Below are 72,089 nucleotides of genomic sequence, written 5' to 3'. Positions count from 1 at the left end.
CCATATGAATTATGATGAATCCTTCATGGATAAGGTTACGTTTGTTGGGCTTGTCTATAAAAAATGTGGATATTTGTTTCGTAGAGACATAGTTCTTGTTTAGTGAAAGCAATCATCAACACTCTTCCTTTATAGAGGAATGTTCTCCATGACATGTTCCTGCACAAGTGAACATGATCCCATTTATATTTCTTGTTTGTTCAAAATTGGTCAAAGATGATATATTTGATGTCATATGAAAAGATGCACCAGAGTTTAAAAGCCAAGAAAACATGCCGGGAGTTTTGGAGGTGGATGCAGTTGTTGCTAGTGCTCCGGAATTTGACTCATTGATCATGGGTGGAAGGGCCGTCATGATTTGATTCAACGTTGTGAAGATTGATGAAAGATCACATCTTTCATTTGCAACATTTGCAGCCTTTCATTGATCAAATTGTTTAGTATTGTATTATCCACCTTGAGGATATGAAATTCCCTAGTTGTGTTTCCCTCCTTGAGGATATAAAGCTCCTCTTTTGAGAAAATTTCCTCCATAGTTTTGTGATTGTCCTTTATTGTTGTTTAACTTTGGACAATTAGGTCTTATGTGACCCGGTTCACGACAAAAGTGGCAAACAACTTTATATTCTCCTCTATTTTGATGTTTAAAGTAAAGAGGTCTAATAGATTTGATGTTGTTTCCGAGTCTAGAGGCGGCTAAGACTTTTTTTTCTTTTTGTTTTGAAATAAGAACACTATCCTTATCCATTTCTTTGGATAATTTCATTCTAGTTTCTTCTCTACTTATTTGTTCAAATTCGAGTAAGGAGTTCATGGATGGGTGGAGGAGAGGCTAAGGAAAGAATGACTGACCTTATTTGTTCAAATTCAGGTCATAGATGTTGAAGAAATTGAAAAAGCTTAAATTCATCGACTTCATTTCTTCTAATTTCATGACACTTGCAATCCAACCCTAGTTTGGGATTAAGTTGATCCAACTCATTCCACACACTAGAGATTTCGTACCTCTTATGAAGCCCGATAAATATTTTTTTTTATATGCATTTGCAAGCATTTTACCCACAGCGTGTAATTGGTTCCATCAAACTTATACGGAGCATGATAACTTCCTCATTCGATTGAAACTTTGGAGTCCTCCATGAAAGCAATATTTTAAATAATAATAACAGCCTCTAATAACGCTTCAATAAGCAGCCCAACGGCTCTGATACCATGTAAAAGTTGACTATAACAGTTACAAAAGAAGCATATAGCAGTAAAATGCACTAAGGCAAAGTGGAGAAGAATAAATATTCAATTGAATACATGAAGGTTGTAAAAGACAGCTTACTATTGCAAGAGACTGTTACAAATATTTATACAAGAAAGAATAAGGAGGAAGGGGCTGAACTAGCCGTTGGGCTAGTTCCAACGGCTCTTAATAGAGCCATTGGAACTGCCAACGGCTAGCTCAGTTAAACAAATAAAAAAATAAGAAATACGAAATAAAAATAAAACAGAAAAATAAACTAAATCCTAACTAAGGTAATACCTATCTAAGAGGTAACAACTAACTTAGAAATCCTATTTCTTAACAAAAACACGTTGATAGGTCCAAAAGCAGTTAAAAATGCATCCATCTTTGGGTCTGCAGATGGGCTTGAATCAACCAAGCAGGACAACCAAACAGATGCTGTCATGAGACCAATGAAGTCTAATATACTCATGAAGGAAAATCATGTCACTCCAATGGAGTCAGAGCCAAACAGTGTTCGTGGAATGATTGAAACAGGGATTTATTCTAGAATGGAAGATCAGAATGGAACAACAGCTGGTTCATTACAGCAGAAAAGAGCTTTGACATGAGCAGGTGAGTTACGTACTACGTATATGCATATCGAGTCTTTTTTGCATCCTAAATTCTGTAAGTTGTTTGCTTGTGGTTCTCAATATGCACTATATCATTATTTATTTTGAGACACTTAACATGCATTTCATAGTTAGTCTCACTAGGATGTATAGCTGAATGCTTGTGTGTTAGTTTAAACTATTTAAGCTCCCTGACTTAACATACTTATTCATCTTTAATCAAAGTTGGTAAGTTCTATTATGAAACCTTTTAGGCCTTCTAAGAAATGTCATTTGATTTGATCCTGCCTCAGTCCCTTTGCTAGTCAAGCATGTTTAGCATGGGGTCTTGCTCCAAATGCTGATCCTTACTGTTGCTGAATTGCATATTCAGGTGTCTTCTGTGGATCCCGGTGAAAAGACTGCACCTCCCGGAACAAAAAGTATCCTCAGGCATGAGTTTCAGTACAAGAACAACTTGATGCCGCTTCTTCATCAGCTGTGCAGGTTCATGTTTCCAGAATGGATCTTGAAAGTCCTACATTTGCGGAAATGGAAGGATATACTGAATTGGGTTCACTTTCTCAGGATAGAGTTTCACCCCGTCACTGGATGCTTTCCCTTCATCAGCTAGGCAGGTTGGTCAGGCATGCTCTGCCAGTTCTGATGGAAGATCTACTTCTGTAGAGGTAGCGAGGGAATTTGATCATGGAATCACTGGATTGGAGCCTTTTCGAGAGGCTAGTGCTCCAGTACTGGAGCCACTTGATGCTTTGCCTTCATCGGTTGAGCAAGTTGTTGAGCCATCATCCTGTATGGATTCTAGTCGAGGACTCACATGTGCAGAAACAATGAGAGAACATGATCATGGTCTTGTTTTGGAGTCTTCTTCTCTTGCCAGGGGTCCAGTACAGCAACCACTTGGTACCTTTCATGTATCAGCTGAACAGGTTCAGGTTTCGTCTGCAAATCCTGATGAGAGGTCCTCATCTGCAGAATCAACAAGAGAAAGTGGGCATGCAGAAGCCATGTTGGATTCTCTTTCCTCATGTGGGAGTTTCTCTCCAGCAACCACATGATGTTGAGTGTGTTGTTCACTGCCGCTCTGTCTTTTTGCCTGCTACACCAATGCTGCCCCCTGTGGCTAGCCAATCAAATTGCTTCAGCAAATACAAGGGGGAGAACTATAGGTTCAGAGTCTGGTGAGCAAACCCTCCAGACTGCTACTCCAATTTTTCATGCCCCTGTCATGAATTATCTTGACCCGCTCTACCACGAGATAGTCAGAATGTACAATGAAGAGGACCAAACCAAGAAGTTCTATGAAGACGTGGTCTGTGACTTAAACCTAAGTTCTTCTGTTTCATTCTTTTGGTTTATCTTATGTCTTTAGTTTTTCTTTTAAATTAGAAAGTAAGTCTTGCTGCAGACGTGATAAAGAAATTGAGGAAGTAAAACAGAAGTGTGCGAAGCTGCTCCAAGATGCAGAGTCGAGATACTCACCGACTAAAAGGACACTGGAGGATAACATGATGAAGGTCATGCTTAACCTCTTTCTTGCAGTAGCTTTCAAGTTTCTTGATCCTAGAGCACAACAGTTGGTTGTGCAGCCAGGTAATTATGAAGGCCTAATGTTGCACATGCATCATTTTGTCGTTCACTTTTGCATTCTATAGTCTAATTGTTTCAGCCTTTTTTTTTGTGAAAAGCATGCATGAACTTGTATTCTATAATCATAGGCTTTTTATGTTCATTTTGCTTTTGTTTATCTTGGTTTGTTTGTGAACTTTCTCAAATGATCATACATTTGTTATATGAGCTGCATAAGTCATGCATCCTCTGTGCTTATGCAGTTCCAAGCAGTTGGTAACTTGGTTGTGACACTTCATGTTACCAACATAATCACCTTCGTTAGCAATTTACATGCTTTGTGGATTTTATTCTTAAAACTCTTAGCAGGTTTCTTTTGCTGTAGGAAATATTTCCACCCTGGCACCATTCCAGCAATCTGGAATCGGTTCATTTGGTAATGGTAGTGGACCTTCATTGTGTCCCCCCAAGTGTTGGAGACTTCCAGGTGCCATGCACAAGCCTGAATATGAGACCTGTAATGCCGGTGCCATTCCAGCCATCGGCTGCAAATCCTGCTACTCTTGTATACTTGTCTAACATTGATTAATTTTCCATTGACTAATTTCATGTCCAAATGAACGCTGACTGTTGGAGATACCTAGCGTTCCGGTCGTTGCATGATTGGTCTCGTGCCATTGAAGGATTAGTGGGCTCTGTTGGGTGGACAGGCTAAATACACTGAGAGGATGATGGCTATGTATATAGTGTACAATATTCAAATGTAATTTCTTAATGATATATAGTGCAATTTTGATCCCTGGAGTCGAGGTTGTTGCAGCCGTTGTAGGTTTGATCTGTAGAATTGCGGGAGTCAGCTAATAGGGGACTCGTTCTTTTTCTTACGTTGAGATTTTGCGGTTTTCGCATGGACACAGATACGAGCTTCTTCTTGTTCCTTTGTGTGCATATGTACCTGGGTGGTGGTTCTGTGAACCACATTGCGTGATAGCCAACCCAAGTACCAAACAACCATGTGACCAGTGAATAAAAATTTTGAAAATTTTTAACGGGGGTCAACCCTTATTTAATTCTAAACCAAAATTTTGAAAAAAATTTAATAGCTAAATTTTATATTTGGCCAACCCCCTCCCTTTGAGAAGGATCTCTGTTTTCATATATAATTCAATATCTGATCTAGGTTTAGAGTTGATTAGGGTTCGAGCTTCAGTATTTCATCTATTTGTCTAACTTGATACAATTAGATCCGGAAAGAACATTAGCATCCTATTAGTAATCAGGAGCGGGTGTTGTATGGAGCTTTTCTAACTGAATACGATACATATCAGACATTTGAGGAGATCCGAATGCAGAAATCTGAATTTGGTTTCTAATAACTTTTATATTAATTGTATACCAATCCATTTCCAAATCAACTTATGCAACATAAAAAAGACTGGATATGGTAATTGCTGTATCAGATTTGAATCCAATCCTTCGACATCCTCGTTCTTCTCTAAATCTTATGATTTATGCTAGTGTGATATTTTACAAAGTGTCCGTCTCCTGCTTTTGCATCCGGTATTGCTTCCCTATGTTATTTTCTTCACATCTAAAGGTAGCAGTATATGATTTATATATAAGACTGTCAACCACTCTTGTCGGAGTCGGTTTAAAGCCGTATCGGTGAGGCTCCCAATTCAGTTGAATCTGTTGGGAATCGGTAAAGAGAATCTAAAAATTAATCTCTCGTAAAAATAAAAAATATTAAAAATAAGAAATTTGTTAAAATATTTAAAAACAAGAAGTGAATGACAGGCTGATTCAGAATATTTAAATATTTAAAAAAGGCTGATTTTAATGACATTTTATTGTGAACCATTTTTGTCCATCTTTTGTTTTATTCTTTAAAAAAAATTGCAAGTTTAAAAGGTATCGTTTGTTCAAGGGGTCCGGTCTTTTGACCGTGAAAGAAGCAACTAATTTTAGAACTCCAGGGGTAATATTAAAATAGAAATATGAACATCATGTTTTACGAATATGGCTTAAAGATTGGGGTAGATCCGAAAACATTGCTTTCTAGTGTTTTAATAACTTATTCAAACCTTTAGAAGTACTGCCTTAAGAAACACTCTCTTAGATAGAATGGGGGAGAACATCTACTGTGATGGCAAAATTTGAAAAAAGAAATAAGAAAATCATCTAGTGAGTAGACATTTTTCTTATTACCTTGGTATGAAAGACATTTTGTGCACTTCCACAAAAATAATTTTCCTTCTTTAGCAATTTGAATTTGCAAATGGACAATAAACTTGTGGGTAGATATTTTTAACTTAATTGTGCTTTGCCAACACCTCAATTCTTACCCATCTTGATGCTGACATCAAGAAGAGGTGATATTCTAGAACATGTTTCCAATTTAGCGAAAGTTTTGGAATAATTGCTATTTTTCAAACCTCATCTCCATTTTTCTAACTTAAGTCTTTATTTGTTGACCAAATGAACATAAAGAAATGAAAATTCACCTCCCATGTCATGAACTTTACTTTCACCATCAAACACATTGGAAGTCAATTATATTCCATGAGAAGATGCCAGTTGTCAAGGAATATATGACAAGGAACGTGGTGAAATACTTTGTTAATAAATGATTTTCTGTGGAGAAGGCATCTGCAAGAGAATTTGACGTCGGAAGTAACATGTTACATTGCATTTTCCTTATGTACATGAAATTTCACTAAATAAAATCAAGTGTTAACAAGCATTAAAATAAGTCTCTTAAGATTCTTCATAGCTAGAAATTAGGATAATCATTATTTAAATAGCTGTCACATAAGTCTCTTAAGATTCTTCATAATCTTATATATGAGACTAAACTTTGAAGGTCGTACAATTTACCACCTTAAGGTAATTTAGTTCCAATAAAAAAAAAACTAGAAATTAAGATAATTATTTAAATAGCCGTCTCATAAGTCTCTTAAGATTGTTCATAATCTTACTATATGAGACTAATCTTTTAAGGTGGTACAATTTGACCTTAGGGTAAACACATATCCCTACATATAAGACCTCATATTCAAGTATTGAACAGATCTGGTCCACTTCCACACTAAGCTCGAGCCTCCAATTTGACCAATCTCAACCCAGTTTCTCGAGCACCTTAGGTTCCAATCCCCAAAAGATTGAGCACCTTAGGTTCCAATCCCCAAAAGAATAAGAACCATGACAGGCAATCACTTAAGTAAACCCCCTTTTAAATAACTCGTAATTCTTCACAATCATGCACATAAAACCAAACTTTCACAATGTTATAGTGCATTTGATTACCCCTCACTGATCTAAGATATCTGAGGTTTGAGGGCCATGGATTTAATCTCTAAAATATCCTCTGGTCAAGTACGGGCCAAATGGAATTACTAAAAAATCACATTCCTTTGTCATGTCATCTACTCGAGGACCCAAAGGGGAATTTTTTTTTTTAAGCTATACATTACTAAAAAATTATAACTAATAGCAACAGTAAAAAAAATATATAGCAAGAGTCCAAGAATTCAAAAAAAAAAAAAATTTCTTTTTCTTCTTCAAGTTCAAAAGTTCATTGTTGGAGGTCCCATTGATGCTATCTCCGGTGGTGAACCTGGACCTAGCTAAAGTTTAAGTTTCTCATATTCGATGTGGCCATCTATCAGTGGTCGTACCGCAAGATACTAAAAACATATATAACAAAGGTAAGGAAGGTGTGGAAAGTGAAGGGAACTACCAAATCTATCATGGGCGATAATATGCAAGCTTAGTTAAAGGTGACCATAGTGAAATATCTAGATCCACAATCAAAAGGAATACAATCAAAAGGAATATATGCTTTTTATTTATGACATGATTATCTACTTGGAATCCAAATTCCTTATAAGGTGGACCGTGTTACTGCTGAATGTGTTACACCTCCTCAAAGTTAGAATTTAAAAAAAAAATGTATTAATGAAATTTTATATATTTAGAATTTTTCTTTTTTGAAATGACTGCACTAGCTGTTGACAGTGCAAAACTAATGCGCCATCCTTTCCCACTAAGAAGGCCAAGTGTGATGGAACATTGTGAAGTGCTTTTCCATGCAAGGCTAGTATACGTTGATGGTGGACCCTCTGTAGGACACGTGCTGCTTCCAATCACGTAGAGCTGCACTGCACTTTACACATAAGTGGGTCTGTTGCCACGCACCAAGTTGTCGGCATCGGCACCCAAACCGTATCGCAACACGGTGAATCGGAGCTCTCACGAACCGGTTTTGCTTTTTATTATGTTATATAAAAGGCATAACTTAGCTTAACTTATTTGAGTCTATCTTTTCCTTTTTACATATGTCTCAGACATTTTTCACAAATTAACTGACTCCATAGATCAAATTCTATAAGATAATCATAATAAACATGTCACAAAATTGGCCGGCTTGGACTGCCGTATAGGTTAGCAAAACCGATACACATCGATACTAACGCTTATAGGACTGGTGACGTTTTGCAACTTCTATTGCTTACTCTCCTAGGAAAGGTAAGAAAAACATTACTCACCACCTGTTTCTCTATGATCTATAAATATAACCCCGTATGACATATCTTTCATCTCATTTCAGTGCTGATTTTGAGATTGGCAGCTTCAGCCTGTTTGCATCTTCTTTTCTATGCAATATCGTTGGTGAAAAGAAGGCAGAAGCAAAAGGACTAATTCACGGAGAGAGAGAGAGTTGTCAAATATATATTATGGAGGAGAAATACGCGAGTGATCAGCAGCATGAAGAGAGCAAATCAAATAATAATGAAAATTATTATAGTTGAGAAGGAGAAGGGTGGGATGGACGAAGGTGGTGCTGTGCATGGTGGTGGCGCAAGCGGCAGTACCAGGGATAACCATCCTCTACAAGAACTCCGCAGAACGAGGGATAAGCCTCCAAGTCCTCATCACCTACCGCTACATTTTCGGCGCCACCCTCCTCTGCCCTCTTGCCTTTTTATTGGAGAGGTATGCGTATGAATTAGCCCGATCACCATCTAAAACATATTACTTTAATGTAGTTTTTTTGACTAGCTTACAGATATGATCTAATTAACTCTTAAGAATATAGGCCGAATTAAAGTTTTAAAATTTTGGCAGCCGAAATATCATTTTTCAAAATTTTTATGTTGGACAAGTAAAGTTTTCTAAAATTTACATGTAAATTTAGATTTTTTTTTTTTAAGGTGGGGCTAGGGCCCATGCGGGCCCCCCTTAGCTCCACCCCTAGATCCACCTTTAGTTATAAATATTCATGTGGTGAATCTAAACTCTTTTTTTTTTAATGTTCACTTAGGAGAAACCATTTTTTTTCTTAAAAATTTCATGGCTAAACCTTCCTGCCTCCAAGGTTTTGGAGAGGTATGCTTGGTAAACAAGATGGACTTAGGCAAAGAAGATGCAAAAATCTTGGTAGATTTAGAGAGGGAGATCAGTAGTGACGGTGGTGGCCATTAATGGAGGTAAGTGGAAGGGATAGGAGGGAGTGCTGTGCATGGTGGTGGTGCATGTAATAGTTGCAGGAATGAACATCCTTTACAAGCTTTCCGTAGATGACAATTATTTTTCGTGTAAAAGAATCGGAGCCTATTTCTTGTTCTTTTTCAATTTGTTATTATGAATATGAGGACCGGAGAAAAGAGGAAGTCTATTATTAAATTCTCCAATGTCAATGTGAAGTTTCTCATTTACTTTTACCAAGAAAAGCAAGAATAGAACGTGAAAAACCAGGTGAAGGAATTGAATGTGAATGTAGAGAAGGTATTACTGTCCAATTAGAATTTCTGCTTAATGCGGAGAGTAAATTTATTCTTTAGATACCACATGTGCCTATACATATATATATATACATATATGTACACCTACCACATGTACTTGCCATTTGAGCCATTTTATCTTTTTGTATTTATTTAAATACAGATTAAATCCGACAAGAACGAATCAATTTGACCCAACTAAAAGCAAAACATATTCTTGACCATATTCACAATGTAACCGGGCAGACTTAGTCTAATTTGTGACCCAGATGTCTTCGTTAGGTTGTAGGGACACTTAAGAATAAAGTTTATATAAAAACAATACAGACAACACTGTGCCCTAAGAATGTAGTTCCCAAAGGTTCATTTGATCATATAATAACAAACATATTTAAGCGAGCTTAAATATTCGTGAGGTGAACCTAAACCTTTTTTTTTTTTTTTTGATGTTCACTTGGGAGAAACCACCTTTTTTTCTTAAAACCTTCCTGTCTACAAGCTTTCCGCAGATGACAATTTTCATTTGATCTAATTCAAGGGTCCAGGCGACAAGAAGATAGGTTTAAACATGTATCATATAAACAACCAAAACAAATGTAAATTTCAAATAGTTGAATTATGAACTTAACCACCCAAAAAACAAAACTTCAATCATCAAATAGAACAGCACAAACATAAGGGGTAATGCCGTTTGCCAAGACACCGAGCACAGCGATGGTGTTCTCTTAGAGGAAAAGATTGACATTTCGAACCATTTCAAGTCATAAGATCATCGTACACTTTTCCACCATAACGGGAAGGCGTTTCTCTGGCGTCGATGCTGCTAGGCAGAAGAGAGACACAGAGAGAGGGCCGTGCCTGTAGTACCCATTTTCAGACTCATAAATCACAATATTACAGTGTTTCATATGATACATGGAACAGTTTCTTACCATTCCAAACTTTGCACAAACGTGGACCATATGTTGGAATGAGGTGTTTATCTGACCTGGAACCGACCCTTTGCTTTTCACAACTGGAAAAAAAAAAGATTAGCTATGTGCATTAAATCACCAATAGTATATTTAAGCATGAAAACATGCGTTACCTGTTTTAAGTATCATTGAAGAAAATTTTATATACCACATGATGGGAGCAGCAAATCATATACAGGGATGCTAATATTTTTTTTTAATTTTTTATTCTTTAGATTATTGTGTTCATCTCACATTGCCTGTACCATTTTTAGCCTTCATCAAATTGTGGCTGCTAAACCCACAGTGCAGCATAGGTGGAGGTGAAAGAAAATATGCAAGATAGGAAATTTTAAAGTGGTTCAGATAAAAATCCTATGTCCACTATCTCTCACACCAGGAATTGGATGATGTGAGGTTCCCTTGATGATGATATTTATACACGATTTTGGGAGGGATTGTTGCAGAGTTGTTTGAATTTTAAACAATCTTTCCTTAAACTTTGCTTCTCTGTAACGATTGCTTTCATCTTTAATGAGAATGTGCTACCATTTTTGTTGCTTAAATTTCCTTCCCTCATATACTCTGTTTCTTTATTGTTAAGATCAAGATCATGATCTTCTCCAGCCACTGAGCAGCGGTTGGCAGCGGGTCTGGTTCCCTTTTTTTTGAGATTGCGCAGAATTAATTCAGCGTGATCTCCTTCATGATCTTCTCCAGCCGTTGAGCAGTTGTTAGCAGCAAGTATGATTTCCCTTTTATGAAGATTGTGCCGAATTAATTCAGCATGATCTTCTCCAGCCCTTCAATGTATGTAACTGCCTTAAGATAATATGTTAACACCCCCCATCAATCTCGAGCAAGGATCATGTTGAAGGCCGAGATTGTAACCCAATGATGTTAAGCAGGAATGGGGCAAAGGCTTTGTGAACAAATCTGCAAGCTGAAGAGTGGTCGATATGTATTGAGTGACTAAAGAGCCAAGAGTTACCTTTTCTCATACAAAATGAAAATCAAGCTCAATATGCTTCATTCGGGAGTGATTGGCTGTTTTGATGGTGGATTGTAGAGCAGAAAGATTTTCACATAACAGCAATGGAGGATAAGAAAGAAAAAGACCAAGTTCCCTAAGTATGAAAGTGATCCAAGTGATTTCTGTGGTGGCTACGGCAAGAGTACGGAATTCAGCTTCGCAAGCGATCTAGAAACACTATGTTGTTTCTTGGAAGCCTAAGATATGCAATTGGGTCCTAAAATCGTGCAATAGCCTGTTGTAGACCGACGAGTTGAGGGTCAACCTGCCCAATCAGCATCTGAATACGCACGAATAGACAATGTTTTTGGCTTAAAGAGTTGCATCCCAATAGATAGACTGCCCTGAATGTATCCAAGAATTCTTTTAAGCAACTGAAAGTGTCATATGAAGCAGACGTGCATAAACTGAGACACATCATTGAGAGCATAAGTGATATCAGGTCGCGTAAATGTAAGGTATTGCAAAGCACCAACAAGACTGCAATATAATGTAGGATTTGGATACGCTGCTTCAAGATCGGTGTTGGTAGAGGCATTAGCGAACATTGGTGTAGCAGTTGCCCTACAAGATTGCATTTGTGCTCGTGTGGTAACCTCCGCAGCATAGCGATGTTGGTTGAAAAATAGACCGGAGGCATTGTGTTGAACTTGAATGCCTAAAAAATAATGTAATTCTCCAAGATCGTTCATAGCAAAGGTATGCAATGCTCTTGAAAGGAGGCAAGAAAAAATGAACAGCTGCCAGTAAGAATAATATCATCCACATATATTAAAAGTATAGTTACTTTTGAATCTTGGAGGCGAACAAAAAGCGAGGGATCAGCGGAGCTAGCTTGAAAATTGTGAGAAAATAAAAACTAAGCAAAACGATCGTGCCAAGCTCTTGGGGCCTGTTTAAGGCCATATAGTGCCCAATTTAACTTGCAAACATGACGAGGAAAGTGTGTTTCTTTGAAACCAGGAGGCTGCTCAATAAAAATGGTTTCAGTCAAATAACCATTCAAGAATGCATTCTTGACATCCAGTTGTTTAAGAGGCCAGCTGTTCATGAGAGCAATGGAAAGGCTTATCTGAATAGTTGCTGGTTTGAGAACTGGAGAGAAAGTTTCAAGAAAATCCACGCCTTCAACTTGTGTATAGCCATGTGCGACCAACCATGCTTTAAGTCTATCAACCTGACTAGCACTGTTCAATTTTGTTTTGTAAATCTATCGGCAGCCAATAATGTGCATGGAGGGGTCTCTAGGAACCAAAGTCCATGTCTTATTAGCGATCAAAGCTGCCATTTCGTCTGTCATAGCTTTTCTCTAACCAGGGTACTTAAGAGCAATAGTATAATGTTTTGGTTTGGTGGGAACATAGGTAGTTAAGAGATATTTGGGATTGGGTTTAACAATACCATGTTGAGAACGTGTAGCCATAGGATGAGAACTTCTAGTAGAAGGATCAGGTAAAGGACGAGGTGGTATTGGAGAAGGCGAGCGAGGAAATGGTGAAGATGAGGGAGGAGATGGTGAGGTTGGAGTAGGCGGGTCAGATGGGAAGGGGGTTAAAGGCATGATGGTTAATGATTGGGGATAAGAATTGGTCGGATGTGGTTCAAGTACACTGTTACGAAGTCGAGCAAGATCATGAGGGTTCACAACAGAAGAAACAAATGTTTTAGTTTGAGTATCGATAGGAGAAAATGACACAAGATCATGAGCAAGGCAATAATCTAACACAACATGTCTTGAAATATAAACATGATTTGTCACGGGATAGAGGCAACAATATCCTTTGTGGTTGTCACTATATCCTCTAAAAACATATGTTAAGGATTTGGGTTCAAATTTGTGTTTGTTGTAACTCTTAATGTAGGAAAAACACCTATACCCGAATGTCCGTAGACATGAATAATCTGGTCATTTTAGAAATAGGCTTTCATATGGGCATTGCATTTGCAGCGTGGACATCGGTAGCCGATTTATGAGCCATACTGCCATTGAAAAAGTCTCTACCTAATAATTTGTGGGTAAGTTACTGTGAAAAAGGAGAGTTAATCCAAGTCAGTGACTGACCTTTGTTTCTGCTCCACCAATCCATTCTGTTTGAGTGTTTAGACAAGCCTTCACATGTTGATTCCATGTTCTCTTAAATAAGAGAAACACAACACTATTAAATTCTCCACCCTCATCACTTCAAAATTTTTTTTACAGATCTTCCAAATTGCATTGCCATGATTTTATGAAATTCCATAAACTTTGTATTAAAATCAGACTTTGTTTTTAATGGATAGATCCAGGAATATCTAGAATGTTGATCAACAAAAAGAGCATAATATCGAAATTTTTGACAAGAATCAAGAGGTGTTGGTCCCCAAAGATCACAATGTACTTTCTCAAAAGGTTCATAATATTCATCATCTAGGGGAAGAAATAGCTAATGCGTTGCCTTTTCCAATTGACAACTTTGGCAAATTGAAAAAGTACACGTTTTTGTCATTCTCTCTTGGGGGCACGTAGGCCATGTTCGTCTCAGCGATGGTGTTGTCTCTCATGTCATGGGCCGTAAAGAAAAGAGGGCCACTGTTCGTCTTTGTGTTCAGTCCTCTCTCACTTGTTATCACTGCCATCTTGGGATCCATATTTCTTGATGAGACTCTCACTTAGGAAGGTAAAAATTTGGAACCACTTCATTTTTCAGATCCTATTTATACAAAAATGGTTCTTTTCCTTATGAATAGTCTCTTTGTCGAGCGGTTCTGCAATTTTTTCTGTTTTTCGTATTGTTGTTTTAAGTTTTGGTCTCAAAGGATGGTTCTTAGTTCTCAAAGGATGCATGGTTCTCCAAACTGAGGATCTCAAATCAGATGCCAGACCTATGATCAACATGAAAATGCCTGATTTCTGACATTAAATCCATGGATCTCAAAGTCTTAAGATATTCATGTTGGCGCACTCCCTTGATTCACACTCAATCACCTCCCTTTTGGTAATGGCAAAATGAGGAAAGGTGACCGTAGGCTGCAACACACCAAGGAGACGGATGCAGAGTGCAACAGGGCAAAGAGTACATGGCAGGGGAGAGAGAGAGAGTAAGGAGACAGCAGGAGAGAGAGAGAGTGGAGAACGAGAGGGGACTTCACTAGTAGAGGGAAGAGGTTTAAGGAAAAAAAAATTCTTTCTTCTTTTGGGCGTACTTCCTTCAACTTTCTCTAACAACTATATATAGAAAAACAAAAACTTGACCATCACGCTAATAACCGTTGGTCATTCCATGATCTCCTCCATTTCAGCCCTCAACTTAGTAACCGGTGGTCACTCCCATGACCTCCTTCATTTTTGCCATCAAGTCTCGCACCATTTTCTCCATCACCCATTATCTTGGGAACCGCACACACATTCACAAGTTCTCCTCACGTCTTCACTTTTCATTCCCACCAATTTCTCCATTTCTTTAACTACCCATGATTTGGAACCGATGGAACTCACGTACCCACGAGCTCCTTCACGCACTCACACTTACAGACGTTTCCACAGGCTACAATCACCTCTTCTTCTCTTCCTCTAGTTGTTTGCATCTCAAAATTTTCATTGGTTTTGTAATGCTTCAAAAAAATGAGGTTTATTTTGAAATAGGAAAGAAAAGGGACTCACCCGTCGGTACGAGGATTGACCATTCTCGGCGCCTTTACCGGGGGCAATCAATCCAAGAGCTATGTTCATCATTGATGCATTTCATTTTTACTTAAACATCATTTTGATTCTATATGCGGTGTAGAAAATATTGAAAGTTTGATGTTTCAAACTTTTGAAAAGACTCTTGAAGAGTTGCTTGAAAATGTGAAATATTTTGAGGAAAAAGTGGAATTAATAAATATCATTTGAAAAGCTTGTGAAATTATTTTGAAATCGCTTTAGTGTTCTTTTAAGACTTTAAGTAGGTTTAAGATTTTGCTATAATTCGGTTACCACCTAGTTAGAGCTTCATCCCCTCTTGCTTAAGTTCTTTTGGAGATGTGCTTGTGATCATAAGTGAAATAAACTGGGTGAGAATGCATGGATGCATTTATCCTATATGAGTGGAAGAATGTAAAACATTCATACCACAACATTCATCTAATGTCATTCCTATCACAACATACATCTAAGATTTTTGTTTTTGTAAATATCATATATATGAAAGAAATGTTTTCAAATGGATTGGGATTGTAGACCTATCAAGCATGAATCCAATATTGGGTCATTACTTGGTTTGTGGTCTTGATGAAGTCAGCAAATGAAAAATTAAAATCTCAAATGGTAAGATATTGAAAGAACGGAAAATATGAAAGACTACATCTCAAGAGAGGTATAGAGAAAGAGATCTTGACAATCATAAAATCAAAGATTTAAAAGAAAGAGAGATATGTATTCATATACATATATATATATATATACATATATATGTATATATATATGTATAGATACGTATATGAAAACTTGTAAAAAATGATGTTTAAATCAAATAGAGAAGAAAAGATCATTTTCGAAAGAGAGAGAGATTTAAAAATGGAATACACGTATATATATTTATATATACGTATATGAGAGTTTGTAAAAAAATATGTTTAATCATAAAAAGAGAATGACAAAAAGAAATAGTCATGTATACATATACATATATAACATGTATATACGTACTTGTCTTCATGATAACTAAAATCAAGAAATGAATTAAAAATAGCCAACTTCAATTTTTGATATAGGGCGGAGGGGAACTTAGGCTCATGTAAGAACCTAAGTTAAGTCTCCAAGGCCGCATTAGAGAAGTTTCTTTTGAAAGTGTTTTGGAAAATATAATTCATATCTAAACATGGAATGTTATGATTTGGTTTGCCACAAGGGATATATTTCTTCTACCGTTGGGTATAGAAGAAAATCAAGCAATATAACGAGTAACTCGTTAAGGTTCATAATGGGGTGATTTGGAAAGAAACTAGCGCAAAATTACATGCAAAATTAGAGCCAAAATTCAAAATTCGAATTTAGGATTTGAATTCAAGAGGAAAGAGTTTTAGAGCTAAAATTTGAAATTTGAATTCAAGATTTGAATCCAAGAGGAAGGAGTTTTGGAACCAAAATTCAAAATTTGAATTCGGCATTGGAATTTGAGTTTGGAATTCTCGATTTGGATCTAAAACTTGGATTTTGGATCTAAACTTGGATTTAAAATTTGGGGTGATTACACTAGTGTATACAAGACCAAAGTGGATTGTGCCGTTTAAATATCACAAAATCTGCTTCACTGCCTTGTGGTGCATCACTGTCGGTCTCTCTATAAATCTACTAGCTACACCGACGGCATACAAAAGATCTGGTCTTGTGTGGAGAAGGTACCTCAGACATCCGATGACTCATCGATGCTCTGTTGCATCCACCCGCTGTCCTTCGGGATCCTTGTGCAGTCGCGACCTTGGTTCCATGGGAACTTTTGTGGGATTACAATCAAGCATACCAAATTGCATTAACACCTTCTTGGCATAGGCTGTCTGCTTGATCCGAATACCTTCTTCGCCTTGTGCCACCTCAATCCCAAGGTAATTGGTGAGTAGGCCGAGGTCGCTCATCTCGAACTCAGCTATCGTCTGCTGCTTGAATGCAGCGATCACCTTCGAATCCTCCCCTGTTACAATTAGATCATTAACATAAACTCCAATGATGATGCTGGCGCGGTCTCTTCCCCTCGTATACATGGGTTGTTCCAGCACGCACTTTGAGAACCAAAGGTGCTTCAAGCTTCGATCCAGCCGCGTGTTCCAAGCACGAGGTGCTTGTCGGAGACTGTACAATGCCTTGCTTAGTTTGAGCACCATATGCTCCTTGTTTTTCACCGTGAAACCTTCTGGCTGGGCTACATAGACCTCCTCCTCAAGTTCTCCATTGAGGAATGCTGATTTGATGTCAAGGTGATAGACTTGCCACCCACGGCTGGCTGCGACGGCAAGGATGACTCGTATCATGTCGAGCCTGGCGACTGGCGCAAACACCTCCTCGAAGTGGATCCCTTGCCGTTAGACATAGCCTTTCACGACTAATCTGGCCTTGTGCTTGATCACCTCTCCGTCTGAGTTTTTCTTCAATTTGAACACCCATTTGAGTCTGAGCTTTGGTTTCGGCTGGTAGGGTTGTCGGCGTCCAGGTCGAGTTTTTTTCAATGGACTCAATCTCCTTGGCCATCGCTTCCACCCATGCCGGCTGACCAGCTACCTCTTGGTAACACGACGACTCCTCTGTTGCCGCAAGCATGGCCTCTTCTTCGATGTCTTCATCATCGAGCTCGACGCACTGAGCGTCCCTCATGATATCTTCGATATGTCTATATCAAACGGGTCCGTCATTGCTGTTCTCCATTTCTGAGGCTGCGGCATTTTCATTTGCTAGCAATCTCCGAGCCAACGTCATCGTTGGCGTTGCTTCACCACCCATCGGTGTCGATGAAGAAGCCGATTGCCTAGCTCCATGGACACCAACCTTCCTGCTTGTGCGCCTATAATTGAGTTGCCTACTACCGAATCAGTATTAGACTCCTCCTCAACGGTGAAATTCGACGATTCACTGCCTCCTGCATCCATGTTCGAATTCCACTTTAGTTTTTCTTCAAATTTAGCATCACGACTTACATGGCTTTTTTCACGCCGTAGATCGAATAGTCGGTGTGCCTTGCAGCCATCCTCGACGCCGAGATACACCATTGGCTGGCTGCGATCACCAAGCTTCTTGGGGTGTGGCGTCGTCACCATGGCATGCGCCGTGTAGCCGAACAATCGAAGATGTGCAAGATCCGGCTTCATACGGGGTGTGCTCGCCCATGGCCTTCGTAGGCAAGCGGTTCAGTAGGTAGACTGCGTGTCGTACCTCCTCTCCCCAAAATCTTCCCGACATGCTCATGCTCTTGAGGAGAGATCTTGCCATTGCCATCACTGTCCTGTTGCTCCTCCACCACACCATTTTGCTGTGGTGAGTATGGCGCAGTGAGGTGCCGCACAATGTCTGCCTGTTCACACACATTGGCAAACTCGAGAGAGAGGAACTCACCACCCCGATCGGTCCAGAGCGTCTTGACGTGATGCCCGCACGCTTTCTCGGCCAGCGCCTTGATCCAAATAAATGCCGAGCATGCCAGCAATTTTGCTCTGATCACACACAACCACATCCAATGAGTGAAGTCATCAATGATTAATAAGAAATAGCTATTACCGGCAGGGGTGGGTGGCGTGATCGGGCCGCAAAGATCAGCGTGCAAGAGTTCAAGTGGCTCCTTCGCGCGATAGTTGGTTGTCGACGCGAACCGCTGTCTCATCTGCTTCACCACCAAACACTCCCGGTATAACTGAGTGGGATGAGTGATCGGCGGTACCCCGGTTGCCATCTTCTTGTATAAAAGCATCTTTATTACTTGAAAGTTGACATGGCCGAGACGAGCATGCCACAACCATGCCGGATCCTCGAGGTTTGCCAGGGGACACACTGGCCTTGCAATCTGTAGCTCGATGCGATAGAGACGATTTGGCGTGCGTCTCACCTTCATGATCAGCTGCCAGGGATTTTTGATGAACACCTTCAGTTCGTCCTCATCCATAACCACCTTGTGGCCTACCTTAGTGAGTTGCCCGAGACTCACGATGTTGCTGCGAAGCCTTGGAATATAATATACTTCCTGAAGCAGCCATTGATCATCATTTTTACATCCAAATAGAATTGAACCCTTACCCATGATCTGCACTGATGAGCCGTCGCCGAACTTCACCTTGTCGGTGATTGCCTCGTCCAACTCCCGAAAATTGACCTTGTCTCCGGTCATGTGGTTGCTTATGCCGTTATCCAGGTACCAGACATCAGTAGTTTTCATGCACTGCTCGGTCCCGTGCAGTTCCGGCCATACCTGCTCATCATTCAGCAGAATGACATCCTGTCGATCTTGCCATTCTAGTGGTTCAAGTGCTGCGGACACCACTTCTTCCAACTCTGCAAGCAACAGGGCTGGTTCGGTGTCGTCAGCTTGTGTAAGATGCGCCTCCTCCTTCTTTTTGGGAGCCTTGCATCGGTTCGCATAATGCCCCAATTCGTTGCAATTGAAGCAACGGATGTGACTTTTGTCACGACCACCACCCCCAGAGCCGCCTGCTCTATCATTGCGTGGGAAGTCGCCGCGTCCGTGTCCACCCCGACTGCGAACCGCTCCTTCCCCATGAGTCCTCTCCTTTCGGGTCAATGATGGGTCGCCGCCGCTTCTCTTCTGTCGTGCATCCCACTCAGCCTGAGTGAAAAGTAGTTGAGCATCACCGTTGCCACTGGTACCGAATGCTCGGGGACGCGACCGTTCTTCGTAGGTCTTGAGTCGTCCCAAAGCCTCTTCAAGCAACATAGTGTCGAAGTCGCAAAACTGCTCTATGCCGGCGATTACGCTGAGAAACCGATTTGGAACGGTGTCAATCAGCTTCTTCACCAGGGCGGCGTCGCTCAGGGTTCCCCCCAAGTTGGCATACTTGATAGGCATGCTGGTGAGTCTACCCGCATGCTGATCTAACATCTTTCCTTCATGCATTCTCATGGCATCAAAGTCACTCTTCAAGGTTCGCAAGTGCGCATTCGTCACGCGATCTTTCCCGACGAATCTCTTCTTGAGGCAATCCCAAACCTCCTTCGCCGTCGCCTTCTTTTCCACTTGCATTAGGAGATCCTCTGGGAGGGCTTGGAGAAGATGCGACCTCGCCTTCTTATCCTTCCTCATGTCGACAGCCATAGGCCGTTTGCTCGATTGCCTCCAAGACGCCTTGATCTTTCATCGTGGCTTGGTCCCTAATTACCCAGCTGGTGTAGTTGGTCGCCGTGAGCAGCGGATACTGGAACGTCCCACTGACACTCTCCCGCACTGCCTTGTTTGTGATGATCGACATTGGCTTGAATCGAGGGAGCTTTGGCATACAACCTGGAAGCTCTGATACCAAATGTTGGCGCACTCCCTTGATTCACGCTCAATCACCTCCCTTTTGGTAACGGCAAAATGAGGAGAGGTGATCGTAGGCTGCAACACACCAAGGAGAGGGATGCAGAGTGCGACACGGCAGAGAGTACACGGCAGGGGAGAGAGAGTAAGGAGACGGTAGGAGAGAGAGAGTAAAGAACGAGAGGGGACTTCACGGGTAGAGGGAAGAGGTTTGTGGAAAAAAAATTTCTTTTTTCTTTTGGGAGTACTTCAGTCAACTTTCTCTAACAACTATATATAGAAAAACAAAAACTTGATCCTCATGCTAATAACCGCTGGTCATTCCATGATCTCCTCCATTTCAGCCCTCAACTTAGTAACCGCTGGTCACTCCCACGATCTCCTTCATTTCAGCCCTCAAGTTTCGCACCATTTTCTCCATAACCCATGATCTTGGGAACCGCACACACATTCACAAGTTCTCCTCACATCTCCACTTTTCACTCCCACCAATTTCTCCATTTTTTAAACTACCCATGATTTGGAACCGATGGAACTCATGTACCCACGAGCACCTTCAAGCACTCACACTTACACACGTTTCCACGAGCTCCTCCACAACAGGAGTTAGAGCAACAATTCATACCTGATAACATCTGATATGACCCACCAAACCTTTTAATGTACGATCTAATTGTGGTTTCAGTGTGGCTTGCTGGTATATTTATCATCTTGGGACTATACATCGTGTTGTGGGGGAAAGGAAAAGAGATGGAGCAACTTATTGCTGAGCTTCCTACTCTATAGTCATCTGGAGATCCCGCTAAAGCTTCGTTTGGAGGCATGCTTCAGGAGTCTCTGGATTCACATGATGAAGGAGAGACAAAGTCCAAAGGAAAAAAGGAAAATTCAGTTGGTGTTCAAGTTGGTTGAGTCGAGAGAGCATGGCTCTCTGCTGCAACTCTGTTCAACCAAAAAATAGCTCTTGATATGTATTAGCAAACAAAATCAGCACACATTCATGAAGCAACACTGCCGTAGGCTGACTCATTCCCATGGCATTTAATTCTAAGAGATGGAAACTAACATGAGCTTGTGCATGGTGAAACACTTCGTCGTAGAAACGTTTAGAAGTGTAAACGTTGCCGGTGAATGGATGAGCCAATTTGCTTGGGTTCATTCAGAGTTGTGTGTAATACTGATAATCGAACAAGTTCTTGTCGATTGATGAGGAGCATAGTTGGGAGTGAATGATTTTCATTATACAGTAAATTATTGTCTATGTGATTATGATTATGATAATGGCAACAGATCTTATGCATGAATGATTGACGCCTAAATCCTAATCAGGATCAAGAAAAGCTCATATATGCAAGCCAATGTGTAAGCTATAAATTCTGATAGATACAAGTTCTATTAACTAAAACTAATTAATCATGTAGTTCAGTTCAGATACGCATGCAGATTGATTTCATTAGGATTAATTCTTACATGGAATATGCTGGAACTTTACTTGCTTATAGGATTTTCAGGTGATTAAAAAATGGATGGTTGTGAAATGCGGCATCCAAAATAGACATTAAAAATCTCCAAGTAGCTGCCACAAGTTCTCTGAACTTCTGCACTTATTTACTTCTAGCACAGAGGACATGAGTAATCACTAAAACTCAGCAGCTTTGTTGGGATTTGCATATAAGAATGTGAGCCAAATCCTTGGAGATTAGATGAGAATTGTCAGTGCTTAGCAGCTGGATGAGAAGTACTACTTGAATCTTCTTGATTTCTAGTTTTCTTCATTATCCGTTGGCTTATTAGACATTCTTGCATTTTCCTAGAAAATCCAGCACAGAAAAACAAGTTGGGATGTTAATCTTTCAAGTTTGTGTAAGAGCAGAATCATCTCCTTTTTCAAGTTGGCAGGAGTACAATTCTGTTCTCTGAACATCTGACTTTTTAATGTGGAACCACCAGTTGCAACGGTCACATAGTTTCTTGTTAGTCTCCAATCAGCAGTAAAATGCTCATTCTTGTTAGTCTCCAATCAGCAATCTGGCAAGTGGATGTGAACCACCAGTTGCTACGGTCACATAGTTTCTTGTTAGTCTCTAATCAGCAATAGACTGTTCATTCTTGTTAGTCTCCAATTAGATAATTTGTAACTACAAACATGTAAAATCTTAATTATCCATACGACTGACAATGAGATGGAAATGCTGGCATCCTTAATGTTTAGTTCAAGAACAAATCCAACAAGTGTATATATGTAGATTGGATAGGTATAAATGTTTAAACAATGTGGTGCCTAGTATGAGAAGCTGATAGGATGAGTCCGAATCCCAATTGGATTCCCATTTGGTAGAAATTTGGCGAATCTTGTATGAAGCTTCACTTACTTAGAACGGGGAACTTTCTTCTGACATTGTTCACTTTCACTTCCCCTTTTGTCATTTCATTTTTTCTTTGTTTTATCCTTTTTTCTTAATGTACCTTGTGATTTTTTACAGTATCATAAATGACATATAATAACATATGGTTTCAAATTACAGATATAGATGAAGCAGAAGTTTAACAGCTTTTAATTACTTTAAACTTATAACATAACTACAAAATTCTTGAAAGAATTACATTTTTCTCTCGACCTTCGACAACTGTCCTAGGCAACCTCCTCAGCACATTCACTTCTTGATACTTCAGGGTCGCACATATAACCATCCGATTGAGAGACACTCTTCTTTGGATTACACGGGATGAATTTCTTGTCATTCATTTGAATTGGTTTGAAACAAATTTTCTCACATCCACTTCTATCAAATATTTTAACATCAAATTCCATATCACCATCATATCAGAAAACAAGAAAGTCCCCGAAAAGTAAAGAATGATGCTCAACAAATGCACGCCAACCATTGTGAAAAAACATGCCATAACTGTCATCTAAATGCCCTCAAAGTGGGTTTGAAACACAAACCCCATTACAGGTATAGAAATCGCCCCTAAATGTTTCTCGTGGAGGTGTTGGCATTTGCCACACGAATGTAGAACATGAGGAACTTCAAAAAATTCAGGGAAGCCATCTTCTTTGTCTTAAACATTCATAGATACCTGAATTCAGATTTACTGCGACAAGTAAATTATTGAGACAAACTTTACCATTGTATAACTGAAACATTTTATATCGCAATAGCTTTTCCATTACAAACTGAGTCACTTACAAATGTCATACTTTAACATCTAAGTGTTGAAACTGTTAGTGCTATAGTTATTACCCATGCTGTATGTTGTTATTTTTTATTGTTCTCGTAGAAAAAATTAAAAGTGAAAGGTGGAACCGATGAGTGACATAGATATAGTAAAATTAATGCCCCAAATAGAAAAACAGTAGGCCAAACCAAATTAGAGTCAGTTTACAAAAAAGAAAACCTACAGCCTTTCCTTTCTAAGCAACCGTCTAAACAATGTGGTGCCTAGAGGGATTCCTATTTCTACAACTGCCATGTGAGTGTTGCAAGCCTTTTTAGCAATTTAGCAATGGCAATGAGTCTTTCTCTCTCTCTCAATTATCTTCAACAGGGATGTTGTCCTGCTAAGAGTTGGCGAACCAGAAAGAAGTTGGTAAAAATAGTTTTTAACAGCCTTTTTGCTTAGCACGAGAACATCCCTGTTGAAGATAATTGAGAGAGAGAGAGAGAGATTTGTAGACACTAGGCGTTTTAATCTTGATGTTTATGTCTTTTTTTTGCAATTTAATTGCACTGATATGATCTCAAAAATCGGTTGATGCAAAACATATGTTAAGTTGATCATTTGTTAGGCAGTAAGTATGTTCTTATAATAAAAAAAAAATGAATGGCCCTGATAACATCAACATTTTGACGACAAATAGAATCTACATTTTTCCTAAAACAACTTAAATCAAAGCATGTTTTTATAAATATATTAATATGTTTATATTTTATATAAAAATCATTTTTAACAAAAAAAATAAAAGGTCAGGTTATCCCTGACCTAAGCATCTAGTTTCTACTAGTCTCTCTCTCTCTCTCTTTGTTTCTCTCTCTCTCTCTCTCTATATATATATATATATATATATATATACATATTAAGAGAGAGAAAGAGATATGGGGACTGAATTTTTTATTAAAATGTATTTAAACAAAATATGGACATCCTAACATTTCTGTAAATACTAATTAGTCATAAAAGAAGTCTTAATAGAAGTTGTTTTTTCAAAAAATATTAGTTTTTCTACTAGTAAAATTTTGATGTTATAGAAGTAATTGTTTTTTCAATTGCTATGAAAACACTATTTGACTCAAAAGAATAATTAACTTAATATGCATATTTCATTAAAGCCTTCTTTAGATCATATCAATATGGTTGGTGCAAAAGTTGTAAACCATCTGTTCTGAGTGGTTTAGTTTTAGTTTTATTCCTGCCCTAGTTTTCTGGCTTTCACCCATTTTGTCCCGAACCGGATTCGACGGTGCCGACATTCTGCGTGAGGCCGATGGACGGCCAGCAAAACTTTTTAAATTACTGTTATTTTTCATTTTGGGCTCTTCGGTTCTTACCCCTGTACTTTAGTCAACATTGGCCGGAAATCTTCAGCCATTTTTCAAGTGAAATTTCAATAAGAACCCGTATCAATTTGTCCATGATCGTTTATCATGGTTGTTTTTCTGGCTTTTAACCATAATCTTTCTACTGAAATATTTGGCAGTATTTTTTCCGTAATGGAAATCTGTTCCTAGTGACACTCGTACTTTCATACCTGGCAATAACCTCTCGCGTTTGTCCTTTAACCATATGGTTGTATTTTGGATTCTGTTTAAAAATCAGATTCAGGTTTAGTCTTGCGAAATTTGAGAAGTAAGACCATGTATTCGAATTATCTGATTGTTAAAACTCATGATTCCAATCCAAGGATGGGCTTCGATGGTGGATTCGATACATCGAGAAACATGCATTTGGTAATGAAGTTGAGATCGATAGTTGTATCAGATATATATATATATATATATATATATATATATATATATATATATATATATATATAACGAAAGATACTAACTAAGGTGGTGTTTGATAGCCTCAAGGTTTCATTAAAAGGTGTATATTATACTATCTTCAATTTAATTAGACTAAGAATTTTAGTAGTGTGGACCTCAAATTCATGTTGCATATAAAAAAACCATAGATTTGAAGTCAAAGAGGGGGAGGGAGAAGTATCGATCCTTAAATCTTCTGATCTGAGGTTAAACAAACACACCTAAAGCATATCACGTTCAAGGTGGTACCGTTTTCAGATTGATACTTCTGAAACTAAATCAGAATCCAAATTTGAATATTACATCTCTTTTTCCAAATCTGAATTTTGGCTTTCTATTCTATTTTGAAACTATTTTCCATATCCGACTGATTTAATGTGGTCTGATCAGGCATTTAATTATCCCTATCTTGTTCGTTGACATCCTTATCACATTGACTCGAGCATAACTACTCTTACGTATAATTTAATCATTTATTCTATTTCAAAGAAATAACTATACACGCAATAGGATTTCTCTTTGCCATCACCAAAATTAGATCACAATTGTTTGACAAATTTATTGAACTCGTAGATCAATCTGCATAGAAATGAGCAGAAGCGTCTATCATTTTCTTCGTCTTCCTCGTACCACCAACCTTTCAAGGCTTTACCTCTTGCCGACCTGCCACACTCATCATCCACACAGTGCCATGATTGAGGCTGCAGGAGTCCATCTGCAATCCACAAGTCCCTTATCATTTGCAAAGCCATCTTCCTGCTCTTGACCAGGCCAGCAGCTGCGCCACCGCTGGCTTTAGTGGCTCTCTCCAGCCATTCCATGCCTGCAGCTGTTGATGGCCATTTTTTTGGTAAGAGAAAAATTCCAAGAGCATACATGGCTTCCATGCAGCCTTCCTCTGCAGCTGTTGCTAGGTGTAACTTACCCTTTTCCTTTCTCTTCTTATTATAGCATTCAACCTATAGCTCCACCAACACAGAAAGCATATTAATGTCAACTTATTATTACATAAATTAGAATGCAAAAACATATTATACATACACCACACATTTATGAAAAAGGAGAGAGAGATGCAAAATTGATTTGATATGGTTTTAAAGAGTTTCTCATCTTTGACACAAGAATAAAAGGCATGGAGAGTTTCATATATTGCTAAAATTTAGTAAAGTAATTATTCTTTTCCTTAATTCAGGGACGCAATGTAGTACTTGCTGATAGCTTATAAAACATTGTTTCGAATTTGGCGTGTGTGGCAACCTATTAAGATAAGAGAAGAACATTATCGCATAAAAAGATTTAAACTTGTGATATAGAAAAAAGAACCACAAATTCATACCATGCCTAGAACACATGATGCTAGTTGATTTCCCGCCTCTGCACAATCTAATGCCAATGGCCATAAGCCCTGTCGATACAGCCACCAGCATAGCCTTCGATATTTGTCCACAATGGTGGCCCATCTGAGCATCCATCTATCCCTTGCAGATTCACACAGCATCTTGCACCTGCACACCCCATTTGAATCAAACCCTTTAGAGAATCCATGCAGAGTGCTTGAAAGTTGAATCTGTTGGAGATGACAGAAAACTTACGTGATCTTCATTCTGGCTAGATCAAGAACCGATGACATGGCCGGCGACGACAAAACAATGTGTGCTACAATGTCTGGATCGACTTCTCCTTGAAGGACATCAAGAGTCACTGGTCTCTTCATGGCAGCCTTATTCATGATCTTGCCCATGGTGCTCCTCCTCCCCTTTCCTACTCAATTCCTCAAATGCATAAGAATCAGTCTCTCTTTATCTCTCTCTCTTTCTTCTATATTTATGAAGAGGTGGTTTCTTCGGTTTGGAAGCATTGAAGGTGTCTATAAATAGGCAGGTCCACAATGCTTCCTATTTACTATCAACCTTAATTTGAACTCCAAGTTGACGATTTTTTGCTTGAAGTTTTTTGACACGTGGAACGAACGGAACACGTGTGTTTCACTTAAACCATTTTTTCACATCAATCACCAGTAATAGGTACAGCTTATGGAATGTGGAATCTCTTTCAGTCTTGTGAGTTAATGGCACTAACAATCTCTTGCTGCAGTGGCTTGTGGATAGTTATGAGGAAGGGCCAAACACGAAGTTACTGTGTTGCCATAGTTGTTCCTCCCATTCTTCTTCGGTGTTTTGGTTTCTTCATTTACGTAGTGGCACTGTCCAATCTCTAGTGGGTGAGAAAATCATAAATATTTGCAGATATCATATTTATCTGGTTCAATTTTTAAGATGTAAATTTCACATACAATTACATATACAGAACTGGACTTGCTGTATATGTATATACACATATACGCCTCTGCATGTGTGGATGAACTCACATGTGTTTGCCCGGGCTTGTCCACTATAGGGATGTCCACAGACAGGATCTAGATTGGTTATCCAATAAAACACATTAAATTAGTGCTATGGGAAAAGTTTTCAAAAACGGATTTGGATTTGGACTCGGATTTGCTTTCATGTAGCTGGATTATGAATATCATCTTGAATGTTATACACTTAACCTCCTGCATGTATAACCATATCTAATTTACCTTGTACTCGATCCACCACCAAAGTCACATTTCAAATCCAATTGGTTGCAATTGCACTTAGAAGTTTCACAATCATTCTAGAATTTCTCCAGCCTCTAGATGGTTCCCTCACTACTTTTATGAAACATTAGGAAAAGAGGTATATCTGTGCAAATAAAAACAAAATGATTTCTACACCTTGTAGCACAAAAAAGAATATCAGTTACTAGTTACACCATATGACCAGAAAAATGTTATTTGTTACTAGGTACACCACATAAATGAGGCAAGTCCATACGATTGTTCATGTTCATCCTGTAATGAACAGACTAGTAGGATTTTCCAAGTTGAACAGTGGGAAGTGTTGCTATATTCATAATGCGAACAGCTTGGCTGCTGAATAGAGTACGAAGTCAAGCTGAAATCACATCTGGTTCCATATAAAGCAATAAAGCCCTTGCTATTCGCAACCTTAGTTTTTTTATGTGTGTGTGTTATTTCTTGTTGGGTTTTAACTTAACGTTTCAAAACTATGGCAAGTATACAAGAGCAGCCGGATTTGAAGCCGATGGCTGGGATGCCACCGGCTTTACAGGTCCCAGATTCAGGCTTGTGCATGGCACCTGGAGGTCTCCAACACTTGGAGGGGGCACAAAGAAAGGTCCACTACGATTACCAGATGGATCGTTTCCAGATTGCCATTTTACTCATTTATTGGGCACCTTTCGGTTTCATTTTTTTTAATTTTAGATATGAACAAACACAGAAATAGAACGCATAAACCTGACCACATATTTAGAGTAAAGAAAACAGATCAAAAGTTTCTAGTGACCTGCCCGCACCATCGTTAAAAATGTTATTCACTGACGGTATGAAAATGACCCACCAATAAAAAGAAAGTTTCACCAACGAAGTTCAAAAGCTGTCAGTGAATAACATTTTTAACGATGGCGCAGGCAGGTCATTAGAAAACTTTTATATCATTGAATTTTCGAAAAAATTTCATGAGTAAAGACCTCCTGAGCAAAGAAACATAAACATCAAGATTAAAACGCCTAGTTTTTATCCCTGACCCATCATTCTGGTTTATATATATATATATATATATATTTATATATATATATATATATATTTATATATATATATATATATATGGAAGCTTGATTTCTGCGTTGCCTTTGGTTTTTGGTTTCTTCATTTAGATAAAAGGAAGGAGCACAGGAATGAAGGGGAGGGAACAGATTAGTAGAAACTAGACGCTTAGGTCAGGGATAACCAGACCTTTTATTTTTATGCTAAAAATGATTTTTAAATAAAATATAAACATATTAATATGTTTATAAAAACATGCTTTGATTTAAGTTGTCTTGGGAAAAAATATTTTAAGAATAAATTCATCTTTTTTATATATATTTTAACATGGAACATGGGGATTGGTTATGTCATCTGACATAAGAGCTGAAGAGGGGGTGGACTCCTTAAACACTTGCATGGACTGATCTCACCTACCGGTTCTTACACCAGAAGTTGGAAATTGTTATCTGGAATGTGTGTACGTGAATTATTTTATAATATGGAACGGTTATTTATAACTTTTAAATCATGAGGTGGTTATTTAAAATAGTTTAAATATTGAGTGGGTATCTGTAAAATATCATAAAGAAAAATGAACCCCCTTTTGAAATAACGGTACTTGAAAGACTGGTTTACGTGAAATTGCCCGCGATTAATTCATCAATGTGAATAATCGTCGAAGTGTGCAAAAACAATAAGAAGATAACGGACAAATGTCTATCTTGAACTTGAGTACTTGGTAAAAATCAAGATCAAGCTGAAAAATTAGCGGCGTTGAATTTACACAGCTTTCTATTGCCACTTCTTATCTAAAGGTTAAAATAAGAGCCATTATAATAATGACTATGTTAAATGCAGCAGCATAACATATTAGCCATCTTATCATGATGCAGGTAAGGTAAAAAAAATAGCGGCAGCATAAATACGGTCTTTGTTCTCACCATTCTCTAATTAACCCATAAAAAACTAATCAATCCGTTTATGTTTAAATAAATATCCAACAACTATATAGATATGATATATTGATTCTTCCATCAAGCGATGCGAGTTTAACCGCAGCTAGCAACTTGTTGTGTTTATTTTATCATCAACTAGATACACTAGCCGTAAATTTTTCTTTATGTCATTCACACCTTCCCAGCATTTTCACCTTTCATTCCAAATCATTTGTTATATTGCATAAACACTGTATGCATCTTTTCTCATCAAATTTACTTTCAGCAGTTCTATGTTTGGCATTCACTGTGAAATCCTCCTCCAGGCATTCATGCCACTTCACTTTTTAAAAGTCATTGTGGAGGTTGTCTGTGCTGTGCAACTGAAGAATGGGAAGAAGAACTATGGCAACACAGAAATCAAGATATATATATAACAGAATGCTAGGTCAGGGATAAAACTAGGCATTTTAATATATATATATATATATATAACAGAATGCTAGGTCAGGGATAAAACTAGGCGTTTTACTCATGAGGTCTTTACTGGTGAAAAACATTTCGGAAAGTCAATGACATAAAAGTTTTCTAATGACCTGCCAGCACCATCGCTAAAATGTTATTCAGTGACGGCATGAAAATGACCCGTCAGTAAAAATAGAAAGTTTCAACGACAAAGTTAAAAAGCAGTCTTGCGTGCCTGACTCTCAACCGCTTAATGAACTGCGGTTGCAGTTTGCTTGCTGCTCAAGCTGAACGATCATGTAAATAATTGGTTCATATGAATTTATTCACGGCGCAGTAGCGGAGCCATCGTGGGGCACGCGTGGGTGCCTGCCCACGCCAGCCAAAGAAAGCTCCACAGTTAAGTGGAGGCTCATCTGCCTCATGCCCGTGTGTTGACGCCGTGCTGCCCACGCCAGAAATGGATCGGGTCCAGGCCCAGCAGTCCAATTGATCCAGCTCCAGAAAACATAAAGCATTCTACCCGTAGCCCGCCCAAATTCACCCGAAAGTCGAAACCGAAAGTAGAAGGCGACGAAGGGGCGAACCGGCGAGTGAAGAGCAAGGCTGCAGCCTGCAGAGGGCAGGCCCGCAACCGCGCAGGCTCGCAGCAGCGCAAGCCGCAAGGGTCAAGCCGGTAGCTGGTAGGGTGCTTCTTCTTCTTCTTCTTGAATCATGAATGAATCTTTTCTTCTTGAATGGTGTTGGCCCTTTCATTTGTTTTCCCCCTTTTCAATGCTTTTGAGTTTTGCCTCATGCGTCTGATTTTTGTGCTAGAGATAGAAGAAGCGGCTGAAGCGCCCAGAGAATCAGAGATCCACGGACCCAACTCCCACGGTGGTTGCTTTGTGACAACAAGCTACTGCTACCCTCCCTTTCTGAAAAGGTAACCTACCCTCCCTTCCTGAACACCGTTGTAAATCTATAGATGTGGTCCGCCCATCGCCAGTTGGGCAGTTGAAAGTAAGATTAGATTTGTTTGTTTAAATGTTGGATTGAGATAAGACCTTGATTGTGATTAGAAGCTGGTATAGGTTTTCTTATTATTATATTCGATCCACATATCTGACCATCCAAAAGATCAATTATGGTAAATCAGATTTGATATGATTTGTTGAATTGAATGTGATGCAATTGAACTAATTTCACTCTAGAAATCAATTTTAACTATTTTATGAACTCTTCCCTGTGATAAGGTGAAAAGCGGTGATGGATCTGCAAAATTTTCAATTGAACACATCGTGACCATGTACACAACATAATTATGAATTCTTACATGACAATTTTGATTATTTTTTAACACTTGGAATGGTAATTTTTGAAGTTGAGTTCTTTTAACCCTCGCCTTTATAGGCAGCTTTGCTGCTTCATTCTGTGCTCTGAATTTATCCCTTATGTTTCCCGTTGTGGGCCACAAGAAATCGTTGTTGAATATTTGGGGACTGTAGGGAACTAGGAGTATGATCTTCCATACTGTATAGATTTATCTAACTTCATATTTGAGGATGTAAATGGATGTACATACCCTTTAGTTCTAGATATCCTTTGTTTGAAAGAAGGCCAGGATGACAGGGATGTTAATAGTTTGGATTTGAATCTACTAGCTACTTGAGGAATCAAATCCACATTGAGCTTGTACATTTGAAAAACAAAACCTTAAACCAGATCTGAACGTTTATAACCATGAAGATTGATGCTGTGAACTCAGAGGAGAAGTTGATAATGCAAGATCATTCAAGGGGTCCTTGCCTTTTATTAATGACAAAATTTGGGGGAATTTACACCAAAAAATGGGGATCATCAATAGATAGATCCTGCCTCAATCTTGGGGTTCCAGGGAAGGATTCCAGTCTCCCTTTGGGCATTCTCAATATTTACAAAATTCAGTCTTCAGAAAGCAAAAAAGAAGATGGGCAGCCTCAAGGACGGGCCAGCCTTTAACAACAGAAATATTAGGCTCTGAGCATTGATCCTGAGCATTGTCTTCTGCGTATAATTAGCCATTTTTCACAATGTGTTGCAAAGTGTTGATGATTATGTTAATCTTGACTGAATGAGCCTGTTGAATAACACCCAAACAGAACAAAACTGCTTCCATGCTTGAATTGTAATAGCCTGTCCTCTCCCACCTCACCATCGCTTCCATGGAACCTTGAAGGGTAGGTTTCGCCAGCAAATCGCCACTCCAGTTCGACCATCTTTAAATGGCACAGCCACAAGTACGTTGAGTTGTGCTCCATCTTTCCACCACCAATCCCCTCACAACATTTTCAGCCAGTTGTTAATAATATGTGTGTCTGGCCATCCAAAAGCACATGGATGGCCATCCAAAAGATCAATTATGGTAAATCAGACTTTTCACCCTGTGATAAGTCTCCTAATCACAGTGCCCTCTAGTTTGGCATGTTGGTGGCGTCCCCAATTCCATTGGAGCAATCCTTAATAGAGAGATAGGACACGTGGGTCTAAGACTTGTCACTCATGCACTTGAGTTTGGGAAATGTGATTTGGATTATGGTGGTTAGGAGAGGCATCAGATCTTGGGGAGGATGGATTCTATTTGTTACCCAATTTCTAAAGAGGAAAATATTGGGATGGATTATAGCTGTGCACAGCCGAATTTGGGTCTGGAACCAGTACGCAGATATGCAGACACATATACATCTTTGCTATAACCATTTATGCAACTGATCTCATTAGCGACAGCAAGAGAAAAATAAAGTGTACTTAATAAAGGACATAAACATTGAAAAGACGAAAACGCATTCTGAAATTCTCAATTATTTTAATGAGATGGATAAGGACTCACTTTCACATGATTCGTTAAGTGAACTCACTTTCACTCTGCCCTAATTATGAGTTCATTGTTGATTCAAACAAAGACGAACTTTTATGTGTTTTGTTTTTGTATTGAACAGGACTATTCATTAACAAAAGAGGGCAAAGTCGAAGACTTTCATGAGAAGTTCCCAAAGATATTAAGCATATTAAGGTATAATGAAGTTGTTATGATACATGTTTTTTACATGCTTTAGTAGAAGATATTTGTTTAGGACAGGAGATAACTGAGACAGGCCAAAAGCCTGCAAATATGGTGTATATTTTTTTACATGCTTTAGTAGAAGATATTTGTTTAGGACAGGAGATAACTGAGACAGGCCAAAAGCCTGTAAATATGGTGTATGTTTTTTAAATTGCTTTAGTAGAAGATATTTGTTTAGGACAGGAGATAACTGAGACAGGCCAAAAGCCTGCAAATATGTTGTATGTTTTTTTATATGCTTAATAGACGATATTTGTTTAGGACAGGAGATAACTCAGACAGGCTAAAATTCTGCAATTATGGTGTATGTGTTTTTATTTTTTACATGCTTTAGTTTAAGATAATTAAGACCCGCCAAAAGATTATATTTATGGTGATATTTTAACCAATGATTCAATTCCTGCAAACGTTTGTTCATGAGAACAGAGCCCTAGGAAAATTAAAGAAATAAAATTATGAAAACTACATGTTCTTTATATATTAATTATTTTTTATTTTATTTTTAATGAATAGGCATGGATAAGTTTGTGGTGTGAATCCCTACATCTGATAAACATTGTTCAAAAGGAGAAGAAATCAAATCAAGAAAAGGAGAATCAAGTGAGAAGCAAAATGATATGGAATTTGACGAAGCAGAGTTGCCTGCAGATCCTGAGCTTCGTCCTCCTATGTCAACTTATCATCCAAATGTTCGGGAAAGTATATGCAGAGCTTATCTTCTGCAAGGCCCTTGTCAGCCTCGTAATTGTGACTTTCAGCCCAACCATCAAAAGCGAAAGTTTAATCCAAAATGGTTTGATGAGTATAAGAATTGGTTGGAGTACAGTCCAAGCAAACATAGAGCATATTGTCAATATTGCTACCTTTTCAGGGCAGAACATACTGACAGATTTGTTACAGAGGCATTTGTATCTGATGGGTTTAACAATTGGAAAGAGAAGAAGAGATTTGATTTACATATTGGGGGCCCTAACAGTCATCATAATGTAGCACGAATGAAGTGTACAAGCCTAATGCAGCAAAAAAAGCATACCAGTACAATGCTTCAGAAGCAAAGTGACCAACAGAAGAATGAATATCAAACTCGTCTTTGGGCAACTGTCAATGTAATAAGAATATTGTTAAGGCAAGGATTACCATTTCGAGGGCATGATGAAAGTGAACCCTCTTTCAATAGAGGAAATTTTATCGAGATATTGAAACCATTTGCAAAGATCAATAGCCAAATTGATAAAGTTGTATTGAAGAATGCTCCAGAGAATAACAAGCTCACATCTCCCGATATACAAAAAGATATTACAAGAGCTTGTGCAATAGAAACTGCAAATGTTATTATGAAGGAGCTTGGAGGTACTTTTTTTTCTATATTGCTTGATGATTCTCGAGATGTATCAACTAAAGAACAAATGGCTATTGTATTACAATTTGTTAATGAAAAGGGTCAAGTAGTTGAGCAATTTCTTGCCCTTGTACATGTTCTTGAAACAAGTGTCGTATCATTAAAAGCAGCAGTAGAAGAAACATTTTGCAAGTATGGATTGAGCATAGCAAGCTTACGTGGACAAGGTTATAATGGAGCAAGCAATATGAAAGGAGCATTTAATGGACTGAAGACTCTTATATTAAATGATAATGAGTCTGCATATTATATTCATTGTTTTGCACATCAACTCCAATTGGCACTAGTTGTTGTTGCTGAACATCATCTTGTAACTGGGTTATTTTTTGAAATATTATCCAGATTGTCAAATTTTTTCTCTACTTCTTGCAAAAGGTCTGAGCTTATTCGGGAAGCAGAATGCATGAGAATTGCTGAAGCACTTGAGTTAAGTGAACTTCAAACAGGACGAGGATTAAATCAAGAGATGAGTCTCAAACGACCTAGTGATACTCGCTGGAGTTCTCACTATGATGCCTCAGTCAATTTAGTCAACATGTATCCCTCTGTGATTAAGGCATTAGATTTTATTGCAAAAAATATAAGTAAAGGAAAATGGGAGGCACTTGAATTGATACGTTCCTTGCGAAATTTTGAATTTATATTTGGCTTACATTTGATGTATAAAGTTTTGGGGATAACTGACACGCTTTCATAAGCACTCCAACGGAAAGATCAAGATATTGTAAATGCTATGAATTTAGTTATTGTATCAAAAACATGCCTTCAAAATTTGAGAGATAATGGTTGGGACTCTTTTATGAGTGAGATTTCTATATTTTGCAACAAATTTGATATATCTGTGCCTGATTTAGAGGAGAACTATACACCTGAAGGACGACCCAAACGTGGACATGAAAGGATTACATTTTCGCATTATTATCGTATTGAAGTATTTTATGCCGTTATTGATATGCAACTTCAAGAGTTGAATAGTCGTTTCACTGAGGCAAATACAGAGCTTCTTCTTTCAGTGGCACGTTTAAGTCCAAAGAATAGTTTTTCTGCTTTTGACAAGCACAAATTGATTCGTCTTGCTGAGTTTTATCCTAAAGATTTCAATGGAGCAGACTTTTATAGACTTGAAAGTCATTTAGATGTATATCTTGAAGACATGATAACCATTGAGAGTTTTCAAATTTGAAATCTTTGACTGAGCTATCTGAAATGATGGTAACAACTGGAAAACACATAATATTTCCTCTGGTGTATTTGTTGATTAAATTGGCACTAACTTTACCAGTTGCAACTGCAAGTGTTGACAGAGCATTTTCAGTTATGAATATTATCAAAACTAGGCTCCGTAACAAGATGGGAGATGAATGGGTTAATGATGCTTTAGTCACTTACATTGAGAGGAACACATTTGATAGTATCAGTGACGAAGCAATCATGCATCGTTTTCAGAATATGAAAAACAGACAAGGCTACATGTAATTTTGTACATTACTACAGTTTTTTTGACTTGCTTGTTGAGGCCAATTGTAAATTTGTTTATAACTATAGTCATTTGATTTTTTTTTTTGCTAATTGTAATTTTGTCCATATTCAGTCATTTAATTGACTCTTTTGATGTCATTGGCCAATTGTAATTTTGTCCATAACACTAATGATATGATTTGCTTGTTGGGACTCATTGTAAGTTTGTTCATAACTATGTTTATTTGCTTTATTTTTAAAATAACATATATTTTAGTTTGAAAATTTTTTCACTTACTATGTACTAGTGCCCCATAGCCAAAAATTTCTGGCTCTGCCACTGGGTCAGAGTAGGCAGGCAGCATTCGCCAGGGATTGATATTTCTACGAAATTGACCATTAGCTTCGTCATGTGAGCAGCTTCAAGATGAAATCAAGCAGCTAAACAACTTCCCCTTTTTGGTAGAGCTTTTAGTTAGTCTTTTGCTTCTTTCATCTTCGGATTTCTATTAATAAACCAACCAGTAATAGCAGCAAACATCTTGGGATCATACCCTAAGTGTCTCTGATCTTGTGATTATCTTCAAATATAAAAGAAAATAAAAATTATAGTACTGTTGATAAAATATATGGAGAAAAATGTTTTCATTTGGATAACTAAGAATGTCATTGCTCCGATCACTTAAGTGAAGTAAAATATCCACAATCATCGCTTACAGAAATTCGAAGCTCATCAACCACAATGGTGCTGCAGGCCTATATACATTCATCCCTGGCTGCACTCTCCTGTTTCTTCAATTCCTTTCTCAAGCCAGTTCTATCCCACCTCCTATTTCCCAATGCATGTTACTCCTACCAGGCAAAATGACAAATATACCAATACAAGAACATGAGGTTTACTGACGGTATGACAATGACCCGGAAAGTTTCACCAACGAAGTTCAAGAGCTGCCAGTTAATAACATTTTTAAGGATGGTGCTGGCAGGTCATTAGAAAACTTTTCATCTGTTTTCTTTACTCTAAGTACCTGGTCAGGTCAGGTTTATGGGTTTGATACACTCAAAAAAGTTTCAAAGAATGCAGCCAGAACATTCTGAATATAGTATTTGCCCCCAATAAGACTACCATTTCAATGTTTTAAAATGATGATATACCCTAAATCCCCTCTTTTTTACCAAAATTTTTTACCATACGCTTAAAATAATAGTTGTGCAGGTTTCAGTTTGTTAAAAATAAGTATTTCAATTTATTTTTTTTAAATTTACACGTAAATTTTAAAAAATTTCACTTGTAATATACAAAAATTTTGAAAAATGATATTTTGGCCCATGAAATTGTACAGATCAAACCTACAGCGGCTGCACCAACCTTGACTCCAGGGATCAAAATCGCATTAAATGTGATTAACAAATTACAGGCTGAACATGAACAATCGTATGGACTCGCCTCATTTATGTGGTGTACCTTGTAACAAATAACATTTTTCTGGTCAACTAGTAACTGATATTCTTTTTTGTGCTACAAGGTGTAGAAATCATTTTGTTTTTATTTGCGCACACAGACCTCTTTTCCTAATGTGTCATAAAGTAGTGAGTTAGAGGCTGGAGAAATTCTAGAATGACTTTGCAACTTCTAAGTGAAATATGGATGTCTAGGAAAAAAAAAATTAACCAAGAAGGAGTCCATCTCACAACTATCAAATTAAAGTGTTGCTCATCTTAGACTAGTGTCCCAACAATAAGATCATGTGTTAATAAGCAAAAGTATCAATCAGGTTGGAGAGAAGGCATTCCATTAGATAACTTGTAAGAAAGGAAAACCGCCTACTGATTTTCAGAAGTGGTAAATGAAATTCTGAACTAAATGCTGATGGGCAAGAGAAACGCCCAGTGATTAATGGAAGGAACGGAGACAGGTGTGGGCAGTTGCCCACACATGCCTTAAAATGAATTCTAGTTTTTTTAAAACTTTCATGCTAAGGGTAATAACTTTAGTAGCAATGAACCCTGAAATAAAATTTAGAATGATAAAACACAAGATTTTAAGGAAAGACAACATTGAACACCTCAAGTCTGGAAAAAGCAGTTAAAGAAAAAAAGGTTATTTTACATTTGGTGGCAGAAGATGGGACAGTAACATTCTTCTTATAGTGGAAAAGAAAATCTCTAAAGAAAATCTCTAAAGAAAATCTCTATTTAATGAGACAAATTATGAGGCCAAGCAGAGACTTAAATGAGAGAAAGGAGGAAAGAAGGCTGCTTAATGCTGAGAGTAGGTGAGGCATGCCGGGCATGCCAACCCCGGCATGCCTCACCTACTCTCTCTCTCTCCCTCTCCCTCTCTCTCTCTCTCTCTCTCTCTCTCTCTCTCTCTCTATGATCTATAAATGTAACCCGTATGACCTATCTTTTTTCTCGTTTCAGTGCTGATTTTGCCATCTGCAATATCCTTCGGTGAAAAGAAGGCAGAAGCAGAAGAGCTAATTCAAGAAGGACAGAGAGAGAGAGTTGTCAAATATATATTATGGAGGAAAGATCAAATAGTAATGAAAATTACTATTTGTAGGAGGAGGAGAAGGGTGGAAGGGACGAAGGTGGTGGAGTGCATGGTGGTGGCACAGGTGGAGTTAGAAGGGATGTCCATCCTCTACAAGATCTCCGTAGACCGAGGGATGAGCCCCTAAGTCCTTTAAATGGTGATGGGTTAATTCATACATACCTCTCCACTTCAAGAAAAAGGCAAGAGGGCAGAGGAAGGTGGCCCCGAAAATGTAGCGGTAAGCGATGAGGACTCGGAGGATCATCCCTCAGTCTGTGGAGATCTTGTAGAGGATGGTCATCCCTGCTACCGCCACTTGGGCCACCACCATGCACACCACCACCTTCATCCCTTCCACCCTTCTCCTCCTCCTACTGTAATAATTTTCATTATTATTTGATCCCTCCTTCATAATATATATTTGATAACTCTCTCTCTCTCTCTCTCTCTTCTTGAATTTTCTGTATCCCATTTTTTTGAAACAGTTTCATCGATCAAATCAACGTCTCCACCTTCAATATTTCTTCAAAGTTCGAACAGTAAAACAAGAACTACTCACTTCAAGTACGTCAATCGTGATTTTATAATCAGTTTAAAATCATTGAATTTCATTTCTTCATCAATGCCCTGTTCTTTGACCAGTTGAATCAGGGGATTAGTATTTTCCTTGGAAACATAAAAAAAAATCATAGTAATAAGAACAAGGGGCTGAAACAAATATATATATATATATATATATATATATATATATGTATGTGTGTGTGTGTGTGTTTGTGTGTGTGTGTGTGTGTGTGAACCCCATGGATTTTTACCAAACATCAACTGCACGCACAAACGAGAAAAGAAGTTATGGAGATCCCAAAAGAAACGTCAGTTTTGCCCTCATGGTTATGCAGTGCGCCCCCGAAGTTAGTGAAGCCCACAAAAAAGGGATGGTTGGCTAGCATATGCCCCACAGAGTTCATTCTCTAATAGTTAAAATTAGCTGTTGAATTTAGGTGAATCGGGTCCCATTAAATAGGACAGTTGTACGAGACCAAGGGTTACTAGTGACCCTATAGCCAATCAAAAATTTGTTCACTATACACTCAATGCTCCATGAAAAAAATTCTGACTTTATCTTGAATATAAATAAAAACCAAATTTGAATTCCTATGGATGAAAAGCATTAATATGTAATAAACTAAATTATGTGTGAAAACACCAATACCTATAGCGTTCTTGATTGGAGTCATTTCTCTCATCAAGTGTTATAGTTTGTGATCGACTCCAAATGTTGGCACATCATATAATCCGCCATCATGTCGTCCAGAAAAAATTCTGATCTCTTCCACCCTTTTTGGTGACACTTATTCAGCCGAACTCAGTAATAATTTGAATTTAAGAAGTGACGTCTAATTGACTTCATATTTAAATTCAATCTTAGGTAAATGTCCCATCAATCTTAGGTGAATGTTTTAAGATGCTGAATGTTTTACCCGGCCGTTGGTAATCATCTATTTAACTACGTTTAAGATGCATCGGTGAAGATTTCTACATCAACACGCACGTCGACGCATGCCATTTTTCTTCACCGAGTTTACTCTCTTTTTACCAAAATTTTCCAGCCGTCTGTGAAATCGAGCAAAACAAAGTCAATGGCAGAGACGGTATACACTAATCGAATTAGGTGCTGAACAGACTGAAGCCCACAAACAGACAGACTCTACATTTGGCGAAATCTTGTTCGGCTACGGCCCACATGCAGCAGAGTGTATGTAACAAAAGAAAAATTCAGCTTGTTGGGTTTCCCTTTTCAATCTGCAGAATGTCTAATGGGATTCCCTTTTCAATCTGCAGAATGTCTAATGGAAAAGTGTCAGGCTAGGAGTAGTACTGGTGGGCCGGTGGCCACTTTAATAATAGAAAAAGAGCCATTCCTCACGTCAATGTGAAGTTCTCTCATGGACTTAGGCAAACAAGGGCCAAAATCTTGGTAGATTTAGAGAGGGAGATCAGTACGGTGGTAGCCATTAATGGAGGTAAGTGGAAGGGATAGGAGGGAGGGGATGAAGGCAGTGCTGTACATGTTGCAGGAATGAACATCCTCTACAAGCTTTCCGCAGATGGAGGTCGAATGAGCCTCCGCGTCCTCGTCGCTTTCCGGTACATGTTGGGAGCTGCCTTCCTCTGCCCTCTTGCCTTCTTCTTGGAGAGGTATGCTTGCTATCTATTCTAGAGTAATGCACAGATCTGCAAGTCTAGAGGAGGAAGATCTGTATCTGGTACATTATGTAAGTATATATACTTTGGAATTTAAACCCTTTATCTGGCGCACCAATTATAAGCTGATGTGCATGCAAATGTTAGCGTTTCAAAGAGCAACTTTGTAGATTTACATACAATTTTGGGAGTCGGTACAGTTATTATTGTGCCAAGGAGAATTCTGCCCATTTCAGATGGGGACTCCAATCAGACTCTTGAGTTGAAGGAGGTCAGGAATTCAACACCAATATGCCTCATCTTCGTTAGCATTGAAGAAGCACCAATCCAAGTCCGCTCAGCTCAAGTAGTATGGAGCTAAGTATTCGCAGGTGTGGGCAACTGCTCACACCAGCATCACAAATTATTTTCATATAAAGGACTTCAAATATTTGAAGCTACCCCTCAAGGTACATTGGTTAGTGGCCCTCGGCACAAATTTTTTTGTCTCCACTACCGCTTAGACCACACTAGGTATAACAAACACATGAATGTTTTATGATCTTTATTTGGAATGTTATCTGGGTGTGGAGATGTTAGATCATTTTAATTGAAGACTCTCTTTTTTCTATTGACCACATGAATATTGACATGGAATTGTAATTGTTGGTATATGATTGATGCATTCAGGAAGACCCGGACAAGGCTTACATGTTTTATACTTGGCCAGGCCTTCTGTTGTGCAATTTTTGGGGGAGTATGTGTGTGTGGGGTAATGTATTTATTATTTTTACAAAGTAAAATTGTGTTTGTTTCACCATGGATCTCATATCTCAAATTCATGTACTTAATGTCGGACTCTTCCTCTCAACAATCCGACCTTAAATCAATGGTTTTAATATGTAGTATGGAGTCAAAAACTAAAATCCATGTTATTGAGATCCTCAGTTTGTTCAAACTAGGAATCTTTCAAAACACATCTATTCATACAGCCTCAGATCTAAAATCCAAGTTATCAAACGCAACCTAAGCTTGAGAGAAAAAGGGTAATTGTTGTGGACTTATTAATTTTAGATATATATATATATATATATAACACAGTTCCTGTTTAGAATCCATGAAAACGGCTGACGCTTGCAATTGCTCCTCAGGGCATCGCTCAACCAAAATCTCTACATCGCCGCTTTGAAAATGACTTCAGCGACATTGGCCGTTGCAATGACCAACCTCCTCCCTGCCTTCACATTCATTTTGGCTGTTATGTTCCGGTAACTTCACTTTTCCTGTGCATGATACAGAGGGTGAGAGAGCTAGAGATAGAGAGAGAGAGAGAGATTGTTCATGTATTTTAAATTGAAGACTAGTGAAACTTAACTTGTTGACAGATGTGTGTGAGAGATCTGTGTGAAGGAGAAAGAGATTTTCGGATATTTTGAACTTATTGACGAAGTTTGGCCTGTTTGGCAGACAAGAGAGAGAGAGAGAGGTTAATCGATAACAATGAAAATACAATTGCCGAAGTAGATGACAAGCTTCCACCAAAAGTTATCAAGCTGTCATCAGTTCAATTTCCATGGGTACTATTCATCTCATTGTAAATGATAGATTCACAACACCCTATTAAATAGGTATATTACTCCCCACCTAAGTCCCAAACTAGGTCTGTATCTCAAAGACACGGCAAAAGGAGAGGGGTTTTCGCCTCTTTGCGGTATTCCGCTTCTTTCCATTGAAATTTAGAATGCAAGTCATAAATTATTAAACTATTTGTTCCGATCATTTGATGAGAGAGAGAGAGAAAGCGAGAGAAAGAAAAAAAAAAGATTTTAAATTATTAAGATTAATTAGTGAAAATTGGTCTGTCGGCAGATTAGAGAGGCTCGAGATTAGGTCTTCAAGAAGCCAGGCTAAGGTATTGGGGACAGCAGTAGGCGTGTGTGGAGCCATGCTACTGACCTTCTATCATGGTGCAAAGCTCCAGCTTTGGTCATTCCACACCCACCTACCGCACCATCACCCCAACAAACATCAGTCCGGCAACCAAGTGCTGGGCTCAATGCTGGCCATGGCAAACACAGTGAGCTATGCTACATGGCTTATAATGCAGGTAATTAGCTTTTATCACTATTGCAGTCATTCAATCTACATGTGTTGCCGCTATCACACATCGGGATCCATCTGCATGGGAGCTTCGTTGGGATGTTAACCTTTTGACGATCATCTACACGGTACATGGTTCCAATTTTATATATATATATATATATATATATATATATATAAAGATTGATTAGGTGGATCATGTTGTGATTAGTGGATTGGAGTATAAATTCATTGATGTTATCGGTGTCATCACAACTAAACCTAGGCAAAGGCCGGGCCACCGGTAGGTACCCGATACCTGGCCCGACTCGGACCCATGCCCAAGTACCATAAAACCATTTATCGGGCTGGTTTTATCAGTACTGGCCCAGCCCAGTACTCTAACGGATTGGGCTCGGGCTTGGAACTCTACCTATCAAGGTCCCAAGAAACCCGACGGTGATTAATTTTTTTCTTTTTTTTCAAATAACATTAGGTTAGGATTTCGACAACTTTGAACAAACAGAGCATTCTTTCTCCTCTGTGTTTGCCTCCTCTCCATCGACCATCGCCCATCGGCTCTGCAACTGCTGATAATTCCCATCAAATCTTATATATGACTCTCTCTTTCTCTGTCTCTCTCTCTCTCTATATATATATATACACACACACGCACACTCACTCACACACATGCACAAATGTCCAACCTTTATATTGGAAGGTTTTTTTATATTTTGTTATGCTAAAAACAGTCACAAATGGTGCATTCCATGATACCAGTTGATTGAGTACGGTTATATATATATATATATACACACACACACATGTTCTGGAACGTTATGATTATTAAGATGGTTCAAAGTGGTCACAAGATGCTGTATATGTATTGTTGACTTATATTTTTTTTTTTTTCCTTTTTTCTTGATCTTGCAGGGCATTCTGTTATCAGGCTTGGTTGTGGCTCTCATTTCATGGGCTATTCCGATGAGAGGACCACTGTTTGTCTCAGCTTTCAGCCCCTTGTCCCTTGTCATTGTTGCCTTTTTTGGGTCCATATTTCTTGATGAGGCTCTTCATCTAGGAAGGTAAAATAGCACTCAAAACTCCCTTAAAGGTTGGAAAGAAAATGAAACTTTCTTAGTCATTACCAAGGCAGTATATATAATGTACGGTTATATATTATATTATTTGGTTCCAGTTATATATAATATATGGTACATTCCAATAACATAAAGTTACCAAGATGCAGAATGGAAATTTGAAACGATATACAGTAAGCAGAAACACCTTGTGCTTTCAGTGTGGTTGGTGCTGGATTGATCATCTTGGGACTGTACACTGTGCTGTGGGGCAAAGGGAAAGAGGTGAAGGAACTTGTCCAGCTTCAGGCACACAGATCTGCTGGAGAAGCAACTAAACTGGATTCAGATGGGTTGCACTTGAACTCGGCTGGTGCAACCATTGGTGCAGATCAAGTGCCAGAGCACAGCATAAAAGAAGATCAGATAGACTGTCCAGTTGTAGCTAATTGAGTCAGGAGCATGCAGCTCTCACAGCCAGTTTTTCCATGCACTTAAGAAGTGTCCAGCATTAAGCACTAGCATGTAAGGAAAGTGATGCTAAACAAGGATTATAAACGAGCCAATATCTTGTTTGCAATCACATGTATGCACACAGAGAAATCTAGTCTGTTCATGATCAAGGACGTCACTGGATATAGAATCTGAATTGATTGACCAAAATTGGAAGAGCAAATGAGCATATACCCTGGTTTGGATTTTCCGTTTCTGAGGTTTTACTGTTGAAACTGATCCTTCGATTATATATAATTCCCAACAAAATGGGTAAGGACGACAAGCAGACTCCTTAAATTTGTGTTAAAAAGTGTTTTAAACAAAATGTGAACCAAATAATGTGTTTGTAAACACTAATTTAATGTAAATTATGCTTCAATTCAAGTTATTTTTGTCAAAATATTGAACTTTCTAATATCAAAATTCATTTTTATATTATTAAAAAACCATTATTAAAGTAAAAAAAGTAAATAACTAATTTAATATACTGTTTTCTCAAAATCACTTAGATCATATCCATAAGGTTAGATTGAAAAAAAAAAACTTTAATAATTAGTTTTAATGGGTCTGGTGTGCGTGTGTGTGTGTATATAAGTATATATATAAACATACACACACCTACATGATGCTTTGCATAGTATGGGCTATTTTAATTTTAGCATTTTTTTTCAATTTTGGCTATATGGATGTGACTTAAGGCATTTGATTAATGGGAGCTTATTGTTTGATGCCTACTTTATAGTTGGGTTCTTCAAGCATCATATTCTTTATTAGGGGAATCTTTCCAGGGCTTTATTCCTGTTAAGATTACCTGTCAAGAGTACCTGTGCGTTTAAATTAAAGAGAAAAGGATAGTTCACTTAGCTATCAGTGGAGGGTAGGATCAGGAACCAACTAATCACCATGAAAAAGGAATGATAATCTTCCACAGGGCTTGGCGATCTAAGTGTCTAAAATCTGCTTGAATCGGCCGATTCGAATCGAATTGACAACAAGTTCAATTTACCGGCCGCCACATGTCACGATGTGAAATATTTTGGTTTTTTCATTGTTATCGTTTAATTTTTCTTTTAAGTGTAAGGATATATACTTTTTTTTTTTTTGCCGATTCGCAACCTGTTCAGCTGAGCCACTGGGATGGCCGTTCGTTAGTCCACCCTCCATAAAATTTGGAACAAATAAAAGAGCATAGATTGAATGCACGGTTGTGACAAAGCATAAAATCAGACTATGTTCTTCTGTTCAACATATATGATGGCCCTCTAATTATGCGGGAATCGCTGTCTCCCATTTGATGGTTGTAACCCTAAATAACAGTAAGGGGGGACCAATTTACTTAACTATGGCCGAAAAGTTCTAAATAAGTTGAGGAAAGTCAATCAAGTTCTAATTAATTGTGCCTCCATTCTGTCTTCATTTAAAGTTTTTTACATGTCTTTAAAAAAAATGATTCCTGCTTTACAGGAATTTTTGTTACTGCTGTTCTTCCATATGTTTTTGTTTGTATTTGTCAAACAGTCCCCAACAGCTATTAGCCCTTTTGGTAAAACTTTAAAAAAATGGATAAAATAGACCTTCTGGTAAAAACTTAAAAAAAATGATAAAATGACAATTTGGCTCTTTGAAAAACAAAAAACAGTTTTACAAGAGGAAAGTTAGATTCGGAACCCTCTACTTCAAACTCAAATTTTCACATCATTCTTTATGAATAAACCTTGATGAAGATGTGATCGATGTGTTTTGAAAACTAAAACTTGACATAAAAAATGTGTTTATTATTGAAAATAAGTAGTTACTGTGCCTTTATATACCATATTTAATGGGAATGATACGACTCATTGATTCTAAGTACATCAAATGATGAAGATTAAGTTGAAAATGTGGAAATAAAGTATTTTTTCAAAAGACTGAAATACTTCTCAAAAGAAACAAGTGCCTTTAATTATTGAAATACATACATACATATATGATACATATATGAGTATAATTGGAAGCAATATAATATTTTGACCATTGCTTCATTAATTTCTACAAATAAATTTGTCATACTTCAAATGGGTTTTTTAAAAAGTCACACTATCCCTGAAGGGGTTACTGCGACAGACAGAGAAGGGGCTATGTAGGCAGCTAGTCTTCATTTCGAGTTCCTATGGAATCAACTCCTTCTGCTACCAAAAAAAGATCACCAATATATAAGTTAAAACATAGTGAAACCATCATCCGAGGTAGTATTGAAAGCAAGTGCATGATTTCCTATAGAGATCAAAGAAGTGTGGATTTGTTGTCAAGCCTGCAGATAGGGTGAAATACTTTTCCTACTAACCCTCAAAAAATCATATTCTTTACAAGTTAATAACAAGCACAGTTTTTATTTTTACAACAACGTAAATGCTATATTTTTTTCCTTTTATGTCTCTACGTACTACAAGTTGCATATGCCCAGGAATGGAGGCAGAGGCCTTGACCCACTCAAATTTTAAAACATTCAAAAATTTATATATGTAAATTTCAACTCAGTTCAATGTATATAAAAAAAATTGAAAAATTATATTTCAATCCTTGTTAAAATTTTGAAACTATAGTTTAGCTCTTAAAAAATCCTAACTCGGCCCCTACTTATACAAGTTAGATTTTGGCACTCGAAAGCAACTCTACTGGATGGCAGCCTTCCATCAATTTATGAGAGAGAATATGTAGCAATTACAGGAATAAACTTTAACAACACTACTCGACCGATTCTTACTGAATGTGTCGTTGCATATAGAATGCAATTGGGAAGGGAGATCTGGTTCCCCATGGAGCTGCCTATTAAAGCGACCTGCATCAACCAATTAGGTGTTAGAAGAACACTTATAAGCCTATATATACTGTACTTAGGCTGAAGCAGTCCTTCCATCTTCCAATTCTTCCTTGAAGAAGAAGAAGAAGAAGAGTAAGTTGTAATAGTAGTAGTAAATGGAGGAAAAGCTGACAAGCTGTAGTAATGGAGTGGAAGGGGCCATGCCGGTGGTGGCCATGGTGGTGGTGCAGGTGGCGTTGGCCGGAATGAACGTCCTCTACAAGCTGGCGGTAGACCGAGGGATGAGTGTCCTCGTGCTCATCACTTATCGCTATATTTTTGGCTCTGCCTTTATTTGCCCTATTGCCTTCTTCTTAGAGAGGTAAGCCCATACATGTGAAATCCATGCTAGTGTTCAAACTGCCGATCTCCCAAAACATACCTTTCTATTCAGCCTCGGATTTAATCTATCAAATGCAGCCTTAGTGTTTAAGTAAAACAATGTTTTAGTATACATATATGAATTAATCATGTTATCATTCAAGTTGTTTTCATGAAAATTGTTGAATTTGTTTTACTGCAAAAGTTTTGACGTTGCTCTAGCCAGTACATTTTTTATGGTTAAAAGAATAAATTTGAACTTGAAAAATGATTCATGACTTAATATTTGATTCTTATGAAATCGATCATAAAATCATATCTATAAGCTTATATTATACAAAAAAATGTTTAATAATATCTTTTAAGAGTTCGTGAGTAGCTACTAGCAGCTAGTCCATGGACCAGTCACATATTTCTAGAAAATCATATTCTTTAGACGTATAAAATGAGTTTTATATGCTAAAAAGGTCCTTACTGGTGATTAATTATAAACTTTAGAGAATATCAGTTACACACTCAAAAAACGATGGAGGCGCTTTCGGCGAGAAAGAGAAAGGAGCCCTTTTGGTTTCGCCCAGTGGATCTATATAGATTACTGGCAATTCTAATAAAAAAATGCTGAATATTTCTCTCTGTATATACACCATTATTGATGCACGCAGGAAGGGCAGGACGAAGTTGACTTGGATTGTACTTGGCCAGGCCTTCTGCAGTGGACTTTTTGGGTAAGAGAGAGAGAGAGAGAGAGCAAAAATGTGTGTGTGTGTATGTGTGCATGTTTAGGCCTCTTTTTGTATGTGTGTATGTGTGTGCGAGAGAACATGCTCGAATGATGTTGAGGCACTGAATTTTGAGATTTTTCTAAACAAAAAGAGAGAGAGTTGCATATGTCATGTACACATGCCCAGCCACTTATCACTGTGGATCTGAGATATGCGGAGATCTAAGATTTATGAATTTAAGGTTCCCCATATTTCAAATCTATGGTTTTTAACATGCATATGAATTTATGCGAATAAGGTCCCCCATCTTGTTCTTCTTTCTTTCTTTCATTCATTCATTCATGCGAATAAGGTTCTCTCTTGAATTTAATCAGTTAATTGGATAACTGCAGATCATCCTGGATCATGGTTCCATAGCCTGTTTTCATCCTTTAAGCAGGGACTAATGCTTCAAGGAGCTATTTATCTTAAGGGTAACTAAAACAAGGGTTAAGCCATGTACTTAGAACATCAAGTTAATGCCCTGGATTAAATGTTTGGGCCCCAAACACAAAAAGAGAGCGTTTGTTAGTTTATCACATATCTAAGGTCACTTAGGTCCCTTTTGATTACAGTGGATCTCAAATCCACGGTTTTGTGGTCCGACCCCACCCTCCCACCCCCCAATCAAAGAAAATTTTTTTACACTACAGCATGGATTTGAGATCGACATTGGGGGTGGATGCTATGGTTTGATAAGACTATGAATTCGGCTATCGTGGATTTCAGATCCCCACGGATTTGAAAGATCCTTGGGGAACCGTACTCAACCTTAGCATCACAATTCCATGGATTTGAGGTCCGACCCCCCTTTCTCTCAACCCAATTTCTTATCTATGCTTTTGGCCACATACCAATGATTTTGAACTCCTGTTTTTATCTACTCTAATATTTATGTGTTTGATCATCTCGGATCTCAGATCCAAGACTGACCTAAAATCCCTTATATGTAGGGCTCATAAAGTACAAGCACTAGATTTCAGATCTACAGCAATATAAGAAATTGAGATCCTTGATGTGTAGCCAAAGCCTCTTAGTGATCTTATCTGAAATCCGAAGTAAACAAATGCTGTCATGGTTCTCATATAAAAATTAGGATCCCAGATTAGCTTTCCTGGTCCGAAGCTAAGCACCTTCATGCAACCTCCCAAAAAAAAAACACACAACAACAACAACAGCAAAATTGGAAAAAAAAATTCTTAGGTTACATATGTTCTGCCCCAAGATACAAGTTTTTTATTATTTCCTATTTTTTAGAACAATTGAGAAATATTTTACCTTCTACAAGGGCGCTAAGTTCCAGCTATGGCCGGTTCACAGCCAGTTGCTTCACCATCAGAACGACCAGCAGCACAAGTCAGGCAATTTTTGCTATTGCCTATGCTTTGACCTATGCAATATGGCTGATAATCCAGGTGCCTTAATACGCTACCGAAAAAAAAAAAAGTAAATTCAACAAAGGCCGAAAAATGTCGGTAAAATAGGAAGTAATGTCGATACAACTTTTGGTTGTCAGTGAAGAGAATGTCGATGAAAACCATCACTGACACTTGTCGCACGCGTTGTTGTGCCCGTCGGTGTAAACATTTTCATCGATACTTCATAAACATAGTTAAACAAACGATTAGCGACAACCAGAGGATTTTGGTAATAATAAACTTTTACCGACAATCCTGTGAGTGTTGGTAAAAATAATATTTATCGACACTCACATTAACATCGGTAAACATTTTTATCAGACATTCTACTGGACGAGGGTGAAACATTTTATGGACACGTTCCCGAACACTAGAACAAATGCCCCATTGAGTATTGTCTAGAATGAGGACATGGTAATGAAGTTTGATCTGTAATATTTGCAGGCCAAGATGAACGAGAGGTATCCACATCCTTACTCCAGCACAGCCCTCATGTGCCTGTTTTCAGCCGTTCAGTCCACATGCATTTGTCGATAGGACTCTATCTGCATGGAGAGCTGGGACGTCAAGCTCATGACTACCATTTACGGGGTATTTGTTCTCTCTCTTAATTCTCAATGTTGAAAAGATCAAATTGTTCCCTATGGGTCTAACAAGTAATTAAGGAGGCGTTTATATACCAAGAAGCATGGGATTTACCATCAAAATGCTTACTTTTCAAGAAGTTAGAATTATTAAACAAATTGGGTATTTTGTTTCTGGAATTAGGATCACATAAGTTTGAAGCATGTGACTTATGAAAGCACTTGGAATTTGATTGAGTCAGTTCTTTCATCTCAATTTTCTCTCTTGGGGGCACGCAGGCCGTGTTCGTCTCAGTGATGGTGTTGTCTCTCATGTCATGGGCCGTAAAGAAAAGAGGGCCAGTGGTCGTCTCTGTGTTCAGTCCTCTCTCACTTGTTATCACTGCCATCTTGGGATCCATATTTCTTGATGAGACTCTCCGCTTAGGAAGGTAAAAATTTGGAACTACTACATTTTTCAGATCCTATTTATACAAAAATGGTTCTTTTCCTTATGAACCATATTGCAATAGTCTCTTTGTCGAACTCGAGCGGTTCTGCAATTTTTTCTGTCTTCCGTATTGTTGTTTTAAGTTTTGGTCTAAGAGGATGCATGGTTCTCCAAACTGAGGATCTCAAATCAGAGGCCAGACCTATGATCAACATGAAAATGCCTGATTTCCGACATTAAATCCATGGATCTCAAAGTCTTAAGATATTCATACCTGATAACATCTGATATGACCCACCAAACTTTTTAATGTCTGATCTAATTGTGGTTTCAGTGTGCTTGCTGCTGGATTTATCATCTTGGGACTGTACATCGTGTTGTGGGGGAAAGGAAAAGAGATGGAGCAACTTATTGCTGAGCTTCCTACTCAATTGTCATCTGGAGATCCCGCTAAAGCTTCTTTTGGAGGCATGCTTCTGGAGTCTCCGGCTTCACATGATGAAGGAGAGACGAAGTACAAAGGTAAAAAGAAAAATTCAGTTGGTTTTCAAGTTGGTTGAGTCAAGAGAGCATAGTTCTCTGCTGCAACTCTGTTCAACAAAAAGAATAGCTCATGACAGGTATTAGCAAATAAAAGCAGCACACGTTTATGAAGCAACACTGCCGTAGGCGTGGCACTTAATTCTAAGAGGTGGAACTAATATGAGCTTGTCCATGGTGAAACACTTCATGGTAAAAACGTTTAGAAGTGTAAACGTTGCCGGTGAATGGATGAGCCAATTTGCTTGGGTTCATTCAGAGTTGTGTGTAAATATTGATAATGGAACAAGTTCTTGTCGATTGATGAGGAGGATAGTTGGGAGTGACTGATTTTCATTATACAGTAAATTATTGTCAGCATAAACTATTTCAGTTTTTCAAGTTCATATTTTTAACAAAAGAATTGTCAATCAGATTAAAGTTTAACCTTAACTAAAAGCAGTTTGAGTCCAAAGGGATCCAGCACCAATTGTATCTCATTTTTTTTAAATGACATTATTATATCGTGGCCAAAAATGATGATCTCTGTCATAATTGGCCATAAAAGTACACAAAAAGAAATCTTTGAGACCCACTAACGGAGTTTCTACGTGCAATTTAATCTGAAATTAGGAAGAATGCAACTATTAACTTCAGCCAATGTATTGAATTGCATGTTTGCACTCAAATCTGCAGTCCCTTTTAGAAAACAGGGCATAATGTACATGGAAGAAGCAAGATCCCGAATGGGACATTTCAAGAAGGACTGGACAACGACAGAACCTACTTATAGATACCATGGCATGTTCATGTTCCCCTAATAAATGGTCATTCAACTATTATATTGGTGGGAACCTAGACCCGGCTAGCGATTTCTACGCCCGAGAATAGATCCCAAGTCCAGGATCAACTCGCCGTAGCCTAAAGTCCAAACGTAAGCAAATTATACTTACAAAACTTTTCCCGCCGGACAGCAACCCCGGCTTAATAGTACCCTGGGTATAAGATACAAGTATGTTTTCCCTGACCCAAGTCTTCAATCCTATTACAAAACTGAGGGGATTAAGGCTTGTACAAACGCGAGCGATACAGATGTAACTCTCACAACTCATTCATCATTCATTCACAAACCATTCATACAATCCCTAAGAACGACCAAACCATGCCCTTTCCCTTTGGTGGTCTAGCTACTCGCAGCCGTGTCCTTGGCAAGGTGCCTTGGAGGGACTACCGATAGTAGCAAATTGCTAGAGTCTGGCTTAGAAAGCAAATACACCCAATAACCCCGTTCTATGGGATGTTTAGAAGTTACCTAGCCGATGAGAGATCGGCTTAAACAGCAATAGGATCCGAGAGAAAACCAGTGGCTCAGCCACTCTCGGATATCACAGCAAGGAGGTGGAGTGGAGGCTAGACCCGCCTGGTCTTCTAGTACGAACTGCCGAGAGTGATAGAGGATCACGACAACAGAAATGGATGGTGTACGGCCGCTGCAGGCCTTGGTCGGCCAAGAGAGACAGCAAAGTGACGGACGAGCACCTGGATGGAGGCAGGGGCTCAGCCCACCTGGCCGAGGTCACCTTGGCGCCTAGGAAGATGTTCGGGAGATGGTTGTAGCGAGGGAGGCTGCAAGATGACTTACTTGCTGTAGAAGAGATGCTAATTTGATAACGTGCAATGCTTGGAAATGGATCCTAACTAGTGGACTCCAAGGAGTCCGCCGAGCTCGGAACAAGGAGATGAGCTCGGTATGGGTTTAGGTAGGCTTAGTCTAGGTGATATGGGTCAGCTGAGCTCAGTATGAGGTGTGAGCTCTGGTGGACTAGGTTCAGGTGAGTGAAGGAGGTACGGTAGCAGGTGGACTTAGTCTAGACGAGTGGTGAGGTTATTGGAAGTGGATCGGTTATGGTTTAGAGATAGGCGAAGGGGCATGCGTGGGGTGATGGAGAGTTAAGCCTACGTGAGGTGGGTAATAATGAGTAGGAATTGTTCTAAGGAAGGTTAAGCCAAGAGTCATGCGAGTGAAGGGGTTCCTAATGATGAAGGGGGGTCACTAATGACGAGGTAGAGGGTGATTAAGTGAGGTTACTGGAGTTACAGGGTTTGGGTCAGTTACGAGGGATGAAGAGGCTAAGGAGTGGCGAAGGGCCTCCTAGCTACGAGAGTGTAACTTACCTCTTTAATTCTCAATGATGGCACATGGGAATGCGCAATGAAGTGAAGGCACTGCTGGCTCATACGTTGGAGACAAATGGCTAAGAAGATCTGGATTGAAGCCTCGTGGTGTGAATGCTTGTGATTAAGTGCGTGAAAGAAGTGTAACTCCCAACTTAAAGACGAGAAGCTAAGAGGGAGGCTGCGGAGTGTAACGCTCGCAGCTCGCGTCTCCTTTGCGCTAGGTGGGTGAATGACGAAGCTGCCCTCGATTAGTAATTCTGACTTTGATATTGAATAAATCATACCATGGACAAACTATAAAGAAGCAACAAATATGGAACTCCGTCGGGTTATGCCGGGAACGAAGCAGCGACCCGATTTTTCGGCGTGTGGACAGATTTTTGATCGGAGACTCGTTCTCAGCCGTGGATGAATGGAATCGCCGGAAAATTGGCTGGGAGCTTGCTAAGATCTGGGCAATGCTACAGGAATCAACGAGAGAGTGAAAACTGCCTTGAATTTGCTTAGAATTGGTCCGGAACTTGCGCCCAATTTGCTGATTGTTCCTGCTCAACCGAATGTGAAATTGTACTCAGACTTGAGGTTGGTGAGCAGTGGTTTATTCTCCTTTGTTGAGCGCACGGTCAGAAATGGAATTTGAGTTGATTGACGCTCGTTCGAAGGAGCCCTTATGCTGGTCCCCCGTGGAGCTTGTGAGCAACAACCGGCTGTCTATCGTTGAAGTTCCCAAACTCGCACAGGCTTCTCACCGCAAGAACACCAATCAAGCCGATCCTCAATCAGCGAAACTCACCGTCTATCCTCTGGTTTTGGGCAGAGAAGAGGGGCGACTTGGTTGATTTCGGATGGACTTCTGATTTCTACTAGAGGATGAAGAACCAAGGAGAACAACGATTCTTACCAAACCTCTTGCAGCCGGATGTCTCTACTCGAGTACTAGTCGGTCAGAACCACGGACCGATCTTCCCCAAGTCTTCCCGTGATACTTCTCCAGCCTCTAACTTCTTTCGGGGATGAAGATGTTGCACCATGAGAAGATGGCGACTAGGTCGGGGAATTATGTGTATGATGAAGAAACTCCAAGAGGAATTCCGGTAGCCTCGAGGAATGTCTCCAAGCTTGTTTTGCTTCAACCAGAGCCACGGGTTGGAGCCTTTGGATTCCGATCACCGGCGGTAAGACGATGAAGGGAAGAGGGAGGCAAGAGCCAATTCACTAAAAAAAAACTCAACTTCTAATTCTTGATTGCATAATGAAAAAAGACTTACAAAAGAGTTTAAGTACTTGAAATAAAACCGGTTCTTACATGAGAACCGAGACACTTGCTGAAATGAAACGACTCAACTATAAAGAAAAAGCATAAAAGGAGACCGAGACGAGACGTCTCGAATGTTTAGTGAGTTTGGCCTCTCCCTCACGGGATCAGCCATATAACTTGCCTAAGTTAGGCCTTAGACTTGCCATGCGTGGACTGGGTCAGGACTAGGCTCAGGGTTCGAACTCGCTATAACCGAATCTAGGTCTAGTTCCCGTGCCTGTTCTGCCTTGAAGTCTTCAGCCCACTGCCCGCACTCCGCTGATAATGCTCTGCCCACACCGCCCGCTGCATCAACTTCATGTTCTATGTTAGCCTCCCTTAGCTCATCTATGCTTTTCATCATGTTGGCCGATGGTGCTTGACTCTCTTGGCCTTGCTTGGCCGTGCTGGCCCGAGTTCTCGCCATCCTGGTGGGAAGGTCTGCATCAGATCCTCCCTCCTTACCTCGAGCTTGCCCCCAAGCTCGTGCAGTGGGAAAGCGATTAACTATCTGCTCAAATTCTTCCCATGAAGTGCCGTTGTCTGGTCCTTCCCATTCAACCATAACTTCATGACATAGTCTACCATTCCGATGAACATGTCTATGTTTAAGAATTCGGTATGGTGTTGGTTGTTGTTGGCTCGAAATTTGTTCAATCTGCCTTGGCACTTCCCCAACATGTGGTTTCAGCTGAGAAACATGAAAGACTGGATGGACTAAGGCGGTTTGTGGGAGGCCTAATCTGTAAGCTGCTTTCCCAATCTTTTGTAGCACTGGGAATGACCCAAAAAACCTTGGTAAAAGCTTAGAGTAAGGCTGCCCTAAGAGGGACTTTTGCCTCATGGGTAATCTTTTAAGCCATACATAGTCTCCTACCATAAATTCACGATCCTTCCTGCCCTTCTCATATGTCTGTTTCATTCGATTTTGGGCTTTGATGATATTCTTCTTGAGTGACGCTAGCACCTCTTCCCTTGTGCATAGCTCACAATCAACCTTATCTTCCTTTGTCGTGCCTTCTTCATATTTTGGAATTGTTGTGGGGGGAATTCCGTAGAGAGCTTCGTACGGAGTGGTCTGAGTAGACGAGTGCCAACTCGTATTGTAGGACCATTTGGCCCATGACAGATACTTTACCCAAGAGTTGGGTCTTTCTCCTGCAAAGCAATAGAGATATGTTTCTAAAGAACGGTTGACCACTTCACTTTGCCCATCGGTCTGAGGATGGTGGGCAGTACTGAATTAGATTGTTGTCCCCATCTGCTTCATATATTCTCTCCAAAATTCACTCATGAAGATTGAATCTCGATCGCAGACTATTGTCTGAGACATGCCATGTAGTTTCCCTAAGTGATCTTGGTACTTAGTAGCCACCATCTGTCCATGATATTTCTTAGGCAAGGGAACGAAGTGGCTGTACTTTGTTAACCTGTCGACCACTACAAGTATGGCTTCCTTGTTTTATGATCGTGGAAGGGCATCTTTGAAATCCATGGTGACATCGGTCCACGGCTTTTCTGGTACTTGTAAGGGATTTAGATGGCCCGGAGGCTTAATTCCCTCATACTTTTCACGTTGGCAAATTTGGCACTGTTTAACATAATTCCTCACGTCTGCCTTCATTTCGGTCCACCAAAATTGAGCCTTCACTCGGTGGAGTGTTTTGACTACTCCTTCATGGCCTGCTGATAGAGTGTAATGAAAATGTTGTAGTAATTCTTGCTTTAGGGCCGATTTAGGTGGAACCACCGTGCGGTTCTTTCTCATAAGTAATTTGCCCTTGATGGTATAATGGGGAATGGTCCCCGGTTTTTGAGTGACGGAGGCTTTGATGAGCCTCAACCCTTCGTCCTCTAGTTGCTCATTAGCTATTTGGTCCCATAAATTGGTCCCTATGATTGAAAGTGTCAAGAATTGCTCGCCCAACCTTGATAGTGCATCTACCGCGGTATTGTCTAGCCCTTTCTTATACTCGATTTCAAAATCGTATCCGAGGAGTTTGGCCAACCACCTTTGTTGTATTGGTGTTGAAACTCGTTGTTTGAGCATGTATTTAAGGCTGTTCTGATCTGTCTTCACGATGAATCTTTGGCCTATGAGGTAAGGCCTCCATTTCTCAACTGACAACACTATGGCAAGAAGTTCTTTCTTGTATGTCGATAACGGTTTGGCCCGATTGGTGAGAGCCTTTGACATATATGCTATATAGGGTGATTTTCTTGGCTGAGGACAGCTCCTATGCCAATGTCACAAGCATCCGTTTCAATAGTGAAAGGCTTGCCAAAATCGGGCAAGGTGAGAACAGGTGCTGTCATGAGTGCCGATTTCAATTTCTCAAATGCCTCTCTTGCTTTGTCTGACCAAGCGAATGCTCCTTTCTTAGTCATTTGGGCTAATGGGGCGGCTATGAGCCCATAGCCTTGAATGAATCTTCTATAATAGCCGGTTAACCCAAGAAATCCATGGAGGCTTTTCAAGTCTTTAGGCAAAGGCCAGTTGTTCATTGCCTCTAATTTTTTAGGGTCTGCTTTTTCCCCTTCTTTGGATACTATGTGCCCAAGATATCTGATTGAGGGTTGGCCAAAGCTGTATTTTGACCTCTTAGCATAAAGACGATGTTCCCTCAAAATTTGTAAGGCTGTGGCCAAGTGGGCAGCATGTTGCTCTACTGACTGGCTATATACGAGAATGTCATCAAACAATACCAAGATGAAGTTTCTAAGATACCTCCTGAAAACATCATTCATGCACCTTTAGAATGTGGCGGGTGCATTGGTTAAGCCAAAAGGCATCACCAAGAACTCATAGTGTCCATCATGAGTTCTAAAAGCTGTTTTTGGAATCTCTTCATCGTGCATTCTAATCTGGTGGTAGCCTGCCCGTAGGTCTATTTTGGAAAACACAGAGGCACCGGTTAACTCATCTAGAAGTTCGTTGATTACCGGTATTGGATGCCGGTCCTTCACAGTTGCCTCATTTAGTGCTCTATAGTCCACGCAGAAGCGCCATGTGTTATCTTTCTTTTTAACTAGTAAGACTTGCGAGGAGAAAGGACTACAGCTAGGGCGTATGATACCACCCTCTATCATTTCCTTAACCAATCTTTCAATTTCTGCTTTTTGGTGATGACCATAACGATAAGGCCGAACGTTGACAGGTTCGGCGCCCTGATTCATGATGATTCTATGGTCATAAGCTCGACGTGGAGGAAGTCCCTTTGGTTCCTCAAAGAGATCTGAAAACTGTTCAAGCACGTGTTGAACCTCGGCTGTTATATTTTCTTCTTGCTCATCTTTGGCTGGTATGTCCATGGCCTTAGTAACAACCCAAAACGCTGGTTGTTGGGCGACTAGAGCTTTAAGTGCTGCCTTTGGTTCAACGTTGGTATTTACTGCCTTTAGGGTGACGTTTTGGTCACTTCCCTCCTTAGCAAAAGACATACTCATGTCTTTGAAATTCCAAGAGATGTCCCCTAGAGTCTCTAGCCATTGTACCCCCAATACCACATCGACACCACTGATGGAGAGTACTAAAAGATCGATCGTGAATGGTACCTTTTGCATGCATAGTAGGACGCCTTTGCATTTTTGTGTGCATACGAGTTTGGACCCATCTCCTACCATGACTGAGATTGGCTGTTGTTCTTCTAGTGGGCACCCAACTGCTTGAGCTGCCTCTTCACTAACAAAATTGTGTGTAGCACCCGAGTCTAGGAGTACTACTACTTTATGTTTTTCAATCTTACCAACAACTCTCATGGCATTCGGTCTTTTTGGGTCTGTCAAGGCATGACATGTCCCTTCAATAGTCTCAGATGCACTTGTATCTGTCTTGGCCTCATTCGGACTAGGTGGATTTGTGTCTTGGCTAGACTCTTCTTCTTCTTTATCGCTTTCATCAATGACTTGAAAAACTTGAAGATTTTTGCACTTGTGAGTACCACTCCATGGTTCCTTACAATTGAAACATTGATTGTTTTTTTATCATTTGTTCCCTCTCTTGCCTAGTTATGTAAGTGGTAGGCACTCGATCACGGTAGAGGGGTTTTTGTTCTTCTCTTTTGTAGGGCATAGGCTTTCTTGGTGGTAGCCCTTTGTACTTGGTTGGCTCGTTGCCCTTATACGGTTTTCGTAAGGCATTCTTGCGCCTATTTCTCTCTTCTACTGCTCGAGCCTCGGCGAAGCATTCAACCAAATGGGTGTATTTTCTTCGCTGTACGTCTATCTTGACTTCTTCTTTGAGGCCGCCGATGTAGGCACCGATTAGTGACTTGGTGGTCCAATCAACCATGGATGAAAGACTTTCAAATTTGCTTTGGTACTCTCGGACTGAGGACGTTTGTACCAAATCTTTAAGTTCTATGTCAAAGTCTGTGTAGGCTGAATCACCAAATCGTGTTTGCAAACCCTCACTGAAATTTTCCTAAGTGATGTTGGACTGATGGCGTTTGAACCAGCAATACCACTTCATAGCTTCTCCATCAAAGTTGAGGATAGCTGCTGTAACCCATTCATTTTCCGGGAAGCTATGGCAATCAAAATACTCTTCAACCTTGAAGCATCAATCCCTGTGAAACGTGGGAAGTCAATCTTAACGGTTGGGGTTCTTATTCTTGGCTGAGTTTGGTTGCGTCTGCCTCTAAAGGGTTCTCCGTCAACAAACACCATATCCTCATCTTCTTCACTTTCATCTTTGCCCTGGTTCTTACTAAAATGCTGGTTTTGGGGCGCTTGTTGCTGGCTGCTAGAGCCGAACCTAAAATGGAAATCGGGCCCTTGATGGTGTCCCTTGCTTCCTTGGCCTTCGGGTTGCCTGGTGCCATTATGGCCGAAGTGATCGAACTGGTTAAAACTGCTGGAAAAAGGTGGGACAAATTGGTTGTTCATTGGCGCCTTGCCTTTGTCCTGGTTCGGGGTGGTGCCTTGTGTGGTTCGGTCAAATTGTTCCATTCTTTTCATCAACGTGTTTTGGCCAGCAATCAAGGAAGTCATCATTTGCTTCATCTGGTCTCATTCATCAAGTTTACTAAGGGACTTCTTGTACTCGTGTAGTTCATGACGCATTTGGTTCATGCTGGACTCAAGGGAATTCACTCGGCCTTGGTGTAAGGCTTCCATATCAAGTAAGTTGGATTCGATTTGTTCTTCTCGGCTGGAAGTCTCAACTTCTTGCTCGGGAGAATCATGGACAGTGGGTTTGGCCTTCTTCCCCATTGAAATTTCTGCTCTTAGTCCTGTCGCACGGCTGATCCAACAATCAACGATCTGCTGCTACCGCTAACGACTGAAGAGGAAACCTCTTGTTAGTGGGCTGGTTGCTAGAAATTCTTCAGAAAACCAGTGCAGCTTGTAAATTCAATAACTTCACTTCCAGAACTCTAAAAATCGTGAAACTTGGATGAAAAATACTAGACACGCTAGGGAATCCAATGGCACCAAGTTTAGTTTCTAATTCCTCCCCAATCTAAGTCGATCTGCCTAGAAAGTCACGCCTGGACCTCGTTTGTCAAGCTTGTCGCTCGTTCTTCAGCCGCGTAGGAAACTTCTAGCAACAGGGGTCCACTCAAAAAATCATAACTTTTCAAGCGTAACTCCAAAAAATCTGAAATTTTAACTGGAGATACCTGAATAGTCGGCGCTTCAAACAAGCCTAAACTCGACCAATTCCAATGCTGGAGGTGACAGCACCAGCCTCTAGAATACGGCGTAGTTTCTGGTCTTTCAGAAACTGTAATATGCTTGCTGTGAATGTGTAATTTGACCTCTGCTGCGCCAATTTAACTCCGTTTCTTACGAAATTTGGGCAAAATGTCTCCAAAATATTTACGAATAGGTTGGTAGGAAGGCCGCTCAGAAATCACCAAAACTTTGTCTGATATACTTGCTTGATTGGTCTGGACTGTTCTCACTTTTCTTCAGACAGCTGCTACTATAACACTACCAGCTTTGAAATCCGAGTGTAAACTTCCAAAACTCCACTTAAATCTGATATAACCTTCTGCCAAACTGAAAAATCCTCTGCTATATTCTGCAAACCCAACTGAAATATACCACTGGCTGCCGCAAGTGTGCTCTGATACCAACTGGTGGGAACCTAGACCCGGCTAGCGATGTCTACGCCCGAGAATAGATCCCAAGTCCAGGATCAACTCGCGGTAGCCAAAAGTCCAAACTTAAGCAAATTATACTTACAAAACTTTTCCTGCCGGACAGCAACCCTGGCTTAATAGTACCCTGGGTATAAGATACAAGTATGTTTTCCCTGACCCAAGTCTTCAATCCTATTACAAAACTGAGGGGATTAAGGCTTGTACAAACGCGAGCGATACAGATGTAACTCTCACAACTCACTCATCATTCATTCACAAACCATTCATACAATCCCTAAGAACGACCAAACCATGCCCTTTCCCTTTGGTGGTCTAGCTACTCGCAGCCGTGTCCTTCGCAGGGTGCCTTGGAGGGACTACCGGCAGTAGCAAATGGCTAGAGCCTGGCTTAGAAAGCAAATGCACCCAATAACCCCGTCCTATAGGATGTTTAGAAGTTACCTAGCCGATGAGAGATCGGCTTAAACAGCAATAGGATCCGAGAGAAAACCAGTGGCTCAGCCACTCTCGGATATCACAGCAAGGAGGTGGAGTGGAGGCTAGACCCGCCTGGTCTTCTAGTACGAACTGCCGAGAGTGATAGAGGATCACGACAACAGAAATGGATGGTGTACGGCTGCTGCAGGCCTCGGTCGGCCAAGAGAGACAGCAAAGTGACGGACGAGCGCCTGGATGGAGGCAGGGGCTCAGCCCACCGGGCCGAGGTCACCTTGGCTCCTAGGAAGATGTTCGGGAGATGGTTGCAGCGAGGGAGGCTGCAAGATGACTTACTTGCTGTAGAAGAGATGCTAATTTGATAACGTGCAATCCTTGGAAATGGATCCTAACTAGTGGAGTCCAAGGGGTCCGCCGAGCTCGGAACAAGAAGATGAGCTCGGTATGGGTTTAGGTAGGCTTAGTCTAGGTGATATGGGTCAGCTGAGCTCAGTATGAGGTGTGAGCTCCGGTGGACTAGGTTCAGGTGAGTGAAGGAGGTACGGTAGCAGGTGGACTTAGTCTAGACGAGTGGTGAGGTTATTGCAAGTGGATCGGTTATGGTTTAGAGATAGGCGAAGGGGGATGCATGGGGTGATGGAGAGTTAAGCCTACGTGAGGTGGGTAATAATGAGTAGGAATTGTTCTAAGGAAGGTTAAGCCAAGAGTCATGCGAATGAAGGGGTTCCTAATGATGAAGGGGGGTTACTAATGACGAGGTAGAGGGTGATTAAGTGAGGTTACTGGAGTTACAGGGTTTGGGTCAGTTACGAGGGATGAAGAGACTAAGGAGTGGCGAAGGGCCTCCTAGCTACGAGAGTGTAACTTACCTCTTCAATTCTGAATGATGGCACATGGGAATGCGCAATGAAGTGAAAGCAGTGCTGGCTCATACGTTGGAGACAAATGGCTAAGAAGATCTGGATTGAGCCCTCGTGGTGTGAATGCTTGTGATTAAGTGCGTGAAAGAAGTGTAACTCCCAACTTAAAGACGAGAAGCTGAGTGGGAGGCTGCGGAGTGTAACGCTCGCAGCTCGCGTCTCCTTTGCGCTAGGTGGGTGAATGACGAAGCTGCCCTCGATTAGTAATTCTAACTTTGATATTGAATAAATCATACCATGGATAAACTAGGAAGAAGCAACAAATATGGAACTCCGTCGGGTTACGCCGGGAACGAAGCAGCGACCCGATTTTCTGGCATGTAGACAGATTTCTGATCGGAGACTCGTTCTCAGCCGTGGATAAATTGGCTGGGAGCTTGCTAAGATCTGGGCGATGCTAAAGGAATCAACGAGAGAGTGAAAACTGCCGTGAATTTGCTTAGAATTGGTCCGGAACTTGCGCCCAATTTGCTGATTGTTCCTGCTCAACCGAATGTGAAATTGTACTCAGACTTGAGGTTGGTGAGCAGTGGTTTATTCTCCTTTGCTGAGCGCACGGTCAGAAATGGAATTTGAGTTGATTGACGCTCGTTCGAAGGAGCCCTTACGCTGGTCCCCCGTGGAGCTTGTGAGCAACAACCGGCCGTCTACCGTTGAAGTTCCCAAACTCGCACAGGCTTCTCACCGCAAGAACACCAATCAAGCCGATCCTCAATCAGCCAAACTCACCGTCTATCCTCTGGTTTTGGGCAGATAAAACTATTTTTACCAACTTCTTTCTGGTTCGCCAACTCGTAGCAGGATTCCCTCACAAGGTAACTTCTAGGCTCCTTACTGGGCTGATGGAGACTCGTCACCACTGCTAAATTGTTAAAAGACTTGCAACACTCACATGGCAGTCGTAGAAATAGCAATCCCTCTAGGCACCACATTGTTTCGACGGTTGCTTAGAAAGGAAAGGCTGTAGGTTTTCTTTTTTGTAAACGGACTCTAATTTGATTTGGCCTACTGTCTTGCTATTTGGGGCATTAATTTTACTATATCCATGTCACTCATCTTTTCTACCTTTCACTTTTAATCTTTTCTACGAGAACAATAAAAAAGTAACAACGTACACCTTGGGTAATAACTATAGCACTAACAGTTTCAACACTTAGATGTTAAAGTATGACATTTGGAAGTGACTCAGTTTGTAATGGAAAAGCTATTGCGATATAAAATGTTTCAGTTCTACAATGGTAAAGTTTGTCTCAATAATTTACTTGTGAAATGGGGTTTGTGTTTCAAGCCCACTTTGAGGGCATTTAGACGACATAGAAACTGGGTTTATAGGTGTTTTGGAACCCCCTAAAAATGATTAATGGGTGTTTTGATGACGCCCTCAAGAACATAGTTTTGTAGAAACTAGCTCTTGCGAAAGGTAAATTTTTTAATAAGTTTTTAAGAACTAGCTCTTTATTGGGTAACACACCTAAAACACATTTTCTTTTTTGTTTTGAATAACTTAGGGAAAAGTGGCTATTTGGTCGTTCACTCTTCGTTTGAAAGCGGCTCTTATCAAAAATATGTTTTCTTAAGCTCAAGTGTCATCCAAACACTTCCGTGGATTTTTCATCCAAAACATTGCGCTCATCCATATTGTGAGGGAATGATGGTAGTTGAGCAAAATGGAAGGAAGAGGTTGTTTGTGTTTGAGAAAGATCGGGAGCCAAAAAAATGAGGAGAAGTTTAGATTGTCAACAATGTTACTCAACTGCATGTTGAAGAGAAGAAACCATGTTGTTGAGGTGACAGAGACAAAACATACATGTTTGAGGTAATGTACTGGTTGCAATCTCGATGTCCTTGAAGGAAATGAATGATGTACTGCAGGGCCGTGAACCAAGGCAAATCCAAATTCCTCTTCCACAGTGAAGAAAAAAATGAATTTCATGCATAGTTGCCTGACTCAACGAGCTCGGAAATCGCCCGAGTCAGGATGTATAGTTAGAAAACCTGGCCCCGAGTCAAGGTTGACTCGACTAGCTTTTGACTCGGCCTGACTCCCTGCTTGACTCACCCTTCACTCAGTCTTGTTAAGCAAAAAGGCTGTTAAATCCTGTTAATAAACATTGTTGATCCGTGTTAAACAACAAAAAAGTTATTTTTTTATATAGGTGTCTTATAATCATTTAGTTATGCCCCATGAGAAATGAAAATTTTTACAACAATGTCCCTTAGCCAAAAAAATTCTCGCTACGCCATGCCATGGCTTTGACCTCACATGTTAAAGCATCATGAAGCTGAATAGTGGGACTACGAACATAGTCTACGCAACCAAACATTTATAGTTGAGTCACACTTTTTTGTGAAGGTATAATATCAGTGTCAATATTATGTTAAAATTTCATGGATGTTAAAACTTGAAGTCAGCATTTGAAGTATGGTTTTTTTTCATCGTGCTTGAATTGGCACACTATGAGAACTGAACAATTTGGCCTAGTTACCATGAAATATCTGGAGGCATTGTTAATTTTAGCAAATTTCCTGCCTTCGATGTAAATAAAATTCTTATGCTACAGAAAATGTACCGTGATGTTTCATAACTGGTCCCATATGTGTAGAGTATTATCAAGTGTAAATTTGCCCTTGGTTTAGGAATACCCATGTATGTCACATTGCAACTTCTAACCGCAAAAAGTATCTGAACTTGCCAAGACCTTAAGTTGAACTTGAGAGTGCAAATATGATTTCAAACATATAATTCATCGACCATAGTTGTTTGCAGTCATCGTATAATTGTTAGTGTATACAAGTAGAATGGTGATTTGTCCATTAATTCTCTAAATGTACACAGTATAACTTAGAAGTAAGATCATGGTCCGAAGCTAGTCGAGGCAATACAAGGTCATGGGCATGCAATTTCTCACGAGTGTGTGGGGGAACACAATTTCATAAAACATGTGAGTTATGAAATATTTTATATTTTTTTAAGATCACATATCTATGGTTATGTTGACCATATAAATATCGGATAAACAAACATTAGTTAACACAAGAAGATAATTTTCTGAAGGTTTACATCATGGACAAGATAAATAATCAAGAGCTCTTAAATCTATACTTTGGTAGATGCCTAAAAAGAGTCTCATAAAAGCCTTTTCACACCCAAAATACACATGTAAATGTAACTAATGAAATGTGCAACTATAATAATATACAGGAAGTTTTGTCATAAAATCTTAAATAAAGCTTCCGCAACTTCGGGAAGATGCCTATGCTTCCATAAGTGAGGAATAAATGCGAAAAATTAACTCTGAAATAAAATTTGGAATGATAGAACATAAGATTTTAAGGAAAGACAACATTGAACATCTCAAGTCTGAAAAAGCAGTTAAAGAAAAAAAGTTATTTTACATTTGGTGGCAGAAGATGGGACAGATATTCTTCATGTAGTGGAAAAGAAAATTAAACTTAGGGCGACATGATTATTTTTCCTTCAAAAAAATATGGTGTCGTTAAATCAGGCGCAGCAATTTAACGTTAAAAACTAAAATACTTCCTTAATGGTAGGGCGGTAGGGCCGTTTCGAAGTTGGGAGTGAGGACGGAGGAGTGATCACATAAAGAGAAAAGGTATTCACAGTTTTCACTGGGAAGGAAATAATCAGAACCATCCACGTCATCAAGATGGGCGGTGGACATGCAGAGCCAGTTCTCCCCATTCATTTGGGACATTTTTACCCTCAAATGGTCAAATTCCTTCCCCACTAAAGCGGGCCCTACATCAGATGAAAAGAGACAAAAGAGCATTTTCTGTAAAAACTTAAATACCGTATACTGCCACCTCACCTGCGGATGTCATTAACGCGGTATAAATAATCATTGGCCTGCTCATTCCTCCATTTCCGACTCTCTCCTAGAGGGAGAGGAAGCGGAGATGGTAGACGCAAAAGGGAAGGGCAAGGAGATTGCCGTCCGGCAATAGGAAGTCCTCACGTCCTCCCGACGACCAAGCATTTGCCTCTCAAAAACACAGGCAATCCAGGGCGCTGGAATTCTTCGATCACATTGCCAACGATACGAAGATTATGATAGCAATTCTGGTAAAATCTACTGTTGTTCTTGTCATTTATACATGTAATGGGAGAAACCCTAGTTGCTTTGTGGTTCTAGTTTTGATGAACGTGGTGCTGCATTTAGCTTATTTTCATTTTTTGTGTGTGGGTCTGCTTTTCTCTTTGCGGAACTAATGGGTGATGCTTTTATTGTTATGTCATTGGTGCTATGAGAGGTTAGAAGCGATAGAAGCGACTCATTGTTCGTTTCTTTCTACATGTCCTATTCGTTTTGGATAAGCAGCCGTTTATTTAGCGCCAGCGGGTGGCATTGGAGGTTTCCCGTTCATAGATACCGAAGTTGGTGTCAATATACTGATATACAGATTCTGTTTACGGTTAGGGTTCTAATTTCATGGTTACTTTTGCTTCAAAGAAAGCTGGAATTCACTACAACTGCCGTCTAGTTGGTGGAAACTCTGAAGTGTAGATGGAGGTGTAAGATCATTTGGTGGGCCGACATATGTCTATAAGGAATTTCAGCCATTATGGCTGTCTTAACGTAAATATCCGCTTAAGTGATTGCGTTTTGGGATATTACGTCATTTTAGATGGTATGGGGTAATTTTGAAATGTATAGATACTAGTACGGAATTACGGACTCTTTGATGGGTGGAATCCGTAATTGTCCTTATTATAAAATGGTAGTGGTCCCTGGGGTCGTGCGAACAGTTGCTTTTGGTTTCTAGGGTTTTCTCTTCCCCATCTGAGAGAGACCTCACGCGCACCGCACGTACCCTGGAAGACCCTGCTGCGATCTTCCCGTGCACCAGATCAGATGGATTCAGGTACGCTTCCGCTTCAGTTTAAGGTTTCGTTTATTTCAATGATTTAGCATGAGCATGATCCTGTTTAGGGTATATACGTTTGGTTTTGTATATGCGTTATGGGGAGAAATCCCAACATTTGGTATCAGAGCCAGGTTCTTCGTTAAATCGTTGAATTTTTGGATGATTATGTGCGTCGTTTCCCGTTCCGATGTTCCTCATTTGGTTGTTCGCCTGCAAGTTTTTCAAAAAAAAAAAAAAAATTGTAAAGGGCGTGCGACAGAAGCCGTCGGGCTTCCGTTGCAGCCATAAAGGAGACGACGCATAAGGAAGGGGACGGCCGGATCAGCGGGCGTCGGTCGTCGGATGGGCGACGGGTGGCTTCTGGCCGTCCAGGCGGCGCCCGCCGGCGACCACCCAACAACACCGGTGGCTCCCTTGCGTCGGGCGTTGCAGGCGATAGAAGAAAGGGGAAACAGGGTAGGCGACAATAGTTAATCTAACGTGTTTCACATGTTATTACATCCATTATGAATGATTTAAATAATTAAAACTCACAAGTTTATATGGATATAAAGGAGACTTATGCATTAGTTTGATCCTTTCTAGTTTGTACGATAAGTTGAACATGTTGTTACATCTATAGTGATCGATGCACAAGTTCACATCAATACGAGTGGGATTTAAGTGATTCAAGTGATCACGCATATTTAATTGAATGTACTTAACTTGTTGTTACGTTTATATTAAATGATTTAGTAAATTCAAATCATAGGTTTATATGAAAATGAATGGGATTCGAGTGATTCATTTGGTATCTTACAGGTAACTTAATGTGTTTCACTTGTTATTACATACATTTGATCACTTATGTTTATTCGAGAGATTATGTGATTCATTTTTACTTGTTCTTACATACATTTGATAACTTACATTTAATTGAATGTGCGTAACCATTTGTTACATACGTATAGAATGACTTAGTGGCTTGAAAAAAGAAGTCCGTTTGGAAATGAATGAGAGTCAAGTCACTATATTGGTCCCTTATAGTTAATCTAATGTATTTCACTTGTTATTACATCCATAATGAATGATTTAAATGGTTGAAATCACAAGTTTATATGGATACAAATGGTTGAAGTCACTATATTTGTACACGTGTAGTTAGTCTGATGAGTTGAATTTGTTGTTACATCTATAGGGAACATTCTAAAGGATTGAAATCACATGTTCGTACCAATACAAGTGAGATTTAAGTGATTCATATAATCATGCATACTTAATTGAATGTGTTTAACTTGTTGTTACGTCTATAATAAATGATTTAGTAGATTGAAATCACAAGTTTGTACAAAAAGGAAAGAGGTTCGAGTGATTCATTTGGTGACTTGTAGTTAACCTATTGTGTTTCACTTGTTATTACATCTTTTATCAATGATTTAAATGATTAAAACTTACAAGTTTGTATGGATATAAAGGAGACCTATGCATTAGTTTAATCCCTTGTAGTCAGTTCAATAAGTTGAACTAGTTCTTATATCTATGGTGATCGATGTAAGGAATTGAAATCACAAGTTCGTATCAATACGAGTGGGATTTAAGTGATTCATTTGATCACACATACATAATTGAATGTGCTTAACTTGTAGTTACGTTTATATTAAATGATTTAGTAGATTAAAATCATAGGTTTGTATGAAAATGAATGATATTGGAGTGATTCATTTGGTGTCTTGTAAGTAACCTAATGTGTTTCACTTGTTATTACATATATTTGATCACTTATATTTAATTTAGAGATTAAGTGATTCATTTTCACTTGTGATTACATATAATTGATCACTTGTATTTAACTGAATGTGCGTGACCATTTCATACTTACATATAGAATGACCTAGTGGCTTTGATAGCAGAAGTTCGTTAGGAATACATATATAATGAATGATTTAAATGATTGAAATCACAAGTTCATGTGGATATAAATGCGTGTAGTTAGTCCGATGAGTTGAATTTATTGTTACAACTATAGTGCACGATCTAAAGGATTGAAATCACAAGTTCGTACCAATACAAGTGCGATTTAGGTGATTCAAATGATCACACATACTTAATTGAATGTGCTTAACTTGTAGTTACATCGATATTGCTTGAAAATAAATGAAATTTGAGTGATCCATTTGTTGTCTTATAATTAACCTAATGTGTTTCACTCGTTATGACATCTGTGATCAACAATTTAAACGATAAAAACTCACAAGTTTATATGGATGCAAAGGAGACCTATGGATTAGTTTAGTTTGATCCCTTGTAGTTTGTTCAATAAGTTGAACATGTTGTTACATCTCATTCATTTGTATCCATACGCACACTAAATAACTCGTCTCAATACGATTGAGATTTAAGTGATTCATTTGATCACGCATGAATGTGCTTAACTTGTTGTTACGTCTATATTAAATGATTTAGTATATTGAAATCATAGGTTTGTAAGGAAATGAATGAGATTTGTGTGATTCATTTGGTGTCTTGTAGGTAACCTAATATGTTTCACTTGTTATTTCATATATTTGATCACATATATTTAATTGAGAGATTAAATGATTTATTTTCACTTGTTATTACATATATTTGATCAATATGTTTAATTGAGTGTGCGTAGCCATTTGTTACATAGGTATAGAATGACTTAGTGGCTTGAGATAAGAAGTTCGTTTGGAAATGAATGAGAGTCAGGTCATTCAGTTGGTCTCTTACAGTTAATGTAGTGTATTTCACTTGTTATTACATATATAATGAATGATTTAAATGATTGAAATCGCAAGTTCATATGGATACAAATGGGATCTATGCATTACTTTGAATGCGTGTAATTGGTCCGATGAGTTAAATTTGTTGTTACATCTATAGTGAACGATCTAAAGAATTGAAATCACGCGTTCGTACCAATACAAGTGAGATTTAAATGATTCATATGATCATGCATGCTTAATTGAATGTGTTTAACTTGTTGTTACATCCATATTAAATGATTTGTTAGATCGAAATCATAAGTTTGTATGAAAATGAATGAGATTCGAGTGATTCATTTAGTGTCTTATGGTTTACCTAATGTGTTTCACTAGTTGTTACATTTATAATGATTCTTAATACGGATGTCCTTAACAAGTGATTCATTTGGTGTCATATAGTTAACCTAATGTGTTTCACTTGTAATTTAATTGAATGTGCTTAACAAGTGAATTAGGTTAACAATAGGGCACCAAATGAATCACTCAAATCTCATTCATTTTCATGCAAGCCAGTGATTTCAATCTACAAAATCATTTAACATGGATATAACAATAAGTCAAGTACATTCAACAAAGTATGCGTGGTCATATGAATCACTTAAATCTGACTCGTATTGGTACGACTATAGTGCACGATCTAAAGGATTGAAAATAAAAGTTCGTATCAATACAAGTGCGATTTTAAGTGATTCAAATGATCACACATACTTAATTGAATGTGCTTAACTTATTGTTACATCCATGTTGCTTGATTAAGTGAGCTGAAATCACAAGTTTGTATGAAAATAAATGTGATTCGAGTGATTCATTTCGTGTCTTATAGTTAACCTAACGTGTTTCACATGTTATTACATCCATGATCAATGATTTAAATAATTAAAACTCACAAGTTTATATGGATATAAATTGGAGACCTATGCATTTGTTTGATCCTTTCTAGTTTGTACGATAAGTTGAACATGTTGTTATATCTATATTGATCGATGCACAAGTTCACATCAATACGAGTAGTTAGTCCGATGAGTTGAATTTATTGTTACAACTATAGTGCACGATCTAAAAGATTGAAATCACAAGTTCTTATCAATACAAATGCGATTTAAGTGATTCAAATGATCACACATACTTAATTGAATATTCTAAACTTGTTGTTACATCCATATTGCTAGATTAAGTGAATTCAAATCACAAGTTTGTGTGCAAATAAATGAGATTTGAGTGATCCATTTGGTGTCTTATAATTAACCTAATGTGTTTCACTCGTTATGACATCTATGATCAACGATTTAAACGATAAAAACTCACAAGTTTATATGGATGTAAAGGAGACCTCTGGATTAATTAAGTTTGATCCCTTGTAGTTTGTTCAATAAGTTGAACATGTTGTTACATCTCATTCATTTGTATCCATACACACACTAAAACTCTCGTCAAAATACGAGTGAGATTTAAGTGATTTATTTGATCACGCATACTTAATTGAATGTACTTAACTTGTTGTTACGTCTATATTAAATGATTTAGTAGATCGAAATCACAAGTTTGTATGAAAATGAATGAGATTCGAGTGATTCGTTTGGCGTCTTATGGTTTACCTAATGTGTTTCACTAGTTGTTACATTTATAATGATTCTTAATACGGATGTCCTTAACAAGTGATTCATTTGGTGTCATATAGTTAACCTAATGTGTTTCACTTGTAATTTAATTGAATGTGCTTAACAAGTGAATTAGGTTAACAATAGGGCACCAAATGAATCACACAAATCTCATTCATTTTCATGCAAGCCTGTGATTTCAATCTACAAAATCATTTAACATGGATATAACAATAAGTCAAGTACATTCAATAAAGTATGCGTGATCATATGAATCACTTAAATCTGACTCGTATTGGTACGATTATAGTGCACGATCTAAAGGATTGAAAATACAAGTTCGTATCAATACAAGTGCGATTTTAAGTGATTCAAATGATCACACATACTTAATTGAATGTGCTTAACTTATTGTTACATCCATGTTGCTTGATTAAGTGAACTGAAATCACAAGTTTGTATGAAAATGAATGTGATTCGAGTGATTCATTTGGTG

The 72,089-nt window shown here is 39.0% G+C and overlaps 3 protein-coding genes across 4 annotated transcripts; all 3 read left to right on the top strand.

The window, feature by feature from the left end:
* Positions 1-33,918: 33,918 nt before the first annotated feature.
* On the top strand, positions 33,919-35,397 carry LOC116266669 (uncharacterized). Its single transcript, XM_031647981.1, has one exon. It carries the CDS (start codon positions 33,919-33,921, stop codon positions 35,395-35,397), a length of 1,479 nt encoding a protein of 492 aa, XP_031503841.1.
* Positions 35,398-40,336: 4,939 nt separating this feature from the next.
* Positions 40,337-44,668, top strand: LOC116267108 (WAT1-related protein At1g09380-like). 2 transcript variants are annotated; one of them, XM_031648680.1, is made up of 6 exons: positions 40,337-40,450; positions 40,537-40,893; positions 42,030-42,146; positions 42,748-42,985; positions 43,891-44,042; positions 44,258-44,668. In XM_031648680.1, the coding sequence occupies exons 2-6, from the start codon at positions 40,775-40,777 to the stop codon at positions 44,487-44,489; spliced, it is 858 nt and encodes a 285-aa protein (XP_031504540.1). In that variant the 5' UTR covers positions 40,337-40,450; positions 40,537-40,774; the 3' UTR covers positions 44,490-44,668. The 2 variants fall into 2 exon arrangements, with proteins under 2 accessions (XP_031504540.1, XP_031504542.1); XM_031648682.2 differs by lacking the exon at positions 40,337-40,450 and having other exon boundaries at positions 40,751-40,970.
* Positions 44,669-49,757: 5,089 nt separating this feature from the next.
* LOC116266668 (WAT1-related protein At1g68170-like) lies at positions 49,758-51,444 on the top strand. Its single transcript, XM_050081111.1, has 4 exons — positions 49,758-49,808; positions 50,315-50,380; positions 50,734-50,885; positions 51,219-51,444. Exons 1-4 carry the CDS (start codon positions 49,758-49,760, stop codon positions 51,442-51,444), a joined length of 495 nt encoding a protein of 164 aa, XP_049937068.1.
* Positions 51,445-72,089: the final 20,645 nt, after the last annotated feature.

This window comes from Nymphaea colorata, chromosome 13 (genome assembly GCF_008831285.2).
Source record: "Nymphaea colorata isolate Beijing-Zhang1983 chromosome 13, ASM883128v2, whole genome shotgun sequence".
Taxonomy (NCBI): Eukaryota; Viridiplantae; Streptophyta; class Magnoliopsida; order Nymphaeales; family Nymphaeaceae; genus Nymphaea; species Nymphaea colorata.
Note: the sequence above shows the minus strand (reverse complement) of the source record. Positions and strands in the feature narration are given on the sequence as shown.

Bases quoted from the DNA above. Each gene is read 5' to 3' on its own strand.
- LOC116266669 (XM_031647981.1), top strand. From the start codon at position 33,919: ATGGAATTTGACGAAGCAGAGTTGCCTGCAGATCCTGAGCTTCGTCCT.
- LOC116267108 (XM_031648680.1), top strand. From the start codon at position 40,775: ATGAACATCCTCTACAAGCTTTCCGCAGATGGAGGTCGAATGAGCCTC. The intron at 42,986-43,890 runs GTAATTAGCTTT...TTGATCTTGCAG, and splicing joins CTACATGGCTTATAATGCAG to GGCATTCTGTTATCAGGCTT. The intron at 44,043-44,257 runs GTAAAATAGCAC...TTGTGCTTTCAG, and splicing joins GAGGCTCTTCATCTAGGAAG to TGTGGTTGGTGCTGGATTGA.
- LOC116266668 (XM_050081111.1), top strand. From the start codon at position 49,758: ATGGCCGGTTCACAGCCAGTTGCTTCACCATCAGAACGACCAGCAGCA. The intron at 50,381-50,733 runs GTTCAGTCCACA...GGGGGCACGCAG, and splicing joins TCATGTGCCTGTTTTCAGCC to GCCGTGTTCGTCTCAGTGAT. The intron at 50,886-51,218 runs GTAAAAATTTGG...TTGTGGTTTCAG, and splicing joins GAGACTCTCCGCTTAGGAAG to TGTGCTTGCTGCTGGATTTA.